The sequence below is a fragment of the Leuciscus leuciscus genome, assembly GCF_965113295.1.
Source record: "Leuciscus leuciscus genome assembly, chromosome: 4".
NCBI lineage: Eukaryota > Metazoa > Chordata > Actinopteri > Cypriniformes > Leuciscidae > Leuciscus > Leuciscus leuciscus.
In genome coordinates, this window is record NC_138728.1 from 37,560,131 (window position 1) to 37,632,219 (window position 72,089).

At 38.5% G+C, this 72,089-nt stretch overlaps 1 protein-coding gene across 2 annotated transcripts; it reads right to left on the bottom strand.

Annotated features, from left to right (window-relative positions):
- Positions 1–3,338: 3,338 nt before the first annotated feature.
- LOC309497330 (NACHT, LRR and PYD domains-containing protein 3-like) lies at positions 3,339–35,930 on the bottom strand. 2 transcript variants are annotated; one of them, XM_082167540.1, is made up of 9 exons: positions 35,778–35,930; positions 26,013–26,306; positions 17,344–19,209; positions 11,586–11,759; positions 10,944–11,117; positions 6,929–7,102; positions 4,723–4,896; positions 4,544–4,590; positions 3,339–4,430 (listed from the first exon to the last, which is right to left on the bottom strand). In XM_082167540.1, the coding sequence occupies exons 2-9, from the start codon at positions 26,300–26,302 to the stop codon at positions 3,904–3,906; spliced, it is 3,426 nt and encodes a 1,141-aa protein (XP_082023666.1). In that variant the 5' UTR covers positions 26,303–26,306; positions 35,778–35,930; the 3' UTR covers positions 3,339–3,903. The 2 variants fall into 2 exon arrangements, with proteins under 2 accessions (XP_082023666.1, XP_082023667.1); XM_082167541.1 differs by lacking the exon at positions 26,013–26,306 and having other exon boundaries at positions 35,778–35,881.
- Between the last annotated feature and the right edge of the window lie 36,159 nt (positions 35,931–72,089).

A 72,089-nucleotide genomic window follows, 5' to 3' on the forward strand; every position in this document is an offset into this window, starting at 1 on the left:
CTATGTTACAGACATATGAAAGACAACATTTCGTTGATTAGTTCTGGATAGATTACACATTTTTACTGTAAAATATCTGCCACCTCAAATAAGCTTTTGTTTGCCAATTTTTGCTAATATGTTAAATATAGTATGTTTTGTCAATGTAGGCTATATTCGAAGTAATGAATCCTTAACTTTGAAATATGTATGATAAAATGTATACTTTAGTTTTTACAAAGAAAGATTACACTTCAATTGTTGTTGTAATTGTAACCTTTTTAATAAAAAATATATATATTTACAAGGTAGATGTAAACAAATTTTAAAAGGTAAATATAAGCCTTTTCTTTAAATAATTTTTATTGTGTTTTATTATTGACAAATTTGGGGAGAGGATACATATTCCAAAACTGAAAATACAGTATGAGAATTAACTGCACAATTACTAGACATGTTTTCCTTGGATATTATACAATTTGCAAGCACAATTTGTGGAAAAAAAGAAGAAAAATTGACATGCTTCCAACTGTGAACCAATTTGGTAGAATATATATATATATATATATTGCTCTTGCATTCTTTCTTGTGGCTATAGGTGACACATCTGAATGAATGGCTCATTAAGTATGCGGGCCCCATTGTCTCCTCAGGTGTGAATCACTAAATATGCATGATGGTGTTGAATGGTTGACGCCCCTTACGCATATTGCCTTTACAAACAAAAAGTGTTTTACAAGATTTAAATCAATGTATTGTGTTATGTGAATGATGTGAATGATTAGGTAGGATGATTTTCACATCATTTTGAAGAAAAAACTCTAGGCAACGACATCCATTAGTCCAGGCCCGTCGTCAAGGGGGGGCATTGGGGGGCATGACTTTTTGTGCCCCCAGAAATGTAACGCACAGGACATTAAAACAAACTTACATTAAACGTTCAATATTAAATGTCTGCGATTCTGATCATTTTCACTTTCTAAAACTATTGTTTCAGCAGAACTTAGCTCACAGGAACAGTAATCTCTACAACGGTAACACTAGGAATGCATAACACATTATCTTCAGAAATGATTCAGAAAATTCATTATTCAACGCATTATTACACAGAACGTAACTTGAAATATAATTTTATTCATAAATGACTGTTAAAACATCCCAAAACAGCACCCAAACCTTGCAAAGACCTACCTCATTAATTATTAAAATACAACAGCCAATGGCAAGTCTCCAGCAGCAGACCTTTCAATATGTTATTTTTGTGTTAGTAGTTTTATTTATTCAAATTACAATATGCAGTTTGTGTGTAAGTACAAGCAAAATTATCTGTCCATGGGGTAAGAAAAATAATCTTGTTTTAAGATTATTTTTCTTACCCCATGGACAGAAAAATTTGCTTGTTTTAAGCAAAAACTCACTTAATTTTCATTTATTTCCCCTGAAAACAAGACATAATATCTTATCTAATTTTACTTATCTAGTAAAATATCTTGATTTAAGAATTTATTGAATTTAGAACATCTTGATTTAAGAATTTTTAGATATTTGGACTGGACACAAGACAAAAATACTAAGTAAGAAAAGCATTTTTTGCAGTGCACTTTGTAAAGACAGTGTTGATGTTGCTGGATGGCCCTAACAAGCTTTTGCAAAGTGAGGACATGGACCTGTTGACTGGGTTGGAACTGGTCGCGAGTGCCACTAAGTGTGTGAGTGAACTCCGCTGTGAGGCCAAGTTCACAGAGCTGTGGGATGCGGTCACCGATTTGGATGTTACTTCCGCACCTTCAAAACGGCAGTGCACAGTAAATAAGAATTTACACCAGTATTTCGTTGAAGAAACAACAGGACAAAAGGACAATGACAAACCAGAGCTACGAAGGCTTTATTACAGTGCACTTGACACACTTCTTGGAGAAATCTACCATCGCTTCGGTGAGCGCAACACACAGCTTGCGCAATCGCTGATTGCTTTGAACCCAGAGAGCAATCAATTTTTGAATCCGAAGTTACTTCAGCACATCATGTCATTAACAAAATCAGCCATCATTTATTTCTACACAAATAAACAAAGAAGGAAACGCGAAATTGACAACACAAAATCTCCTTTCAAAGTACCACAAAACATTAGAAGCAATGCCAAGTGTACTGACAGCTTTGAAGACCGGATTGACGCTTGGTGCTTCAACCGCAATGTGTGAAAATTCATTTTCAGTTTTGAGGAATGTATTCACCGACCACAGACGTTCTATGCGCCACACACGCAAGGCCCAGCTCATTCAGCTGGCATTTGAGAAGGATCTCACACGCAAGTGTCAACATGAATGGAAAGATAAAGTTCTTCGGAGATTTCACTCGGAGACCCGCCGCCTTCAACTATTTTTATAAATTGTGAATACACTGACTGCTTGCCTGCTACATTGCTAAATTTATATTGCAGTATGGTATGCATTGCTTTTATTATTGTTGTGTTGTTGGTGGAAACCAGGAGCTTTTGTGACTCATGTTTATGAAGTGTAGAGTCATAAATCAAATTGGTTTTGGTGTAGTTTTAGGTTGGACTTGTAATGATATACGTTACGTTCATTGTGCCTGTTACTCAAGAAAGCCACTAGATGGCACTGTGTTGTGTATGTGACGAACAATGCAGATTAACAAAAAATATAGGCTACTAGCTAAATGTGGAAATGTTAAGAGAAAATAAACAGAAACGTTGAGATCATAAGGTGAAGTATTTTATTTGAAAAATTGAACAAAACAAGACTATTGTGGTCTATTTTAGTTATAGCCTAATATGGGTTGTTGTTTTGGTCTGTCTCAGATCATTAAAAAAAGTGTGCCCCCCTATGAAAATTAAATGCCCCCCCATTTGGTTTGTTCTGGCGACGGCCCTGCATTAGTCAAAAGTCTTATTGACACATATTTAGTATGTGTTTTGTGGCCTTATTTCAGAAACTTTAGTTTTTAGTTTTTTCAATAACCATGCATAAACATTATTCTCTCAAAAATACAAACATGTACATGCATGTTGCTCACATATTATGGTAGCCCTGTTTGTGCTAAATAGAGTGTAATTACGCCTTTGCCATTAATATGTTTATAAGCAACTGAAAAAAGCACAAATGTCATGGCATGTCAGAACATCTCAAGGACCCCAAAAACCCCTCAGACCCCAGAGGGTTAAAACAACTTCTGTTTTAAAACAACATTTCCATCAGACCACCTCGACAACAACAACAATATATGTAACAATGGTAAAGAATACAGCATTACAAAACTTAAATAAGATGTTATACAAGTACAAGCATTTTCTTAATTTAACGAATCAATTAATCAAATATTAATTTCATGCACAAAGGTAACTTTACACAAAGGTTACTTTACTGTTAAGTGCTTTACATAGAAAAGGAATTAAAATAATCACAACAGATGCATAAAAAAATAAAAATATCATGCATAAGAAATAAAAATAACAAGGAATCTGGTTCCAGCTGCAGCTGACATAATAGCTTAAAGCGAACTCATCGTGCTTTGAGTGAACCACTTTGAAGTGGTATTTCTAAGTGACTTGATCCTAAAGATCTGAGTGATCGGTTTATATTCAATGAGCATATCTGGTCCTAGGCCACTGAGTGATTTATAAACAAGTAACGGTACTTTAAAATCAATGTTCATATTTTCTGGTTCTACTCATAATTTTCCAGTACTTTAATATTCTCATATTTACAGATATTATGCTGTTAGGAGCACTGCATCAGAATTTTACATTGACTGGTTACACATTTTTGATACATGTTACATTTAAAATAAAATAATTACATAAATCTGAGAAACAGAGTGTGTTTTTGTATGTTAAAGATTTATAAAATTTGAATTTAATGTATTTATTTGCAACATCTCTGTTTTTGCTCAAAGCTTTTCAAACTATAACAGAGACACTGAGGAGTTTAAGCGATAAACCCAAAATCCAGCATAGAGAGAATGAGTAAACGTGGAGGTGAATGTGTGCAAGTGTATGAGTGTATGTTTGTCAGAGAGGCTGTAGAAGGACAGAGTACCGGCTGACACATCCACATACACTCCAACTCTTTTTAAAGAGCCTGAAGGGACACGTATGTCAGTTGACTTTTTATCGTGCCAGACAGTGAATCTGTTATCAGAGCAATTCAGACTCCAGGAAAATTCATTGAGTCCAAACTGACAGTCACTCCATCCTTTCCTGTTGATTCCTTTATATGTCACTGATATATCAGCCTCTCCTCTCCATTCAGCCTCCCAGTAACAACGTCCAGAAATACTCTCTCTACACAGAACCTGAGGACACTCATCAAATCTCTCTGGATGGTCAGGATAAGACTGTTTCTCTTCCAAACATGTCACTTTTTTGTTCTCATCAGAAATAATAAGTTCAGTGTTTACTGTGTTTGGATCCAGTGTGAGATTACAGGCATCTGAACACAAGAAGAGAAAACGTTTACAACAACAACAGTCACTAAATATGTGTGTGTGTGTGTGTGTGTGTGTGTGTGTGTGTGTGTGTGTGTGAGTGTGATTGTAGACATACATTTTTGTAGTCCTGCTGTAATCCTGAATTCTCCTCCATGATCCACACTATGAAACACACAGTGTCACATTCTGCACATCCAATGCAATCAATACACACACACACACACACACACACACACACACACACACACACACACACACACACACACACACACACACACACACACACACACTTACTTGAGTTTGTCCAGTGTGCAGTTTGGATTGTTCATTGTATTAAAGAGCAGCTTGACTCCTGAATCCCCTGGGTGATTGTAGCTCAGATCCAGCTCTCTCAGGTGTGAGGGGTTTGAACTCAGAGCTGAAGACACATAACCACAGCCTTCCTCTGTCACCATACATCCAGACAATCTACAAACACACAGCAATAGTCCACATGACATTAATTTGTCAATCCGACATCACTATCACAGTGACCTGTTTTGTTAATTTAGTTCCAAATGGAGCTACACTTTCCTTGAATCCATGTGATTTTAGCTTCTTTACTGAAATCAATCAAGCAGTATAAAAACAGTTAAACAGTTTCTTAAGGCGAGACACTACAGGTGAATAGGGTAAAATTTTTAACTAGCAGATATCACCATGAAACTTTCCCAGTTGATTACCTACATTAAGATGAGGAAAAAAATGTATTACAAGTTTTCTGTAATGTAATGTTTAAATATGCAAATTAGGCTGTATCTAATTAAATTTGCACTAATTTGCATATATTTTAAAAAACGAAATCTGAGTATTGGATAAAGCCAGGTTAAAATTATTTTTTTCATTGTGTTCACAAATTAGATGGGGAAAAAATTACAGAGGGATTTATGGATATCTACTTTTGTTATCCTGTAAATCAGAATATATTGTCAATAGCCTTAAAAAAATTTTTTCGCCATGTTTTTGGGAATAAAATGTTATAGAAATCAGGCTAGGAATAGTATATTTACAAATACATCTGTAAATGTCTACATAATATAACTAGGTACAAGACTAGAAAGTTTGGTGTATATAGGTGCTACTGAAGTGGAGATTTTGGACTTGGAGTATGAGAGAAAAGTCATTTTGAGAAAACGGGCTTTAAAGATTTATCATCAGCCAATGAGATTGCGTATTCAGCCCTTTTACTTTCACGATTGGTTGCTGATAAAAAGGAAATGACCATATTTGGATCTGACAGCATTGTACAGGAGAGAGAGAGCTTTCCAGCGGTGCATGTGATGACAGGGTACAGACCGCGATCACGGAGCAGCATGTTGATTAAGAACGCCAACTTTTGTTTAATTTATGAGAAATCTACAGACGCAAACAGACAAAATGTAGTAAAATAAAGACCTAAATGTGTATTTTGGACCTTTTTTTTTCACCACAAGTCTGAAAGAAGAACCGTTATTGAAGACAAATATCCAAAAATCGTAAAATTGACCAGTAAAAAAAAAAAAACGATGTTTTTACCTGCCGTGTCTCGCCCTAACTCAAATTTAATATAAGGGCAAGGAAAGAGAGTTTGATAGAATCTCTCCATTTCTCTGCTTTAAGACTGTGCTCTGAATGTGCATTGCCCAGTCTCTCTCTTACAAAAAATGGACTGCAGTCTGATTGAAGTATCATTGCAAGATGCCCAAACCTTTTGTGCTTATCCATGTTTTTTTTTAATGAGACTTACTGTCCTGCATAATCACAGCCTGTTCTGTACTTACAAATCCTTTTAACTGCAGTACTGTAGTGCAGTCTTCAATGCTTGTTGAAGTCACATAAATAAAAAATGTATAGTACAACAACATATGGCTGTTTAATAGCATTTAAAAATGCATAATGTGAAGAGAGCTTACATAACTGGGACTAGACTGTTTGGCCATAAGATAGCCACATCAAAACAAACTTTTAATACATGAAATGATAGTGAATACATTAAGTAAAAGTGAATTTAAAACACATATGTATATGAAAGATCATGACCATTTAAAAACTAATTTTAAAACAATCATATCAGAACATATTTTTATATAGTTGTCATACATTGTTTTTGAAAATAAGGCATTACTTAAAAGCCTTAATTCAAAGATTGCAATTCTGTGTCTCTGCGGGCTAATCTCTATAATTCTCTTCTGATTGGCATTACTATTCAAATTCGCTGTATTCTGATTTTATGTCTCCATCATATGCAATACCATTCAGTTGTTTACATCCTCATTTCGTGTGTAGAGATGTTATGGTGAAATTACTGCATCCCAGATTAAAAATCAGACAATTCATTAAAAAAAAGACCAATGTTTTCAGTTAAAGACTAGAGCAAATAAAGCAACTGGGTTATGATGTGATAGTACAGGCTCCCATTAAATCAAGAGCATAAAGTTACATATTTAATTTGATCAGAGTATTTATCTTCATTCTTAATTACCTGAGTATGTTCAGGAGACAGTGCGAACTCTTCAGTCCAGAATAGAGCAGCTTCACTCCTGAATCCATCAAGGCATTGTTACTCAGGTCCAGCTCTCTCAGACAAGAGTTTAATAATTGTAGAACTGAAGACAAACTTTCACAACACTGACCAGTGAGATTACAGATGGCCAATCTAAACAAAAATGAAGCAGAAACTAATCATCACCAATGTCAGAAAGATAAGATATAGGGTGTTTACATGACAACAATGTACCAAAATCAGAAAAGATTTTCTTTAGCAGATTTTGTGTACAAACGGCAACGCTGTCAGAACAATCCCCATTCACACAGCTCTGTAAAAACGATTAAAAACGTTGTATATTCTACAGCAGGGCTGGGCAACTCTGACTCTCATGAGTCTTTCCTGCAGAGTTTAGCTCTAACCATGGTAAAACTCACCTGCCCGTAGCTTTCTAGTAATCCTGGGGTGTATTCCAGAAAGCAAGGTTATCTTACCGTCAAACATACCCTGAACTCTCGTTTGAGTAAACCAAACCTTGCTTACTCGAGGTATGCTGGTTCCAAAAATACATCCAGAGTAAGTTCATCCAACTCAGACTATATTCATGGATAACACACCAGAAATTTGTGCAATAATCTTTCAATCTTTTCGTTTAAAAATCTTTAATCCCTGTGAATAAGAACTATATCGTTTGTTTGATGCTAATTATATAATACAAATAAAGACTGATTAAAATAAATACAGTCAACATTACTATACTGCAGAGTGTGGTTTGTATGTGTGTATTGAACACTATGTGTGTGTGTGTGTGTGTGTGTGTGTGTGTGTGTGTGTGTGTGTGTGTGTGTGTGTGTGTGTGTGTGTGTGTGTGTGTGTGTGTGTGTGTGTGTGAACAGTGAAAGAAAGAAAATCTATTGTACTGGAAATCACAAATCCCACCCAATGTAATTGAGTCAGACCCTGCCATGTGAAAACTACAACTAAAACTACAACACCTTGATTTTATTTTCACCACAAGAAAATAGTGATTGTTTTGTCTGGTAAGTTTTAGTTGACACAGGTGCTCTCAGAGCCAAACCTTTAAATATGTGATACTTGAGGGGCCTTGTCATTTCATAGTTTGTAAGATAAAGATACGTTTCACAGCAAGGGAAGCTCTGGAGCTAGTTGTGCCCACTCAGTGAGCACCCGGGTACATGTGAAACTGATGAAGAGTTGACTTCAGAGGATGAAGTCTAGTTCGCGCTGGAGTCTTACCCCTCTGATAGCTCTTGTTCCTCTGATGACAGCACTGTGAGGACACAGAAGAGACAGCAGATCCTCAGTGGAATTCAAAAAATGGGTAGATTCTCTTGTCTTCCACTCACACTGGGACGCTGAGCTACAATCCTGCCAAGGGTATGACCCCGGGTCCCACACACCATGCCACTGCCCGCATCACAACTGTGCCGTCTTGCTTCGACCTCTTCATCACTGAAAACATCATTCAGCTTCTTATGGAGAACACCAATTTACAGGGGAGGCGTTCTATGACAGATTGGATTGATTTCGATTCAACTGACATTCAGGCATACATCAGTCTGCTGATTCTGGCCGGCGTGTACAGGTCCCGAAATGAATCGACAGAAGCCTGTGGGATGTGGAAAATGGACATTACATTTTCCAGGCCACCATGTCCCACCGTAAATTCAACCTCCTAGGCTCCACCCTGACGTTAGATGACAGGATGACACGACCTGCACATTACACGCACGACAAGCTGGCCCTAGTCGGTACGATTCACAAGAAAAAGAGAGCTTCCCCCATAGCTTATGCAAACAAGGCATAGAGCACCCCTGTCCTCTTTGCTTTCTCTAAGACGCACACAGCGGTGTCTTATATACCCAAACGAGGGTAAAATGTGCTGCTCCTTAGAACCAAGCACCGCTAGCTGGCTGTGAGCGACACTGAGAAAAAGAAGCCAGTGATCATCACAGACTACAACCGCTGCAAAGGAGGTGTCAACAACCTGGACACGGTGTGTGTCATTATGTATCAGTTACACACACATTTATTCTTACTGCATCATGCTTTTATTATTCAGTATTTCTTGTAGTTTTGTGAATGCTGAGGACAAGAATATTTTGTTTATTTTTATTCTTACTTTTATAAATCAGTATTTTTTGAATTTATATACACAATGTTATATTTTTGTGAATAATGAGAAGAATATTTGGTAACACTTTACGGTAAGGGTACATGAATTACCATGAATTCGTGTATAAATTCATGCATGAATTATGCATTCATTCATGCATTAATATCTCATGAATCATCAGGAACTAACACGAGTTCAACGTTTTTCATTCATGACTTCATGGATGAACAACACCTTAATTAACCCTCTGGGGTCTGAGCTGTTTTCTGGCCCTGGAGGTGTTCTGACATGCTCTGACATTTGTGCTTATTTCTGTTACTTGTGACATTTTCATGGCTAAAGTCTTATTACACTGTATTTAGCACAAACTCTGCTACAATAATATATCAGCAGCATGTATGTAAAAGTTTGTAGTTTTGAGATAATGACATTTATGCGTGGTTTGTGAAAATACCAAAAAAAATTGTCACTGAAATAAGGCCATGAAACCCATACTGATTATTTCTTCACAAGACTTGAAAATTGTATCACGTAGCCTAGAATATTTGCTCCAAAACTATGTGAAAATCATCCTGACTGCTCATTCAGATATGACATCTGCCTCCACCATGATAAAGGATCAACAGCAGGGAGACCCAAACACCAAAAAGAGGCAGTTATGCAAGTTCTGCACTGACAAGAAGAAAAAAATTGCCTACACCTGCAACAAGTGTGGCAAGCATATCTGCAAAGTCCACACAATCACATACTGCAGCTCCTGCTGTGAGTGAATTCCCTCTCGCTCACTTGTGCATACAGTATGCCTACTATTTCTGTTCTGGGTGTTCTTGAGTTTTGAACAATAAATCTTGTTCTTGTTCAAAGTGAACTTGTATTTTTGCTTTATTTCTAGAGCAATATAAGGTAATGTTTTATCAAAACGTAAAAACTTTGGAGGTAATAGGAGTAATAACAATGTTTTGACATGGACATTTTGGTCCTTTATGGACCTGAGTGGTATTTATTTATTTATTTTAAATCTGATACTGCATAAAAAATATGAATGCATAAAAAATGTATGTTGTTGTTAAACATATTCAAGGCTGTAATATTTAAAGAAAAGAAATTCTGCTTAGCATTTAGTATATGGGACATTTTTATTATTATCATTTTTATAAAAAACAACACTTGTATTGTGTAAATAAACCGGTGTTTAACGTGTTAAAACTCTGAAAATGAATGAATGTTTGGTAATTATGATTAGAATTGATGCTGGTAAAAAATCTTAAGTCAGTGAAAGTGGAAAAAAATATTAATGACACTATTTTGACAAGGACATTGTTGTCCATTATTGAGTGGTAGTTTTTTCTTTTTTTATCTCACATTGCACAAAAAATATGAATGCATACAAATTAATATTGTTGTTAATCATTGACATATCCAAGACTATAATAATAAAAAAAATAATAATAATCTGCTTAGCATTTAGTAAAATGAAAATAATTACTATTTTTCTTTTTTTCCATAAAAAAAACATCTGTGGCATTATGTAAACAAAGAAGCATTTAAAGGGTTGCAATTCTGAAAATGAATGAATGTTTGGTAATTTTGATTAGAACTGATGCTGGTTAAATAAAATTACGTCTGTTAAAGTGGAAGCAAATATAAATCTATAATATTTTTAGACAGTTTTTGGACATGGACATTTTTGCCCACTATGAACCTATGTGTAACTTTTTTTTTAATTGATGGGTTAAATAAAACACTCTTTTATTTTCTTACAAATAGTCCATTCGTCAGTTATCAGATGCTGCTGATTTAAAATAAAATTTGATCACTACAAAACACCTATTCATACACATATTTGAGTATATATTGAAGAAGTGAAAGTCACACCTCAGTATGTTCAGTTGACAGTATGAACTCTTCAGTCCAGTAGAGAGCAGATTCACTCCAGAATCCTGCAGGTCATTGTTGCTCAGGTCCAACTCTCTCAGAGGGGAGTTTGATGATTGTAGAGCTGAAGACAAACTTTCACAGCACTGAGCAGTCAATCGACAACCTGCCAGTCTGAACAAAATAAAGGATTCGGTAATTAAAATGTCAGAATTAATTGACATATGTCATTAAATATTTACATACCTTCCTTGTTAAATGTCTTATACTATCAATAAGCCATCAATCCTATTGTATTTGAACCTTTGTATCCATAGCAACTAAGCATTCATAACCAAGCGTTCATAACAGTTTATATCTGATTTATAAGGGATACTGTTTTCCACACAGAATAGATTTGCTACAACATGATAGGCCACACATTTAACTATATAGGTCACACGTTGCAGAAACACTTGAAGCCACCCTAAAAAATTAGATAATATTTAAGTAGTGAGCATGCAAATACACCAGAGCAGTTACAATACAGTAAAATAACTCCATTATTGACATTTAATAATACAAATATTCCTAATTATCAGCCAGTAATACATTGACTGCTCATAGGTTGTGCATGTCTAATAGTGAATGTGAAGGTTAAACCTTAGTATGTTCAGTTGACAGTGTGAACTAATCAGTCCAACTGAGAGCAGCTTCACTCCTGAATCTTGGATGTCATTGTTACTCAGGTCCAGCTCTCTCAAATAGGTATTTGATGATTGTAGAACTGAAGACAAACTTTCACAGCACTGATCAGAGAGACCACATCCAACAAGCCTATTACAGAGGATAACAATGAGGAGGAGAGGGATGTTAAAATGTTTTCAATATTTTGTGCTTTTAATGATCAAAAAGCTTTCAGTCCTGGTCCTGGGGGTCCATAGAACTGCATATTTTAGGCGCTTCTCAATTTGACGGCTGCATCCACATCAAGTGTATCCTTCATGTTCTCCAATAACTCGCAATCCTTTGCACAAATTCCAATTCACAAAAAGAATTAGTGGAAAATGAATCGACACTGAGCTCAACCTATTCCATTGCGTAATGCAAGGAAAAATTATTTTGGAGATAAAGGTATTATGTTTTCAGATGTAAAAACATGTTAAACTGTAAATGTAAATCACTGGGATACTATAAATATTTAATAACATTTTTATGCCGTGACCATGGGAGTGAAAACATGTATTAGACAGCCATGCACCCTTTGTCTCATTAGCCGCATTTCCAGTCATGGACAAAAAGCGGGTGTGCTAGTGCATGCAAAGGCCAGTCACATTTCCACTGTCACTTCTGGGGCCAACTGGGGCTTGAGGAGTGGTCATGAACTACATGAACAGAGTTTATCTGCATCAGGAGACGATCAACACGCCTGCTCATTTCCCATGTTTTCATATCAGGCTACTAGCTAACCTCAACCTTTAAAATACTTAAATACATTTTTCAGCTCAAAACCCACTTTCAGACACCAGTGAGTGTTTTGAAATGATTTCCAAATGCGATCCGATGGGGATTGTAATGTAACGTTATCATTTATGTATTTAATGTTACTTAGTGCTGTGCATGTTTTGTTTTCTTCTCCCATCTGTCTCTTCTAATAGAGCACATGTAAAGCGAGTTACGGTCGTCAGAGGTGGAGTGGTGGTGGTGTTCCCACAAAGCATATTTAAACTGTCTGGACGTTCGCTTCATGAGTTCTTGTCACCCAGCAGTAGCGATTAATTGACTGTGTTGCTGATCATACTGTGTGTAAAATTGGACTATTTCGATTTATGTACTAGAACGCAAGCCTTCCAGTTTTCAATACAGAGACCCAGGCAGGGAGGAAGTTTCATGTTTCGTCTGTCTCTTCCCTGTGCCTATAGTGGCTTTCACACAAAGTAGTTATAGTAACTTAGTTAAAAATTTTCCCCTAGAACCATTTTCCTGGTTGCATTTGCACTGTCAGTTGGAACTTCGAAATGACATTAGCTATCACTTACTTCCTGCCACTCTGGTTGTTGTGCGGGCCTTTAATTTTGACAGCACGGCAGACTTTATTTTGATAGCACTGAGAACAGCTTAGCCAGAGCCTAAAGGTGCATTCACGCCATGTTGAAATTATCGCAATTACGTGATTTCAACTAGTACAAAGCGTTCACATCCTCGTAGAGTTCATGAGCTTTGAGCTTGTAAGATGGGAATTGTCTGAGAGCTCCTACTTGTACCACGTGACTTCTTTACCACCTAACCTCTGCAGATTCATTAAGGCGTTGATAGTGGTGCCATAGAAACTCATAATTCCCAGTTTGAGGATGTGAACAGCTCCAAATATACCATCATGTGTTGTCATCTTGAGACTACGGTAATACAGCATGGCTTGAATGCAGCATGAGCACACAGTGCATATTCTCTGTCTTCATTAATTTACAATCTTTTTAACAGTCCTATCTTGCACAGTATTAGATATAACTGTTAAACAAAGAAAGTAAATGGTATACAAAAAAGTATTATAGTGTTTACCATCTAATTGACATCCAATGTTGCTAGCTGAGCAGAAATACATAATCATTTTTTGCTTGGTCCCTTCAAATTCATGCTGGATTTCCTCCTTTGCATGAAGGTTGCGAAGTGCCTGGACTTTGGCCTCGGTCCATCTATCGCTGATTTCCATGTTCATGGAGTACTTGCATACATTTGACAACTAACACTGTTAGTTCATATTATGCTGGGTTAGACCATACTCTGAAGATGGAGCTAGTTTAGTTCCCTCAAAAAGCATTCCTAAAACTAAAATAGTTCCAGTTCCTTCAATGCAAATACACCAAAAAGTGAATATTTCTGCCATTAGTTATAGGGATTATGAAAAGGTTCCACAGGTGCGAAAGCCCCTTTGTAGTGCAAGTATGTGTGTGTTCTCCTTTTTCAGCATGATTGATGTGCACTCCTGACAAAATAATAAATGACTGTTACTGCAGCATTTTTATTATAAATCATTGGTCAAATATCTATGCTGGAGTCTTATCTTTAATAAAAGACCAACCATCATGTTCATTTAGCAATCTATCTAGTTTTTTTTGTCAGATATGCTAGTGCTGGTGAAATGGAGGGGTTGTGTGACGTTGCTCTGTGGCTACTGGCCCAACACTGGAAACGCAGCTTATTTTGGCCTCGGTCCAAGGCTTTTGTCCCAGTCAGGCAAGTTGTTAGTCATAGTTAGACAGTGGAAAAGCAGCTATTTTAGTGCGAGCTGGGATTTCTGACCCTCAAGATCCACTTTCCTGCACACATGAATAAGCTAACCAAGATCTTCAGGGGTTGGAGCTAAACAACGTACCAAATCCTGTTTCTGAAGATCTACCCACCTGCAGAGTTCAAACACACTACTACTTAAGATCTTAATATTTGGCTTTAGTTGTGTTTGATCAGGGTTAGACCTGAACTTTGAATGGACGTATATCTCCAGGAACAGAATTGGGCACCCCTGAGCTGTCTCTGACTCTGAATGACGGTCCATATTGAGAGCCAGAGTTACACAGCCCTGTTCTAGTGTTTAACCCTCTGAGGTCGAGAAACGCGCCGACGCGTTTTGCTGGATTTTTTTCACATAGCAGCAACATAAACTTAAATTACTCCGTCATTTATGGTTATACAGAAAAAAGAAATATAAAAAAATAATCTGTGATATTTCTACTTTTGTATGTGTCCACTTACAATCAAATCAAAACATTGTGCTTTTGTAAAATTAAGAAAATAAACAGGGTGTGCGTTCTGCCTCTCCGTCGCGGTGAACTTTTTTTTCTTGAGCACGTCTATAAACTGAAACAAAACTCAGCCAATACTTCTCACACATTTATGAGCCATATACCTTTATACACATTTAAGTGTGTACTTTTAAATGATCGGATTCAAACTGAAAACAAATATTCTCTGTTTAAGTAATTTGTATAAAACCAACAGGATGTCCAGTATCTCAAACGCTTGCTAATTACTTTTTAATTCGACACGCCCACTCGCGCAAAAGAGATTCACATGCAAATCTCCACATGGAACGCGAACGCCCTCGTTACCTCAAACACAAAACACCAAAACACTTCACAAGTCTCTGCTTTTCGTCGAGTTTGGAAGACACGTCTGAGCTTACATTGGATTTACCCCCAGAAGAAGAAGAACGCGATTTGAAGACAAGAAAGATGTAAGGTAAGAAATTCTTACTTATTAGTTTATGGTATTGTTGCATAAACTTCACATTGCAGTTGAACTGTTGCTAGATATATGGTGAATATTATACTATTTAGACCCGTGTTTCCTGTTAAATACTGTTTGTGGATATCTGCTCAAACATAGATATGTATAACCATAATGTTTAATATTTTGGAGCGCGCTGTGGGTTTGAATGTATTATATTTTGGAGCGCGATTGCGTTTGAAAGGAAAAATGCACCAAACATTAGGCTTTATATTTTTACTATTATCTCATTTCATATCATCATAACGAATGGAAACATTTGAAGTAACATATGATAATCAATATATTTTTCTCTAGCGTAGTTGTTCTTGAAATCTTTTGGAAGATTTAATTTATTGTTATTATTATTTTATGCAGCACTGCGTAGCCTATGCCTACAAGGCACAACAAACCTGGTGTTCTTTATATATTGTTGGAAATGTGTGTGTGTGTGTGTGTGTGTGTATTCTGTGAATTTTAAAAAGAAATTTTAACCAGAAAAATCTAAAATCTATTCCCAAAATCGTGCAGCCCTATAGTTTCTCTTGATATCAGTATGTTCAGAGTTTTTTCTTTTTTTTTTTTCTTTCAGGGACCAGATGCAAATGAGTCCTGCTGACTTCAACATTCACATGAGTCTCTGTACATGAACATGGTAAAGTGAAAATCAAACACCTTGGAAATTAAAGGTATGTACAATGTTTTTAGGAATGGCACAAAGGTCTCTGTCTTTGGATCATTGTTTTCAATGTGCTCTTTTGTCATTTGTATTTTTGGATTGTGTTGTGTTGTAAATAAATCCAAACAATCTAAAAGCCATTCTTTTTTAAATCTCCTCATTCTTTGTGCAAGGTTGCTCTGAATGACAGGGCCTGATCGCTCCTAATAGGGCAGTTAGGGGAGTGTCTTTGTCTTTCTCAGGTGTTAAAACCTTACATATTCATGAGATGATCACGCCTCTTCGCATATGGCTTTGTCACACAAAACACGTCTTAGAAATTTTAAATCAATATATTGTCTTATCTGAATGAGCAGTCAGGGTGATTTTCACATAGTTTTGGAGCAAATATTCTAGGCTATGTCATACAATTTTCAAAAGTCTTGTGAAGAAATAATCAGTATGGGTTTCATGGCCTTATTTCAGTGAGAATTTTTTTTTGTATTTTCACAAACCACGCATAAATGTCATTATCTCAAAACTACAAACTTTTACATACATGCTGCTGATATATTATTGTAGCAGAGTTTGTGCTGAATACAGTGTAATTAGACTTTAGCCATGAAAATGTCACTAGTAACAGAAAAAAACACAAATGTCAGAGCATGTCAGAACACCTCCAGAGCCCAGAAAACAGCTCAGACCTCAGAGGGTTAATGCTAAGAATGACACAAGCCTACAATCCTCAGAAGGACTGATATAGGAAGGATGCAGCCTCAATATTGTGGAGCCTTCTAATTGAGTACAGTATGTCTTCATTATTTAACTTCTTAACTGCAGTCCCATTTTTGGGGGGCACTTTCCACTTAAGTTTGGTCTCTTTTTAAAACACCTGGTTCAGATCTTTAGGTCAGGGAACTTAACTGAGAGTGTCAGATAAGACAGACATACAAAATGTCCAGTGTCCCCAGGGCCAGGATAAAAAAAACTGCCAAAGCTAATACACTGTTTGACATGAAGCTCTCTAAAAACACTAATGGTTGATTCATTAGCTGTCTGAAAACCCTAACCAAAAGTAACCCAGTACATGAGATAGAGTAAGAATATGGAGGTGAGCTGAAAGTATGTGATGCAGAACAGCTGGAGACTTGTCATTTTCATCACTGTTGCATTTAAACTCAAATGACACTGGTGTGCCTCTAGAAACAGGGTTGGGAAACAAATGTACTAAGTAATACTTTGTGTATAAAATTGTGTGCTTTTAAATTCTGACTCTGAGATTATAAACAGTTTCCACATGGCTGTGCTTCTACGGTCTACTCTTTAATGTGCCTCAACTGTTTATATCCTTTCCGCTTCAATAACAATAGAAAAAATGCAATTATTTCCACACTTGTATTCTATGAATAAATACAGGGTTATTGTTCTATAGATTAATTAGTCTGAATCAAAACTAAATAGAAATATGTTTATTTTGTGATGCCATGAATGAATACTCACAGAGCTTTTCTGCAGTTCATCACTGCTGGTATGAGTCTCCATCTACCCTCATCTGATGTGTTGTATTTCATGAGGTCAAACTCATCCAGCACCTCTTCTAACATCTGAAGCATGTAGGCTATTGCTGAGCAGTGAGCAGGAGAAAGTTTATTTTCTGAGTGTGTGCCTGATTTCACAAATTCCTGAATCTCTCTGTACAGAGTCTGATCATTCACTTCCAGCAGACAGAGGAACAGATTGATGGATCTGTCAGCTGAGAGACCATAACTTCCTTTGATTTCATCTTTAATGTACTGTGTGGTTTCTCTAATGCTCTCTGAGCTGGTCTCTGTGTGTGTCAGTAGATCCTGTAAGAGTTTCTGATTGGACTCCAGTGAGACACCAAGCAGGAACCGCAGAAAAAGATCCAAGTGTCCATTTTCAGTCTGAAGGGTTTTATCGACTGCCGATGATAGTAGTGCAGACATGTTTTTCGTAGATCTGTACTTCTCATGTTTGTCATTCAGAAACAACTGCAATGGCTCCATGTTCTTCAACAGATGGCAGTAAAACACATAGAATGCAGAGAGAAACTCCTGAACACTCAGGTGTATGAAGCAGTAGACTTTCCTCTGATGAATTGCAGATTCCTCCTTAAAGATCTCAGTGCAAATCCCAGAATACACTGAGGCATCACTGACATCTATACCGCTCTCTCTCAGGTCTTCCTCATAAAACATGACATTGCCCTTCATCAATTGTTTGAAAGCCAGTTCAGCAAGTTTTATAATCACTTCTCTGTTTGACTGCAGACGTTTCTCAGGATCTCTTTGTTCATACTTCTGATTCTTCTTGTTGATCTGAATGAGCAAGAAGTGGATGTACATTTCAGTCAGAGTTTTAGGGATTTCTTCACTCAGATCTTCTTCCAGGAGCTTCTGAAGCACAGTGGATGAGATCCAGCAGAAGACTGGTATGTGGCACATGATGTGGAGGCTTCTTGCTCTTTTAATGTGTGCAATGATTCTGGTGGCTTGATGCTCATCACTGATTCTCTTCCTGAAATATTCCTCCTTCTGAAGCTCATTGAATCCCTGAATTTCAGTCAGACGGTTGATATATTTGGAGGGGATCTGATTGGCTGCTGCTGGTCTAGAGGTGATCCAGATGAAAGCAGAGGGAATCAGCTCTCCTTTCATGAGGTTTGACATCAACAGACTCACTGAGGAAGCCTCAGTCACATCAGAAACTTTCTCACTGTCTGAAAATATCAGTGTCATTCTGTTTTCATCAAGTCCATCAAAGATGAACACAACTTTACACTCCTCATAAATCTTTGAGTCCAGATCTTTAAGTTCAGGATGAAAGTCCACCAGAAGATTGTGAAGACTGTACTGATCATCTCGAATCAAGTTCAGATCTCGAAATGGAAGCACAAACATGAAATCTACATCCTGATTGGCTTTTCCCTCTGCCCAGTCCAAAACAAACTTCTGCACTGAGACGGTTTTTCCAATTCCAGCAATGCCTTTAGTAAGAACAACCTTTATTTTGTCCTTCTCATCACATACTGGTTCAGGTAAGGATTTAAAAATGTCATTGCAGAAGATTTGAGTGTTATGCGAGTTCTTTAATCTGGGTGTTTTCTCCATCTGTAAAACCTCATGTTCTTTGTTCACTTCTTCAAACTCTCCCTCTATGATGTACAGCTGTGTGTAGATCCTGTTCAGGAGGGTTTGATTCTCTTCAAGTTTGATTCCCTCGAATAAGGTCTCATACTTGTTCTTCATGGTGGTTTTGTGTAGGTGTTTGACTTTCTGTAGTTCATTATTTACTGGTTGGTGAGAATCCTGCTGCAGGTCTTCAATCTGATAATCTCTATTCACACTGCAAAAACAAGAACAACAACACAAAGAATGAAGGAGAGCAAGATCTTCTAGGAAAGCCAGCTGTCATTTAAAACCAGCTGAGATATAATAAACAACTTTTTTTAAGAATGAGTTTTATTCTTCAAATAACATCTCACAAATGTCTCTTCGTATTTGTTTCAACTGTGACAGTGTGTTTATAAAATGATGACTAACAAGCTCTTATATTCTAATGACCTTCACTCCTGCAGGAACTGATACAACAGAGTGTTGCATGGGACAAGATTTGATTGGTGAGTGTGGGTTTGGGCAGTAAGACGTGTGTGTGTGTGTGGGGGTGTGTGTGTGTGTGTGTGTGTGTGGGGGGGGGGGGGGGGGGTTGGTTGTGAGAGACAAAGCAAAAAAACAAAACAGGCACAAGCATAGGCAGAGTATTGTGAAAGGCTTAGGCTTCTCCTTTCTGCTGCTGCTTCTGATTGCATTTAGAGTTAAACCTGCCAATAGATGCTGGTCTAGTGTCAGTTCCCTTTTGAGGGAACTCAAACACTATGGGGAAAGCCTCAGTGTGACACGTGTGCAACTATCCGAATCCTGATTGGTGCTTTCACCTCGGGAACCAGGAGCCCACTTTGCAGCTTCTTCTGTCCCGAGTGAGAGGTGAATATCGTGAGCATCAAGGCAGGGCATTTAGATGATCCGCCACCTCTATCCCCTGCTTACGAGGTGCTGGTGGAGGTTGCCACTTGTTCTGTGGCCAATTTAAACTGTGATTGGCAGGCCAAGAAGCAGGTGGTGCATTATAAAAGCATGCTGGACAAGCGTTTTTTTTTGTGTAATAAATTGTGTTCTTTTTTCTTTTACTTGAGATGAATTCAACTTCGCTACATTTATTTTTCAACAAAAGTAAAAAGTACAACAAAGGTAAAGGTGCTGATGGAGCAACAGGGCGAGTTGGCGTAGTATCACTAACGTTTGGCAAACTGCTTACATTCACTATCTATTTTAGTGAATGTAAGTGAGATTTTTAATTGCAGTTTTGGAAGCTCATGTGCTCATCAGCTGTAACGATATCTAATGCATTTGTCCATTAAAGGGGCATTCCACCCATAGGAACATTGTTTTTTATTGAAAGTGGGTCATATATGTAGTCGAAATGTAAAATACATTTTGAATTTGGTGCCTTCGTGACCGAGGAAAGACAAAAAATTACTTCAGGACGCATTTGTATGAAAGACAACAACTCCCACAATGCACCATATTGCACAGCTCCGCAAGCCACTCCCACTAATCCAGAACAGCGCATATCTGCCACTCTTCCATCTACAAGGCTAGCTACCACCAGAGCTTGAAATTCATTTCACACAAAATGTCTAGTTAGTTGGCGAATTCATTAGTGCATTACTTCTCGTTTGTATTTCTTTCGAAAAGGTGAATTATTGCATGGTACCTGGATGTTCAGTCAGAACATATGCGGTGCGAAACTAGGATAGTTCACAACACAAACGTCCGTGTCCTCATCTGATTCAGAGATTTCGTCCAGGAGAAATTGTCATCGTTGAAATTCTTTGCTGCAGACGGACTCTATCTCTGTGTTCGTAGTTGCATAGTGAGATCACCGGCGCCACCAGTCCGCCCTAACTCGAGCCAGTCCGGGCTCCTCGTCCGCGGCAGGCAGGTCTTCTGCCTCGGCTGCTCTTCGCTATAATGCGGCTTGTAAAGGTAGCTACAAACACCTGATTCAAGCATCAGACTTCCGAAATCCTCTTCTTCTATATCATATTGAGTACTCTTCCTCCGCTATTGTCATAACTTTACATCTGTCTCCACAGCGCCTGTTAGCTTAGCTTCAAACAAGATGGAGGATATTGCTTTCAGTTTCAGAGAGTAAAGTCCCACCCACTGATCTGTAATAGGTCTGTAACGTGAGTGGGTCCCGCCCCCTGGGAAAGATGAGGAACGAGTGTCTGTAGTCTCAACAGAAATCCCCCCCTCTTACACTTCCTCCTACAATGACGATTTTTGCGTCATTGTAAGAGGAAGTGTAAGAGTTAAATAACGTATTTCTCCCGTCTCAGGGGAAAATGAGAGAGTGTTGCACGACCATTCAATAGTATGACTGGGTTTCTAACAATGCAAAGCTTAGTGCAAATGGGTGGAGTGTTCCTTTAAGGGATTTCCAGGAGCTTTGTAAAATGTATGGCTCTGAGAGTCTCACTGGTGGACTTTATTAATGAGGGGGCCTTCTGGCTTCCAGTATGAATGAAACAGACATTCAATTAGAGTGTTTAGCACTCAATGATGCTCACATCGACTCATTTTGGGTAAAAATAGAAAAATAATACTGAACTACTTTATAACGTAGTAAAGTTTACTCTTACTTGTGTCATATTATTTTATTAGTACTTCTACTTGTACTCACTCTTACTGCAGTCATATACTTTTTCAGTACTTCTACTTGTACTTAAGTAAATTATTTCTGAAGTAGCAATTCTTTTACTTAAGTAAGATTTTTCAGTACTCACTGCTAATGACAGAGCTGCGTTGGGCCACAGACCTGTCTCTCTCTGGGACACCAAGGAGACGGCCTGTGCCATGGGAGAAAGACAACTTTTTAAAAATCTTTCTGGAATAAAAGAGAAAGATAAATTGTTTCTCCTGGATGCCCTACTGTCTCCTCCTGGCCTTATCAGTGATGCAGTTAGTTTGGTCATCACCGTTATAAGATTCTATATTCTGGAACTGGACTATATACCAGGGTCGCCTGAAGAGCTTCACACTAGGACAGGCATTTGTCAGTATGGAGCAGTGAGTAATTTCATTCCCCATATTGTTCACATCAGACGCATGCTGCTCACTGGAAAGGAAACGTCAAGTCACAATTGAAACCATGGTTCCCTGAGATAGGAACAAGACACTGCGTCACCCTGCCATACTTCCTGCATGCCTGTGAGTGGATTCAACCAATCAGAAGCTAACAATACTTTGTTCCAGGTATACCCTATAGCTTCCGCAGTATGCCCTCACTTGTCATGGGGTGACGTTGTGCCGATCAGAATTGGAATAGGTTCCATAGGCTTCATATGCTTCAGACGCAGTCACGCTGAGGCGTTCCCCATAGCATCGATGTCAGAGGCAGCGTCTAAAGGGAATCATGTTAACAGTCATAGCCTGAGACGTTTTCTCCATAACAATAGCATATTGGTGAAAAATATTTGGCAATCGATCCATTGCATATCTGTGTTTGTGCTCTGGAGAGTTTCAAATGTTTTCACTTGAACGAAACATTGATTTCTTGAACAAAACGGCCAGAGATGTTTAAGCTTGAATCCACTCACTGGTCAAAACGGCAGAGTTTTTTTTCGGTGCTGAGTTCTGCATGCTCTTGAATCCTCTCATTATAACAGACTCGATGTAGACTCTTATGTAAATGATTCATTATGCAGTGTAGATGGCTTCATTGATTATAATGGACCTTTGTGATAAACTAAAATGAGAGACAGCTTTTGTGATTATAAAGGGAGCACTCTGCATGCTTTCTGCCATGACAAATCATGCATGCAGTTGAGCCTATGCTTGCTTTTCTGATAAAATTAACAGTGGTCTGTGGATATAGATCCTTTAAAGCTGCCGTCAGCAAGTCTGGCAGATTGGGTCGATTAGCCAACATTTTTAATGTTTACAACTCTCATGCCCCTCCCCACTACCAGCGAGCACCCTCCCATCGAGGTCGTGCTCGTCAGTGCGTCACTGTGCGTGTGTACCTGATTTTCTGTGAACGTGTCCGTCTCTTCAGCATCTATCAACACCATGGACTCGGAGGTAGGCTGCCCTGGCTAATCTATCCTTAGATAGCAATAACCGAGGAATTGGAAGCTTGTTAGTAGATTTTCTCTCCACCATCACACTTCATGTAATCTCCAGGCGAACTTCAGGCGTGGCGTGTGCATGTGATATTAACGTGCGCGAGTGAGGGGGGATCTGTGGCGTGTGCACGACCTGTGATTGACAGTCAGATCTCACACCCCCCTGCACTGATTGGACCCGATGATCCGGGAGCGGTGGATTTTTGCAAAACAAATAACACGCTCCAGGTGGAGTTAGAAGCTCGGGTTTTTTTCTAAAACCATCTTATTTATGTTGTTCTGTCGGATTATAGTGTCAATTTCACTGAATATGATAAAAAAAAATGTTGCCGACGGCAGCTTTAATAACAATTTATTGAGAGCGTTAATGCTGGGATTTGTAGGTTGTGCAACCAAACGTAACTTTAGACCAATTCATGAACGTACTGAAAAAAGTATATTTTTACTTTTACAGATGGGAGCAGGACAAAACATGAATGTTGCAGTTGGGACAGAAAGAAGGTAACATTTTATTTTTTGCAGGAGCGGGACAGAATCCTGCGGGAACAGGACTATAAAATCCTATAGTTTCTCCTTATTTAAAATCAGAATGAAACACTTCAGCAGAAAGCTAAATATTTTAAATGAACCAATCCTTCTACAGTAAATTATGTCTATTGAACATCCAACATCTAGTGAATCTCCATTCGAAGGGGACACCTACTGATCAAAACTATGTAAATGCAGTGAAACAGCTAATATATCTAATAGCGCCTTCAACAAACCATATTTAAAAAAAAATTATGAATCATTATTATTGTATGAATGAATGTTTTTTATTATTATTATTATTATTTTAGTGCTTGTTTTAAGTGTTTTAAGGCAGGGATTGGCAAATCTAGACAATTATAGAGAATTATCCATTAGCTATTATTCTCCCTTTGTCACATTATGCAAACATATTTCTCATTAAAACTGACCAATGTTATAAAACTCACCCGAGAAGTTGAAACCATATATTTGCTGAAATGTGACTTGGTAATTTTTTTTTATTTTTTTTTTATGTGCTCTGAGTCACTGATTTTAAACATAAAAAGAATTTTGAAAGATCAACCTTCACAACATCCATAAAACTGTAAGGTGATCAGAAAGGTCTGCAAGTTTATCAATGACATTAATTGATTAAATAGATATTAAAGGGGACCTATTATGCCAAATTCATTTTTATAAGGTGTTTGAACACAGATGTGTGTCTACAGTGCGTGTAAACAACAAGCCTATGATTATAAAAATGACCCAATACTTTTTTTATAATCCCCATAAATAATAAACAATCTCTCCAAATGTGTGGTTTCAGATTTCCCCCTACTGGTGACAATCTGCCCTATTAGCATAGATCCGGCCTGACTCTGAGTGAGCCACAGTGACGCCAGTCCGCCAGTTCTGTTTACTTGCTGTAGCAGCTGGTGATATACAATGTCTTCGCCAAAAAAAACCATTACGTTCTGTTTGAAGAATGTCACAACGAACATAAGAGTCTCTATAGACTCTGAGTGAGCCATAGTGACAGCAGTCCGCCATTTCTGTTTACTCGCTGTAGACATGTATGCAATGTCTGTGCCAAAAAAACATTACGTTCTGTTTATTGATGTACCAACAAACATAAATGTCTCCATAGACTCCCGGAATCTGAGTCACTGAGGACAACGCGGTTGAAGTTGTTACACTAGGATGGATCTGTACCAACTTTTCGTGATCCATCTTACAGTCTCCGGAACGATACTGGTCACAGCAGTAATGAAAGGGAGCGTGCGCACATTTTTACATACTTTTTTTTTTTACAGATATACAGTAAAGTTTACCAGTTTATTTAGCACCCCCTGAATTTGTTTACTGTTAGTTGTAACAAATGTTTTTTTGTTTAATTCGCTGTGTATGTTGATGATAATACAAGGAAGAGAGAGTTAATGGATAAGACATTAATGCACACTTCTTGTACTGTTTTATTCAGCTCTTACTGTGATTTTCTGGAGTTAAAACGGACACTTCATGTTTTGTGTGATATACAACAGACTTCATAAAACTCATCAGTAAAGTTTGCATTTTATACTGCCCGCGAGCCTGTCAGCAGTTAAATACTTCACTGCAATTGGCCAGCTGTTCCAAGCGGGCGTTAGCCTATAAGATTTCAACAAAAGTGGAGAAGGGAGGAGTTTCCGCAGCGTCAGCTGACGCAATGTCTGGTTCCCGCCTCTCAGGAAACCGAGGTTACGATAGTAACCGAAGACGTTTTCTTAGACTGGATGGCATCTCAAATGGCAGATTGTCTGATATAGGTTCCTGCATGTTGATCAGAGTTTCTATGAAATTCTGATTCTCAATTAGCCTGAAATATTTATTTGGGTCTGGTTTATTCTCAAATCCTACAATACTATATGAAGAAACTCGTAGCAGTTTACAATAGAGGAAAAATTATAGATCTTTTTAAAAGAGCATAATGGCCTGGTTTCACAGACAGGGATGAAATTAAGCCAGGATTAGGTTTTAGGTCAATTAGGACATTTAGGAAAAAACATTACGGGTGTGCATCTTGAGACAAAACAATGGAAGTGACGTATCTTAAGATATATCAGTGCAAGTTAATTTAATTTAAAACAGCTCAAATGTGCATTTTATTATGGGACTAGGCTTAAGCCTTGTCTGTGAAACCAGGGTATACATTTTTAATTTGTTTACACAAAAAATACTTTCACCACTGGTGTAAATGACCAAACAACTATGAACTTCACTGAACTATTTGAACAAACAATTTAGTTAAATGATTCAAAAGACTCAAGTCACTGTCACCCTTCATAGACACATGACGTTTCTTTGGTCTGATACTGAGAAAGGGACCTCAGTGAATCAGATTATGTCCTTTTATCACTGATGTTTAAGTTATAATTCTTTCTCTTGTCCCTAGTACTGATTTTTGGCTCACCTGGGGTTAAAGGTCACTGTTTCATCACTGAAGTTATGGGGGGCTCCCATGGATTCATCACTGAGGTTATGGGGTGCTCCCATGGATTCATCACTGAGGTTATGGGGTGCTCCCATGGATTCATCACTGAGGTTATGGGGGGCTCCCATGGATTCATCACTTAAGTTATGGGGGGCTCCCATGGATTCATCACTCTTCATAGACATAAGGCTGGGCTCTGGAGATGCTGCTCTCTGGTTCTGGTAGTGAACAACATCCTTCTCCTCATCTCTCTCCTCATAGAGACTCATTCTCCTGTGATTTAAATGTGATTTTCAGCCAAACCTTTACAAACACTGACGACATCAATTATGCATAACAGGAAAATAATAAACAATATCATTCTGTAATGCAGGGTTGCACACGTCTCGCATATTTTCCATGAGATGTGCTTTCAGGCTCTGTCTCATTCTCTCCCGCACAATAAAACAAGGCAAAATTTATTAAGAAATCTGCTCATAGATCACTTATGAAACCCACCAAAAATTATTCTAGGAGTAAAGGGTTATGTACATTCATGTAATATTATTTTAGCTTCTAAATCGGAGCTATAGTTTTAATGGAAATGTGTGCATATATACTATTTTAAGAGAACTCAACTTAGTTGGATCTTTATTTTTCTGTTTATCACTGTAAAGCTGCTTTCAAACAATCTGTTTAATATAAAGCGTTATATAACTAAAAGTGACTTACCAAAACTTTGATTGATAAGTACAGTGTGCTAATTATTTATCATATAAAATGTATTATATCATTATAACAGTGTTTGCTCACATTAGTCCAATTTTGGATTGCAATCTCTTACCGAGAATAAAATCTGTTCCAGAGCATGTTAGCCATGACATGTCAAAATGTCAGTGAACACCACTAAAAGCCTTTTTGAAACCAAACACCAGAGTTTGCTCAAACTCATTGAAACCAGCTACATTTGATAGGCCACAGCCTTTTATCTTCAAGTTTCAAGTTTGTATTTATTTATTTATATAGCACATTTAAAAACAGCAAACATGGCTGACCAAAGTGCTGAACAAAACACAAGATTAAGAGACATGGGCAAACCACACATTCATGACAAAAGCTCACAATGAATTAAAAGCTAAAGAAAAAAAGTAAGTTTTACTTTTACTTTTACTCGCATAATCCAAACGCGATGTAATGAGCGCATGGATGGGAATCTCTAAGGTTTTCTCAGAGAGAGAGGATTTGATCTTAGAGGAAGACGTTGCTGGAAAAAACAAGAACTAATCACCGCATTTATAGGTTCTGATCTCAGAAAACACCTACGTTTTTAATGCAGGATGAGGTAGGAGAAGAAAGGTAATCCAGGTCAATGTTACTGCTCTTAAAGTTTTCATGGGGGCCAAAGACTATAACCTTGGTTAACTATTCACAATATAGTTAGGAATACGACTGTAAAGTTTGGTGTATGTAGGTGCTACAGAAGTGGAAAATCGTCACTAGGAGTGTGAGAAAAAACTCGTTTTGAGAAAATGGCCTTTAAAGATTTTTATGGCAAAATTCCACTAATTTCTATTGAAAGCCATGAATTACAGACAAAATATGCTTTAGGTCCAAGTAAAATCCATGTATCACACTGTTTAACATCCAAAACTCATTATTGCTTCATCCATCACTGATTATAACATCCAAAACAACACATCAACAGTCCATCACACAGATGGAATGGAAAAACTAAATATATCACAGTCCCTCAGGCAGATACATATTTAGCTGTCAGTGGAGCTGCTGTACCCTCTCCTAGGAGAACTTCCAGCTTCTTTTCTGGTGCTAACTTTGGGAAGTTTTATTCTTTTGGCTATTTGTCCAAGGTGTAAATCACTTAGTGAAGATACTTTTTCCCAGTGGAGGAGGAAGTGCATCTCTGTCTGACCCAGTTGGTGGTCACTGAGCCTGTATTTAGTCAGGATCCGTCTCTTCTTCTCTGACAGTGTGCAGATATTCTGTCAAATAACAATTTAGTCTACTTTGTTTGCTTTCTCCAATGTTCTAAATATTGATATTTTGAATGATTCAAAATTAGTTTTGTCCTGTTGAGTTGTTTTGAACCAGTGCTGAAGGGAGCCTGGTTGGTTAGCTTCACCATCAGCTGACTGAGGGGACTGTTTTCAGGATTTGGCTCGTGGGTTTTAAGTGCTTTGAAATGTAATGTGTCTTTTTGACTTACATTTAGATGTGTTCAAAATGTTACAGCTTGATCGTACCGCATCGACGCACTGACGGTTACTCATTGTGCAGCTCACGATCCTCATGCGGCCCGCCAAGCCTTAATTTGTGGTTCGCATGGCTGTAAAAATACGGCGATATCATGCAGCCAGTCACTACAGATATTTCATAACATAACCCATTACAAACTCAAAGTGTCAGCTCTATTACAAATAATTTCGATCGGATTGAAAGAGGTGGTTTATCGAGAGAACATGTAAACACTTGGTCGATTGAGAACCGAAACTGAAAGGACGACGTATGGCTCTTCTACTGACTTTGTCCTTTCAGTGCGGCTCTCATGGAAAAAAATAGTGAAGACCCATGCACTATGTGATGGCATTTCATCATCTTTTGTCTTTGTTGGTAATCCCTTGTGTCTTCTAGCTAATGACAACTGTTTTCGACTTCTCTGAGAGAATTTTACACGAATATCTTTCGACATTTTGAACTACCGCGGAAATGTCAGAGCGCGTCACGTGATGATTCTGAACGAATCACAATGTCAGAAATTGGCATCAGCCAATGAGATTGCACATTTCGAGTTAAATCACCTGTTTTACTTTCATGATTGGTTGCTGATAGACAGGAAATGACCATATTTGGATCTGACAGCATTGCAAAGGAGAGAGAGAGCTTTCTAATGGTGTATGTGATGACGGTGCACCAGACACAGCGATCGCGGGGCAGCGGGATGATTTAGAACGCCAACTTTTGATGAATTTAGGTGAAATCGGCACACTCAAACAGACAAAGTGTAGTAAAATAAAGACCTAAATGTGTATTTTTTTGCCTGCCGTGTCTCGCCTTAAACCAACTGAGGACAGTTCCCTGGATGCCCACAAAACATTCCAATCGGGATAAGAGAATTGTATGATCAACTGTATCAAAAACCAAGGTTAGGACTAACAGTACACAGAGTCACCAGAGTCAGTCGCTAACAGTATATCATTAGAAACCTGTAATAAAGCAGACTTGGTGCTGTGCAGAGGCTTAAAGCCAGACTGGAAAGTTTCAAAAAATGTATTTGAGCCAAGAAAAGACTGTTGAATGTTGAATGAGAACCGTTTTCTAGAATTATTACAATCCCTATCATTAAGTGAAGGTTTCTTGAGAAGAAGTGTAACAGGTGTAACAAACTTCAATATTTCAGTGAACTATTATGTATGTTTGTCTGATTGTTTGTTTTTTAAATACACAGCACAAGGTCTTGTAAAATCTTTTTTCATTATTTCGACAAAAATGACTGATTGAATATGTAAAAAAAAACAGAATTGGTTAAATTTAACAAAAGCAAAAAATTAAATATGTAAAAGTACATTTTAAACTGAACAGAACAAACTTTTAGAACTGAAAAATAGAATCAACAATTAAAGATTTCATATTGTAGACGTCGGTGGGTAACAGAAGCCTATTCCTCGGGGGAGCAGCGCGATAAAAAAAACAAAAAACAAAACACAAACAGTCAGTGAAAATGAATTAGGTGCAATGACACTGATTATTTTTACTATTCTATTAAGGAATGAGACGAATGAAGAGAGCTTCTCTCTCGTGGGAGCGAACACACTGACTGCTGGACAAACAAACTTCTGGGCATTTATCAGGGAGTAAATTCGTGGTTGAGTGGTAGAAGCTTAGATATCAATTGTTTAGATGCACGGGTTCAAATCCCAAACAAAGATGTGCTATTGTAATTTTGTTATTATTAATGCATAGAGATTTGTCGAGTACTAAAACTTTGTAACATCATAGGCCTAGTTTTTTTTTTTTGCTTATAGGGTATTTATAAAATATAATTACCATGTGTTTCCATTTTACAATAGGAACAAATATTATTTGTATATGAGGGATTTCCCTCAACAGTAATCAATGCTACTTCACCAATAGACCATATAAAAATATAAAATAAAGATTCTGCTTCTGTATTGAGAGATAACACGCAGCGTGTTTCAGTTACGATCTGGTTTCAGTGGGACGCAGCATGCATGTTTAACGTTGATTTAAACGAACCGAACCATGCCGTACCGAGCCGAGTCGTACCACGCAGTGGAAAAGCGAAGCGAGCCGAACCGTTCCGCGTCGAGTCGAACCGTACCGAGCCGTACCATGCAGTGGAAAAGTATTCTGTATTGAGAGATAACACGCAGCGTGTTTCAGTTACGATCTGGTTTCAGTGGCCTTAATGCATGCAAGCGTTTCAAAATGTCACAAAGCGTTTTGATATTGTTTTAATGAAATATTGAAGTTTATAATTGAGTCTATTGGCACACCACGCCGAGTGGCGCTACGCATTGTTCTAAAATCATTTTTTATTCTGGCATGTTGAATTAGCATTCGACAGACACGGTGGCATGTTCACTTGGATTAATTTAACAGCTAAAATAACTTCATACACTCAGTCATTTTTCGGTCATACAGATAAGAGTTATTCTGGGTTAAACTGTAAAAGGTCTACTTTCATTAATGTACACTCACAATAGGCTAATGACAAAACGTTTTCTGTGGTCTCTGTCTCCGGAAACTGCTGCGTGTCAAAAAAATGAACCAAAACTAGCCCACTTGCAGCTCAGTCATAAGAAACAGGGAAGTGTTTTAAATGTGAAGAAATATTCTCTGATTATGTAATTTGAAACCAACGAGAGGCACAGAGGATCTACTCAAACAGATTTATCATGTGTATGAGCGCTTCCCAATGAGAAGAGGACAAGGCCAGAATGAAAATCTCACTCTAGTTAAATGTAGCCTAATTCGCCCTCAATTAAAATGTAAAAACAGATCAAATAATTTCTTTGTCGAAATGTTTCAATATTTTTTCGTTTAAGTTCATAATTTTCTATATATATATTATTTGGTTTAACAGCAGCACGAAATAGCCTACCTGTAACGGGGCGAACAAGACAAGAGACGTGCGGATCTATATGCAAGGCTTTATTCCAAAACATGGACATAATACAGGCAGGGTCAATAAACAGCAAACAGGTATGGCAGAGGCATGACACAGAGTAATCCTTAGGGCAAGCGTGGGTAGACGATCGGCAAACAATATCCAACAAGGGCAAGGCAAAGAGAGATAATCCAAGTAAACAGCAATAATCCAAATGAGGTGCAAACAGAGTCCAAAGGGCTAAGGGTGAATCCAGGAAACACGGGCAATCACAACACAGGAAAACACAAAGGACAAGGCAAGACTAAGATCACTGGAAGGGCTCTGTAGAGAAGCTAACACTAGGAGTGCTAAACACAATTCAATACTCAGAAACAGGGAGAGAAAGTCCAAGGCTTATAAAGAGAGTGAGATAGTGTGTGATAGTTCTCAGGTGTGAGCGTGATTAGTGGAATCAGCTGTGTGTGTCGTCAATGCAATGAATGATGGGGATTGTAGTGAAATGCAAGAGTCTAGCCATTTCTCAATACCAAGTACGCAAACTTCGGACTTGAGTCCTTGGTAGTTCGGACTTGACAAGTTCGACTCAGGAGAACAAACTCCCGAGGACGGGAGGACGCAAGTCCGATAATTCTGCAAATGGAACAGCGGCGTACTTGATAGCGTCACTCAGCTCGCTCTGGCTACTCCGGTTATCTCTTTATGTATATCTAGGCTACAATAAAACAAAATATGTTATAAACCACCACTCTGCCTCTTTTCATTTTCATTTAAAAAATCTTAAACATATTAATGGCCACACAAATGTGGTTCAGGCAACGCAATTGATTATCTTCACTGCATATATTTATAACAACACGAAATATAAAACACAACTCTGACTCTATGTTTTCATTTAAAAAATATGAGACATAAAAAATATATAATATTGATCATTAAAACTGACATTTAGCAAAAATAGACAGGGTTGTGTCATTTTATTTTATTATATATGTACAGGTCCTTCTCAATAAATTAGCATATTGTGATAAAGTTCATTATTTTCCCTAATGTAATGATAAAAATTAAACTTTCATATATTTTAGATTCATTGCACACCAACTGAAATATTTCAGGTCTTTTATTGTTTTAATACTGATGATTTTGGCATACAGCTCATGAAAACCCAAAATTCCTGTCTCAATAAATTAGCATATTTCATCCGACCAATAAAAGAAAAGTGTTTTTAATACAAAAAAAGTCAACCTTCAAATAATTATGCTCAGTTATGCACTCAATACTTGGTCGGGAATCCTTTTTGCAGAAATGACTGCTTCAATGCGGCGTGGCATGGCCGTAATCAGCCTGTGGCACTGCTGAGGTGTTATGGAGGCCCAGGATGCTTCGATAGCGGCCTTAAGCTCATCCAGAGTGTTGGGTCTTGCGTCTCTCAACTTTCTCTTCACAATATCCCACAGATCCTCTATGGGGTTCAGGTCAGAAGAGTTGGCAGGCCAATTGAGCACAGTAATACCATGGTCAGTAAACCATTTACCAGTGGTTTTGGCACTGTGAGCAGGTGCCAGGTCATGCTGAAGAATGAAATCTTCATCTCCATAAAGCTTTTCAGCAGATGGAAGCATGGAGTGCTCCAAAATCTCCTGATAGCTAGCTGCATTGACCCTGCCCTTGATAAAACACAGTGGACCAACACCAGCAGCTGACATGGCACCCCAGACCATCACTGACTGTGGGTACTTGACACTGGACTTCAGGCATTTTGGCATTTCCTTCTCCCCAGTCTTCCTCCAGACTCTGGCACCTTGATTTCCGAATGACATGCAAAATTTGAGCAACCACTGAGCAACAGTCCAGTGCTGCTTCTCTGTAGCCCAGGTCAGGCGCTTCTGCCGCTGTTTCTGGTTCAAAAGTGGCTTGACCTTGGGAATGCGGCACCTGTAGCCCATTTCCTGCACACGCCTGTGCACGGTGGCTCTGGATGTTTCTACTCCAGACTCAGTCCACTGCTTCCGCAGGTCCCCCAAGGTCTGGAATCGGTCCTTCTCCACAATCTTCCTCATGGACCGGTCACCTCTTCTCGTTGTGCAGCGTTTTTTGCCACACTTTTTCCTTCCCACAGACTTCCCACTGAGGTGCCTTGATACAGCACTCTGGGAACAGCCTATTCGTTCAGAAATTTCTTTCTGTGTCTTACCCTCTTGCTTGAGGGTGTCAATGATGGCATTCTGGTCAGCAGTCTTACCCATGATTGCGGTTTTGAGTAATGAACCAGGCTGGGAGTTTTTAAAAGCCTCAGGAATCTTTTGCAGGTGTTTAGAGTTAATTCGTGAATTCAGATGATTAGGTTAATAGCTCGTTTAGAGAACCTTTTCATGATATGCTAATTTATTGAGACAGGAATTTTGGGTTTTCATGAGCTGTATGCCAAAATCATCAGTATTAAAACAATAAAAGACCTGAAATATTTCAGTTGGTGTGCAATGAATCTAAAATATATGAAAGTTTAATTTTTATCATTACATTATGGAAAATAATGAACTTTATCACAATATGCTAATTTATTGAGAAGGACCTGTACATACAGTGAAGAGAATGTAGGCAACATGTATAATAAAATATTTTATTTGTTTTAAATATATAAAAAAAAATGACATAACCTTTTTTGTGAAATGTCAGTTTTAATGATCAATAATAGCCATTATAAAAGTATAAGTCGCCTAAAAGGTATACGAAGCTATTCAATAATAAAGCAAACGATTCAGTCAAACATAAGTCAGCTCTCTAGGCTACAACGTTAAAGTTAAATAGACTAAATATATAAAGCTATGAAACTTCACTTTGCCCTCAGCCAAAACGTTTTGTTAGGGAACAAATTATAGATTAATGAGACAAATAAAATAAATACATCGCCCGTTAGATATACACAAGACCATTTATATCTCATGTTAAACCACTAGACTAGAGACATCCGAGCCAGCGGCAAACGTCAGCAGCACTAGCCGAGGAAAGGCTGTTCTCGGCGGGGTACATGAGCACCGAGCGTCCAATTGCCTGGATCTCACAACTCCGAAAACGTCAGATCAAATTTTTAAATAGGCGCTATCTTTATAAATAAACCAAAGATTTGAGCTTTAAACAACTACATTCTCGCCTGAAAAACTCTTAAAACTACATTTCGTGACACAATAACAGCAGTATTTTTAAATTATGCGGGTTTTTTCTCCTCTGCTATTGACGCTTGCTGGTTGGTGTGAGATGCATTCTGGGATACCTGGCTGTCTCAACTCCGCACAAGTCACCTCTCGATGCATCCTCGGTAAAAGGGGCGGATCAAGAACACATCCGGGGATTTGAACTGGACTTGGCTAGATGTGAACTTTGAATTGGAACAGTACTTGGGCAGCGACTGATGACGTTTCACAAGTCCACAAGAACACAAGTACAGACAAGAACGCATATTGAGAAACGGCCTCTGTGCTGTGAGTGGGCGACCTCTGGTGGTGACCGACCGGAAGTGCATGGACCAGATTCGTGACACTACCAACTGTGGTGTGAGATTTATTTAAAAAAAAAAAAAAAATTGATATATATGCCCCTTTGAAAAAAATGCCCCTCGAAATCAATTTAAGGTGGCAAATAATGACCTTAATAAAAAAAAGCAAATTTCTGTCACTGCTGTGAACTGATGACCATATGAATATGAATATCTTCATGAGTCAGCTGTCAACAACAAGCCTAAACCAGTCATGGTACCAGCACAAAAGCACATTATTATCAACAAAACTTCGAAAATATAGAGATATAATTTTTTTGTCAATATTGCACACCCCTAATGTACAGTTTTATTTTTTATTTCTTCAGGTCTTAAAAAGCCTTTAATTTGACTTTAAAAAGTGTGCAGCAACCTTGATTAACGTCATCTGTTGTACTCTTCACTACTAAGCAGGGGAGAAAACAAGATGGTGGATTGGTAACAGAGAAAATATGTCAGGGATTGTATCTTAGCCACCGTTTCCTAGGAAGGACCCAACATACCCGTGGGAGAAATAGTTCATAAATAACAATTGTTGACCTCGATATGAATGTTGAGAAAACCTCATTGAAACCTGTACCAATTCAAGTTTCACAGAAATGTATATAATACATTATATGATAAACATTATCTATTCATTCATTTGTGCTTGATTCCGCAAGTATACCTTGTAGTAAACTATTAATCGAGTTTGACTGTAAATATATACCAAATACACACACATACAGGCATATGAATGTTTGTTTGACTATATTAGTGAGGGCATCTCATAGGATTCTATTGAACTTGTATGAACAGGAATGCGCCAGGAAAGAAGAAGTTGTCCTCACTCGACCCCGAAATATAACCCTTTACAGAAACCCGTGCAAGACACTAAATGTAAATAGAAACATGATTTGGTCTTTTTAACTAGTCAGGTTCGGCTCACTAGTCGGTGTTAAACAGCTTTAACTATATTAGTGAGGTAATATTTGAATAGTGAGGACATTTTGGTATAGTATAGTCATAACTGAACACACACGTCTAATGTCAAGACATTCCTATGACAACGTTATGAATGTTATAAGAAAGACATTACTAGACTTACCAATCAATTTGAACTTGTAAGCTTTGGTTTACAGCAACCTTAAAATGGTGTCTTATCAGGCAAAGAATTAAAACGTTTGGTTTCGATTTCCTTTACTCTTGACTGTGAAGGATCAAATTACAACCAAATGTGACTGGTCTATCCTGACAGCAGACAGCTGTGATTGGCCCACATCAGGTACATAAGTGCATAACTTATCCTCAAGTAACCTTTTTTTCTCTTAATGCATGCATTCTTGCCCCCATTTTTATATAAATACCAGTCAGACACTGGGCACCTGTTTGATTATTTGGAGAGATAATAAGTTTAGTAAGAATCTGGAATGCCTAATGTTCAAAGTGAAAACATTACCAGCCAATACTGCATATGGACCTTACTTGCTTATCCATGAAGAAAAGAATGTGCTTGAATGTGTCAAAAAAAGTTTACTGAGATCAAGTTGCCTTGACGTTTGATCATTTTCAGACATCTGGCCCTTAAAAACTGTAACAAATCATGAATGATTTCCCATAATGGCAAATAGGTTTCTTTTTTCAATAAATTGTTTTAAAATGTAAAACCACACACACACACACACACACACACACACACACACACACACACACACACACACACACACACACGAGCAGCATAACAAGCTGTTTTGTACAGCTAAAAAATAATAAGAACAGGATGACACTGGAAACCTTGCAGGTTCAAATAACCAATGGCTGCGCACCACACTTATATTAAACACTACAGTTTGTGAACAAAGCCTGAATCGGCAGAGTCAAAAGAGCCAAAGCAAACTGTTCAAACTGGGTTCAAATTTCTTATCCTGGGTCGCCCTCTAGCATACAGTACTGCTCCACTAGAGGGGGCCTTTTTGCTCAGCCAATGTAAGTCTATGGGAATCTTTTAGATTTTTGATTATCATTTAAACGAAAACTGTTAATCTGGACAGTTTGAAAATATAAAGCAACGAACTTCAGACTAGGCCCATGGTCTGTGGCGAGTTTGGTGCTTGTAGCATTAAAGCTGTAGAAAAAGATGCAGACAGAAAATTTTGTCTCAGAGGAATAATATTAAGAACAAATAGCATTTCAATATGTTGGCTTTCTCAAACCATGCTTCAATCTGCTTTGATGTATGGCGACCCATAGATTTTATAATGTAATCACGGAGGATAGGGGCTGTCTACAAGGTACAAAACGAAGAAAATTATAAAACAATTATTACAAATAATAAAACTTAAAAAAATAAAATAAATAGCTAAATTTATATTATATAAACTAAGCAAAAAAAGAGAGAAAAGAAACGTCCCGTTAAAAGGTTTTAACTCTTTCCAGTGTGATCCTAGATGTTGTCCAGATCTTGTGGTAACAAGCATGAAAGTTGTCAAAGCAAGCTAAACATTTTGGGGCAATAGCAGTTGGAAAGTTAATTTTAGGGATTTTATCTTAACAAAATACTGTTCATTGGCCTGAACATTTATGTATCTTTATCTGAATGTTAGCTAAGCAATGCTTTGGATGTCAGAAAGTGCAAAAACAAGCTATTGGCAACTGAACTAGACCCTATAAAATTCTCAGGTTTCAGGCCCCTTCATAGCACTGAGACTACATTTGTTAAAACTACAAATGACTTCCTTTTAGCATCTGACCAAGGTTGCATTTCATTGCTAATTTTACTTTATCTTAGAGCAGCTTTTGACACCGTAGATCATGACACATATCATGACAGATTGCAAAACTACACTTATATTCAGACACAGGCATTAACATGGTTTAGATCAGTGATTTTCAATCCTAGTCCTGGGGATTGGTCCTGGTCTCCCTTATTTAACATGCCTAATTCAGATGATTAGACCATCTAGACAGAGTTCCATAAACTCTGCTGCGTAACAGTAGTGGCAGCACTATATGGAAAATAATCCAACTACTAGGTATTTTGGTTTATAACTGCCACCAATTATAAATTGGTGTACAGGTGTCAGTCAATGAGAACTATAATGAACTTGGTCATCATGAAGTTTAATTTACGTGAAAATGGACATCACACCTCAATTAAAATAATATTAATCTAAACGGAACTAATGCAAAATCCCAAGTAAAGCTATAAACTTCTGAAATTATCAGATTCAGTCAGATTTAGGGTACACATACAGTACTGTGCAAAAGTCTTAGGCATGTTCATTTATTTTTAAATCAAATGAAAAAAAAAACGCCTTCTGAAATGCAGATATAAATGTAATTTAAAAAAAAATTGTCTATTTTCAAATATTGCACCTGTCAATACAGAACGAAATATTCTGTAGCCTATTTTGCCGTCAATACTGCCGACGTTGTCTTTGCTGCTATATATTTATGTTTAACATTAAGAATAGGCCTTCCACAACTCTCTCCCCATATGTCGAATATCTCACCAATGAGGCTTATCATATGTCACCTAGCAGCAGCGCCGCATCAGACATGTTTCTGGTGTGCAAAGACATAGAAAAACGCCACACAGCTGACACGCAACAGAAACGCCACACTCAGGCCACGCAGCCAGGGACGTTACTATAGGACGTTATTCTAGAGAGAGAAAAAAATATATATATATCTATATATTGCAGGGTTTGTAGAAGTAGTAGTTAGTAGTAATAAAACAACTTGCGACCACCTTGGCACGGTGAGGTGCATGTTTAAGGGTTTCCCCTATACATGCATCAATTTCCTTTTCTGTTTGTTTCGGAAATTGTTTGGCACAAGCATCTAGAAAAGAAGGTACCGCAATAAATGTGAAAGTCTCTAATACAGGGCTCCAGATTGCGACCAAATGCAACCTTTTTTCCGGCCGGTGACAACCTTTTGAGAGTGAAATTTAAGGGCTTTCAAGTGCTTCACCCTTTTTTCCAGCACATCAAACCTATAAATATCATCCAATTTTAATGTTATTTTTAATGTGATGATTTGTAAAACTAAAAGTTTAAAGACCATTAGATGGCGGCAGAGGAGCACTTATTGACTTAGCTATTTCCACTCCTTAATAGCCTATACGGAAAAAGTATGAAGTCACAAAGTCTCATAAAAAAAAAAGCTTTTCTCCAAATTGTGACTGAATTACACAGAAAACAAGTAAAGACCGATCCTTTTATATTCACTGAAGCTTTTGGTCAGTTCATTATGATACTGTAAGAACAAATGGTCCATTTAATAAGAGTAGAATATTTAAATTATCCCTATAACATTTTTTTTTTTTTTTACATTACTGTGGTTAATAAAAATGTATTTTATCTGCATATCAATTCAAGCTCAGTGAACAAAAATGTTATATTATTAGTAACTCCACTTATTAATGCAAAACAATAGTCATTTTATGATTAAATTAACTTTAATAACTTTTGATACCAAATCAGGAGCTGGAGCCACAATCTATAGAACTAAGTCTGCTAGGACTACACACACACACACACACACACACACACACACACACACACACACACACACACACACACACACACACACACACACACACACACACACGCGCACACACACACACTGAGGGTCACAGTGGTGGACAGTAAGGCAATACACTGAGGTCAGATACAATACACGCATATGTGTATTTATGAAAACGTCAGATGTAAAAGCCTCTAAATTCCGACTCAAATTATCTTATTAATTAATTAACTTATTATCCTAAAATTTACATTTTTATCATGCTCGTATGTTTAGGTTCAGTAATTAAATTTTTAATGGCAATAGGTCATTTTCATTGTCATTACAGTGAAATAACTGAACATAAATATACAAGCTTGATAAAAAATATAATTCTAGAAGAAAATGTCAGATCACACTTAAAGGCTTTTACATCTTTAGTTTTCATATATATATATATATATATATATATATATATATATATATATATATATATATATATATATATATATATATACACACACACACACATACATATATACAAATACATCATACATAAGAAATGGATCAAATACATAAATACATACATATTATATTTATAAATAAGCCAACACAGAAAACAATTGTCTTGTTTTAGACCAGTTTCAAATTGCCTTTTATTTCTAAGATTTTAGAGAAGATAGTTCTGAAACAATTGCAGAGTTTCCTGGATGAAAATAAGGTATTTGAGCTTTTTCAATCAGGTTTTAAAAAATACCACTCGACAGAGACTGCACTCTTGAAAGTCCTAAACGATGTTTTAATAGCTGCCGACTCTGGGGTTTCTACTGTACTATTATTATTAGATCTGAGTGCGGCCTTTGATACGGTAGATCATTCTATTCTTCTTGCTCGTTTGGAGCATTGGGTGGGTATCAAAGGTCCTGCCTTAGAATGGTTTAGGTCTTATTTGTCAAATAGGAAGTTTAGCGTTAACATTGGGGAATATTCGTCAAAGGCTGCTTTTCAGTCTTGTGGTGTTCCGCAGGGATCCATTTTAGCTCCAATTCTTTTTTCGCTATATATGCTTCCATTAGGGTCTATTTTGAGGAAACATGGGTTGTTGTTCCACTGCTATGCAGACGACACTCAAGTTTATTTACCCCTAAAACCAAATTGTGATGGACTGGAAAAAAATGGGGCCTGTACATCTGATGTGAAAGCTTGGTTATCTCTAAATTTTCTTAATTTTAATGAAAATAAAACTGAAATTATAGTGTTTGGCTCATCAAATTCTCTTAGTCAAATAACCCTAGGTAATCTAACACTGTCTGTAAAGACTTGGGTAAAGAACTTGGGTGTTGTGTTTGATGAGGGTCTGAAATTTGACAAGCAGATAAGCTCAGTGGTCAAATCCTGCTTTTTCCAGCTCCGTCTTTTATCCAGAGTAAAACCAATTTTATCTTTTAATAACTTTGAAAGACTAATTCATGCATTTCTGACATCGAGGCTTGACTATTGCAACTCACTGTATTATGGGATCAGCCAATCAGCTTTATCCCGGTTACAGATGGTACAAAATGCGGCGGCAAGACTTCTAACAGGTACTAGAAAACGGGACCATATTACTCCAGTGCTACGTCATTTGCACTGGTTGCCTGTATGATACCGTGTTGATTTTAAAATTCTTCTTTTGGTTTTTAAATCCTTAAATGGTTTGGCCCCTACTTACTGGTAGAACATCGTCCAGTTATGTCTCTCCGGTCGTCAAATCAGAGATTATTATGTATACCGAAATCAAAGTTGAAAAGTAGGGGTGATCGTGCGTTTTCAGCTGCGGCTCCAAGACTGTGGAATGCGTTACCTTTTAGTATTAGATTTGCTCCATCCTTGTCTGTTTTTAAATCTAGGCTAAAAACCTATATTTTTTTATTTAGCATATGACTAAGGATGAAATGTACTGTATTTGTATTGTATTTATATTTGTCTTTTGTATTGATGTAAAGCACACTGGTCAACTGGTGTTGTGTTTAGTAGTGCTATAGAAATAAAACTGACATTGACATTGTTGATTCAAATTGTATTCTAAAATAAAACTATATACACATTTGCCGATTGTGAGCCCTACAACCTACTGCCACCTCAATGCTGCTGTGCCAATTCTTCGGCTGTAAGTTGAAGATGGAGCTGACCTCCGCCCCAACCTCCGACTCTCACGGCAGTCCATCCAGTCCCTTATTGCTGCAGTGAAACCTGATTGCAACCATGGGTGGGAAAAGGACGATGAGGTGCTGGTGTTCCTTTACTGGCTGACCCATGCAGCATCATACCGGGTAGTGTCACTCGCCTTTGACATCCCAAAGTCTACTGTGCACGACATTGTGCACAGAATGAGCAAGGCAGTCATCGACATTTTGAGGCAGCTTATCGCTTTCCCCAGCGCAGATGACCTGGAGGCAGTGGGAGAAGGTTTTGCTCAGCTGGCAGGGTCTCTAGCTTTCAGGGTAGTAGCTGGTGCAATAGATGGCTGTCACATCCGCATCAAACCACCAGCAAGTGACGTGCAGTGCTATTTCAACAGGAAGCTGTTTAATTCTGTACAGCTGCAGGCCATCACTGACCACCAGGGGAAGTTCCTTCGACATTTTTGTTGGGTATCCTGGGTCGGTGCACGATGCCAGGGTGCTGAATAACAGCCCTGTGTACACTGGCCGCCTGTTTCCACCTGCAGGAAAGTGCATCCTTGGAGATGGTGGGTATCCTTGCTTGAGTGCACCTATCTGCCTCATGACGCCATACAGAGAGCCGGTACAGAACGCTGTACAGGCTCGCAACAACAGGAAGCATTCTCGAGCACAGAACATCATTGCCTTCGGGATGCTAAAAAACACGCTGGCGTGGCCCTGGAAGTCAGCCCTGCTTTTGTGCCAGATGTCGCTGCATTCTGCACGGTGCTCCACAACCTATGTCTTCTCAATGGAGACATTGTTGATCAAGAAGTTGCGGAGGATGACGATGACCCACCTGAACCCCGCAACACAGAAGTCAGCGCAGGAGAGCACGTGCGGGACAATTTAGCTGCAGCGGTGTCTGCACCAGGCAACTGTGTGCCTGCTCTTCATGAGCACGATTACCTGTTAGACGCTTCAACAGGTTAAGACACTAAAAATCAGTTCTTGTTCTCAGATTGACAGTGTTCCAGCTTGTCTATGTTTTAGTTATGTTAGTTATTATGTAAATAGTTCGGTGTGTGTGTGCTGTGATGCGTACAGTGCAGTAGTAGTAGTAGTTAGAGAGGTGCATGGCTATCTGTGTGCATCTCTCTGGCTTACAGCTCACTGCCGCTGGACAAAGCCAATCCATCACCTAGACTCCTGTCGGGCCTCCTCGTGGCTGCACTGGGGATATTGCAGACCCAGGCTGATCGATGGGGAGTGGTCCCTAGATGTGACACCCACCAACCACTGGCACACTGCCTTAGGCTGTGTTTGAATTTATATACCAAATCTTTGAAATTCTAGCTACATATCACATATTTCAGCTTAATGTTTTACAAATTATTTACTTCAAGTGGAAATCCAAAAATTATCCAAGGCGTAAAGTCCTCATCATGTACACATGCTTTGAAAGAAACAAATATTGAATTATTTTAAAGTGATGCCCTACAAATGAGATTGCTAGTATCAAAGTCCCTTTAGATCTTTTTGAAACCTGTGAAAGTTACCTTACTGAAGCTGCTGAAGTTCACTTTATTTCCTCATGATGACACTATAATATTTTTTTTCTTTTTGGTGGTGCTTTAAGCTCTATTGTACTACTTTATGCCAAAGTTATGTGATTTTGTTTTAAGTGTTTTAAATACATTTTAACGGTGTCTGGAGTGTGTGGGTATTTCTCTACAGTGTGGCACTCATTTTCAGACAACATATTTGTCAGATATACCTGCAATTTGCTTGTTTCAAAACCATCTGTAATCTGCTACAAAATAAGGGCACACACAAAACACTTATTTACAAAATATTAATTAATCAATGCCACATATTAAGCACTTTACAACCGACAATCTAGCTACTGTACATCCCAGGGAATTAAGTGTTTTGTAATAAAAGTTGCTAAAACAGCATGACACAGTGAACTTACTAACAAATAAATGAAAAGAGAGTGTGTATCATTTGATTTCTTTATTAATATAATTTTTTAGCAATTATTTCTAATAGCTGAAGGAATCTTCCCTCTCTCTCGTCTCCCTTTCTCTCACTTCTCGGTCTCTTCTTTCTTCTTTTTCTCTGGCCTCCTGTTCTAGTCTTTTCTCATGCTCTCGTCGTGCTCTTTCTTTACTTTCCTCCTTTTCCTCCATCTCTCTCAACCATCTCTCTTCCCTTTCAATGGCATCTCTTTCTCTTTCAGCTTCCCTCTTTTCCATCTCTCAGATCAGCTCCTCAAAATCTTTTCTTTTCTCCCTACTCTTTCACGCTCTGACCTCACTGAGGATGGAGAGGTAACAGCAACATCCGGGCCAGATGAGGCAATAAGGGTGGGTGGTGTGATGGAGGCTCTCCATCCTCATTTGCCTCATCCATGACAGAATACCATTTCCAGGATGCTGCTGTAACCTCCCCATCCTCAGCGCTCACCCCAGTCTGTGGACATTTCAGATCCTACAAATAATAAAAAAAAAACTGAATATCAAGACAGTCAATTATATTGTAAAACATATGATTCGTTAAATTATTGCATTACAGGACCAAACATGAGCATGATTAAATCATGACAGAATTCTCATTTTGGGGTGAACTACATAAAAAAAAATCTTACTTTATATTTTTGTTTAAGGTTTTCCCTTTTTTTTTTATTATCTGAACAGCAGACATTTTGCCTAAACTCTGCAATAAATGCAGAGAAATCAAGCATAAAAGGAATGCAGTAAGAGCTCGAGTAGAAATGTTTACATCTACAACTAAGTTACCTTTGAATCTACAGCACTTGAATAAAATGACATATAACATTTGTCTTGTATACTTACTCAAAACCTTTTATTGCAGCATTTCTTTTTCCAGTGAAGAGGGCTATATTAGCCACTCTCCACAGCCCCTGCAAAATCAACTCAGAATTCAACATGTGATGAACCATGGTCAATCTATTAATGTGACATGGACAAGCTGGGGTACACTTGTTAACAGTAGCTTGCTATGTAACCAACAAATATTTCATAATATCAACACTGGTAAAGGAGAAATAAAATCGTTTTAATTTACTGTAGTTTTGTAACTATCCCATTAAACTGCTAAACAACGAACGTCTTCGTTTAAAGAAAACAGTGTTAGCTAGCTGATATACATTAGCTCTGTCTATTCAGTAATAATAATGAAAAACTATAATTTTTCTGAATTGGCTTGAAAAGGACACCCTCAATTTACATTATTTAAACTTTTAACAAGTCAATCGTTTACTTATATGATGTGAAACAAATACAATTTAACCACAAAGAAACAAAAAGTGTTTTCCAAAGTACTTACAATTGAAAACAGCCGCGTCTCCGTTTTCCACCATTTTTAAATATAATGACAACTCCTCTCCCGTGGTATCATGGGATAGTAAAGTGTCCATCGTGTGCGCACTTCAGAATCTCGCCGGAAGTAGTAGGTCATCCGGGTACTTTTCACCTACTGTTTTACAAAATCTATGAATTCGGGCATACTACTCTGCGCGCGTACTGTTTTTTGCATACTATATAGTAGGTATTTGATACCTACTACGTCATCACGTTGAAAGGTCGCCCACTGTTTACAATGCGACCGTACGTAGGAGGATAGTTCAAATAGTATTGTTTGCTATTATATATATAGTAATAGTATTCAGTGAATGTGAATATGAATAGTATATGAATAACATTCTGATGAATATGAATAGTAGTTCAAATAGTATTGCCGGCGCCGGCGTGACCTTTCAACATGATGACGTAGTTCCCTGTCCGTTTGTTGATCAGCTCAATCCGAACTATTGAAGGTAAAAAGTCTATAAATTATAAAAAAATAATTAAAATGACCTATCGTTTCGCTAGATAACAACCTCTTCTTCAGCTGTGATCGCGTACAGCCCGTTTAAACACTTCAAAGACTTTTGAAACTGCATTGATTTGGACTTAAAAACGATGGTAACCAATGAAGTCCATTGTTAAAAGAAAAATCCAGAAATGTTTTCCTCAAAAAACATAATTTCTCTCCCACTGAGGAAAGAAAGACATGGATATCTTGGATGGCATTGGGGTGAGTAAATTATTAGGAAATTTTCATTTTGGGGTGAAATAATCTTTTAATATCTATATCAGTCAAGTCAAGTCAAGTCAAGTTTATTTGTATAGCGCTTTTCACAATACAGATTGTATCAAAGCAGCTTCACAGTATTAAATTAAAATAATACAACAAAGTTTGTTTCAAGAGGAATTTATTGATTGATAAAATTAAATTAAATATCCCCAAAATATCCCCAACTGAGCAAGCCAAAGGCAACAGTGGCAAGGAACCGAAAAACTCCATCAAGTGACCTAATGGTGTCCTAAAACTCCATCAGGTGACCTAATGGAGAAAAAAAAACCTTGGGAGAACCCAGGCTCAGTCGGGGGCCAGTTCTCCTCTGGCAGTACCAACACTCAACCTACGCTCAAGTAGATACATCTCCCTAGTTGCTACAAAAGCCCGTACCTCATTTGGCCGCCTCGCTTTCCAATTTTCTGCTGCAAATGATTGGAATAATTTACAAACATATCTTAAACTTGAATCCATCGTTTCTATCAATACTTTTAAAGCATCTCTTTCAAAATTACTGACGGACCGCTGCACGTTGACATTCTATGCCCTTTAATTGCCCTAGCACTTTCAACAAAGCTTTGACGCATCTTGCACATATCCAACTGAATAGCTGTCTTTGAAACAATTTGCACATTACCATGTTAGTTATGTTGCTTCATGTTATCTATCTATCCTTATGCTATTCCGCTTGTACTGCCATTTTATATTTAAAAAAAAATTTATCTTTCGAATTTTTTTATTTTTGCACTTCACGTCCGGTACCTTCTAATTGAATCTGAATATTTTTATATGTGTGACTGTATACTTGAATGTTTGTACACTACACTCTAAAAACTGATGGGTTAAAAAATAACCCAACCTTAACCACACCGCTGGGTCACTATTGGACAGAACACGCGCTGGGTTGATTTGACCCAAGTGCTGGGTTTTACAGTTTAACACATATTTCTGGGTCATTCATTTGACCCAACCAGTGGGTGAAATTAGCCCTCTTGCTGGGTTAAGTCTTACTCATGTGCTGGGTTATTTCCTGTCTCATTGCCTTAATAAAATTAGTTACAAATATTTTTTATATTACGAATGTAAAATAATTATTGTCTCTGTAATACAATAAACCAGAGAGGCCACTGTATATGTGATTTCAATCAAAAATTCATTGTTTTTAAAACATTTTTAATACATTTCTTTAATACTTTGTTTGTATACAATATTGAATACATTTTTTACCCCCTAGCTTTTTTGGTGGAAGTATAAAAAAATGTATTGCAAACATTACCAAATATGACAAAATGTGAAAAACAAGTGTGTATTTACATATTTATAGTAATAGTAATAAAAGAGTAATTTGGACTAATATTATCAACATTTAGGCATTAAAAGTCAAAATATGACTGTAATGTTGATAGTGTCTTTAACATTAAAACTCACAAAGCTGCTTGTTAATCTCCTGACTGGCAGCGCTGATGATCGCCTCGCTTAGATCATTTACATTTATGCATTTGGCAGACGCTTTTATCCAAAGCGACTTTCATTGCATTTCAAGGTACACATTTACATTCTTATCAGTTCTTGCTTTCCCTGGGAATCAAACCCATGATCTTGCCATTGCAAGCGCCAACGCTCTACTGTTTGAGCTACAGGAAAGATAATGTTACACAATAAAATGAAAAATGACATGCATGGTAGGGTATCATGTAAGTCTACATTTTTTAAGTTTAAAATATTGACGATCATTCTTAAGTTCAACTCGTTATATAATTTTTTTCTCAAAACTGGCGCCTGTCCATTGAAAATAATCCAGGCAGAAATTCCTTTACACTACTAATCAGAGCCGGATGTGACGACGCGTACTTTGATAAAGGCCTATAGTTTTAAATTTAAATGTTATTCTTCAGTTAAAATTTTCTGTTCTTTGTTTATGGTTGTTTACTTACAGTACTTTTTGTTTTCTCATTTTTGGATCATATCCCCTTGTCCATTCATAGGGAGGAGATCAAACAGGTCACTTCATACAGGTATCTGGGTATCCACCTGGATAACCTCTTAAGCTGGAGTGACCATGTAGATTATGTATGTTCCCGTTTACAGCAAAGACTGTATTTCTTACGCAGACTAAGAGTGTTTGGCGTCAGCCAGAACATCATGTTTTTATTTTATCAGGCAGTGATGGAGAATATTATCAGGTATGGGATGATGGCGTGGTTCGGCAATCTCTCCACACAGTCCAAGTCAAAGTTGCAGCGCCTGGTACAGACTGCTATGAAGGTGATGGGGAGGACTGAAAAGCTCTCCCTTCAGTCCATCTATGAGCAATCTGTACTTAGGCAGGCGCGGAGAGTATTGTTGGACCCGTCCCACATCCTTCAAACGGAAAATGAGCTCTTGCCTTCTGGCAGAAGGTACAGAAGCCCTAAAACTAAATTGAACCATTTTAAATACTCCTTCATACCAGTCTCCATCAAAATTCTAAATCAAAATTTTAAATAGATTTGTACGATTTGTAATACATAGGCCTGAGAAGTGTGCAATAACTTTTTTTTTTCTTTTCTTTTTTTTTCATGTGTGTTCTATGTGTACACATATTCTATGTGTACTTTTTTTTTTTTATGTGTATTTATTGTCTGTAATGGCAGCTGCTTCTATGCATTACGCAGTCCATGACAAATTTCCCCTAGGGGACAATAAAGTATATTCTATTCTATTTACTGGTTTGGTTAATTTGATAATTTATGTATTTTTTTTAAAAGCTGCAATCCATAACTTTTGTCATCTCTGTTTGAAACATAAAATTGCAGGGTACTTGAAGCTATTTTCTTGATGTGGTTTAAATTCTAAATAAGAACAAGCTAAAAATGAAGCACCATCACCAGTACTCTGACTTGCGATATAATAGCTGTATATTCTTAATATACAGACAGTCATTTCCAGTGAAATCGGACCCGACAGCTCAAATTGTAAATCATTATTATAATTGTACCGTTGCGAATCGAGGGAAGTTAAGGCGACTGGGACACTGGGAAAGGACACTGATCTTTCATGTACTTGCTCAATAACTGTTTTTGTGCATTTTAATCCAAAAAAAGTTACGAATTGCAGCTTTCCTTTACTTTTATTGGGGTAAAGCTGCAGTCCATAACTTTTGGTGCTCTAGCAGTTAATAAACACAACTGCATGCGTCTTGCGGAAGAACATTGTAACCGGAGTTACTTCTCTCTTTATGTCTATAGCCCTATTCAGACGGGACTAGTTTTCCAAATGACATTTGAGTTACAATTCTTATCAACCTACGTCTGTGATTTCATGTACGGATTCGGACAGGACTAACATCTCCGTGTTTATTACCGAGGTAGGAGTGTCTGTGTTTTACATGTGGGCATTGCAGAAGATCACGTGTTCAGAATGCGTGGATTAAGCACTTTGAAATATAAAGTAAAACATCCTAATGTATTTAGTGTTTTGTAAACATTTTATAAAAATTGTAGTATAAAAAACTAAACATACATTTATCATCATGATTTTATAGAACTGGGTTCTTATAATAAACCCACTGGAATAAAAAGTTTTAACTTATATAATTTACATGTTATGTAATTAAGTGCAGAAATGAAAGTAATCTTACCTGAAACTGATATTACAGTAGCCAGTCTTAACAGTTTACGTGATTTGGCTCTTCTTGTTGATTTAATTTTTTTATTTCTTCGCAGTGTACCGAACACATCTACATCCATTATCGGTGCGCAAAAAGCAGAAACTTGAATACCGGCGCGATAGCGAGAGATTGTACGGTAGTTCACATTGACCAAAACACACAAGAAAAAGCGTTTTGGAAATAAACATTTTCGGCAATCACAGACATTCGCATTCGGACGGGATTAGATTCCTCTGAGGACCGCCGAGTTTGACGAAAAACAGAAGGTAATTTGCTCTGGAATTTTTACAGAGGTCGTGTGAGAAAAAGACAGACATGGAAGATTCGGACAGGATTAAAATCTCAAAGTACGTCTGTGAAACAGACATTTCTCTAACGTCCCCCTGTGAAACTAGTCCCGTCCGAATAGGGCTTATGACGAGTCACGCAGGTACTTTGCTCCTCCGCCAGTCTAAAATAGTCTGAATATAAACACTTATTATATAGGTGTACTGTTAGTGATTCAGGATAAGACAAAACCACAATTTGGAAAATGGATTCATGATGTACTCATCATATACTTTTTGTAAATTTTGAACACACACAAAAAAAGTTATGGACTGCAGCTTTCAAAATTATAAATATTGTACATTATAAATATTGTAACCCTAAATTACTTTCATAGTTATCAAGCATATCAAACAGTGCAAACGTCCACCCTTATTAAAGTAGAAACACTAAAGCAAAACTTACAGGTTGCATGTCAATAAATGACCTCTGGGCCTTCTCTGTGGTGGGTCTGAAGACCTTTCCTCCTCTCCTGTAGATGGATGGGGGAAGCAGAGTTGGCAGGACCTTCAAAGCTGTCTCCTCTTTAGCATCTAAACAATTTGACCATAATACATAAAGTTGCATTAACATTTAAATAGTATGCTGTATATAATTCATATTTCTAAAGTAGCATTTCTGACTTTTCTTAACGCTGATTATCCCTTCATCACAGAACCTGTTAGTAGGTGGGATATATTAGGCAGCAAGTGAAACATTTTGTCCTCAAAGTTGATGTGTTGGAAGCAGGAAAAATGTCGTGATGGCTAGAGCATCTCCAAAACTGCAGCTCTTGAGGGGTGTTCCCGGTCAGCAGTGGTCAGTATATTTTAACACAAACTTTTATGTTAGATGTGATTAATCTATTTTACAGCCCTATAACCAAGAGTGTTGATTCGATAGCCTTTTATATGAAAAAAAGTCTTATAACTGCTGTTCATTGTAATGCCTGCTTTCAAAAGAATACGAGACAAGCAAGAGATATTTAAGCTTTTTATTTTATTTCATTTTACCATGGTAAAATGACTGACTGACTAAGAATACCCACATCAAGTTTCTAAATTTATGGGGACTATTTAGATTTTTTGTGCTAAATATAGGCTATGAATGATATAAGTTTGAAACTGCAACAGTGATGGTAGACAGAGAAGTAGAGGAGACGTAACAGCAAGGATCCTATTGAAGACTGTACATGGTGAATCAAAAAAAGGACATTGTTTTTAGAGCTACTTCATGGAAGGCTCAAATGCTTTAGGTAGGTGAACTACAAAAACAAAATTCTGACATAACATTATAAGAAATAGCTTACATGGTGTCATGTCACACAGTACTGAGTGCAGTTTACCCTCTCGCTGGGCATATGGAAGAATTCTTTCACTGACAGTAGTCCAGTTTTCAAACAGTTTTCTCGCTGCATCAGGATACAGTTGCTTGAAATCATGTGAAATCTGATACATTTTGAAAACATAGAAAACACATGTAAAAAATGTGCTTGCAGAAAGCACATGTTAGGAGAGAACAAAGTACTAAAAGATGTTCATTTGACAGATTATCAGTTAGAAATTAAAGGAAAAACCAACATGAAATGTCTTAGTAAAGTTTTGGTACTGCAAATGCCACCAGAACAGCTTGAGCGCTCCTTTGCATTGATTTGACAAGTTTTTGAATTTCTTTTACAGAGATGAAACATCCTTCTTCTAAAAGATATTCAATCTTTTGGTGATTTGATGATGGTGAAGAATAACTTGTTAGACAGTGCTGGTCTAAAATCTCCCACAGGTGTTCAGTTGGATATAGATTAAACCATTCAGCATTTAATTTAAACCATTTAGGTGGCATTGTCCTCGTGGAAGAGTCCACTTCCAGGAGGATAAAAATGTTTTATGATAAAGGTGATCACTCAAAACAACTTTGACCCACTGAATGTGTTTTGGCACTGCTAGAAACATACAGGCATTATTGTTGGAGTAGGTTGTAGCTAAACTCTGTGGACCTCCAGGAATATGGATTGGAGACCCCTGCCCTAAGGGCGCTTTCACACTTGGTTTGATTGCCTGTTCCGAACCTGAGTTCGATTGCTCTAAGTGTACATCAAAACACCTTCTGAAGGGGGTTTCCCACAATGTGGTGGGGCTATTGATGGAACCCACATTGGTATTTTATGTCCAGCCGACAGCCCTGCAGACTATTATAACAGTAAAGGCTTTTATTCTGTCATTCTACAAGGTGTGGTAGACCATCGAATGAGGTTCTGGGACATTAACGTAGGCTGGCCAGGCAAGGTTCATGATGCCAGGGTGTTTGGAAATTCATCGCTTCACCCGAGGGGCAACAATGGTACACTGTTCCCTAACTGCACAGAAAGATTTAATGATGTTGATGTGCCTATAGTGTTATTAGGGGATGCTGCGTATCCTCTTTTCAAATGGTTAATGAAACCATCAAAGAAAACAGAGGGGCAAGCTAGCTATAAACAACTGTGCGCTCAACCATTTATGTGTGCACGGCAAACCAAATAAGTCGAGGTGCTCAACCCTGGTGCTCCAACCTCACAGCAAATGTGTTCACCCAGGTGACTAGCCTCCCCTTCGGCGCACTCAGCCTTGACTCAAACAAAAAGAACAAAAATAAGAAAGATTAGTGGGTACGATACAAATACAAAATCGTCACAACAATCACATCAGAAAAATTAACCAAAGCAGTAATTAGTAGTCTCAACAGGTGACCATTAGAGAGCCGCTGATATAATATGATGTAATGTAATTAACTACACTCCACGGCCAACGGCCCAAATCACACTAGTTAAGCCACCCTCAATCAGAACACAACAAAAATAACCCAAACCATAAAATGAAAACAAAACCAAACACGACAATAATAAAATTATAGAACGGTCCGTCCACAAAAAGATAAGAAGAATAATCTAGTCATGAAAAACAGCAGCAGGACCTGAATTAATCACGTTGTTCACGGGAGACTGCAAAACAAAACATAACACTTAGATCAGAGTCTAACGTTACTTCAAAGAATAGAACATGTACTAAATCATACGTACCACATGAGAATCACACACACACACCTCACGAACCACACATAATGCTATCACGACGTCAGGATGCACTCATTGAATGTCCAGCACACGAGGATCATACACACATCACGTTATCACGAAGTCAGGATACATTCACGAATGTCCAGCTTAATGCTTCCAATGAGCGCTTAACGCAACTCCAGGGTAGTGATGTTACGTCTGACACCGACGCTCCGAAGCTTGCTTCAAACTCGAACGGTCCTTGCAATGAACCACTGCTTCGGAGCTTGTATCATTACGTCACTAGTCACGTGAAAATGACTTCTGAAGCAAACACACTGGTTCACTCCTGTATTGAACCACCTGACTGCTTTGACAGCCCAATCCAGTGTTGACAGGTTTGAAACCTGCCGGCTGTATTTCTTATAAAAGTGAAGCCAAACCATGGCAACACCGTGATAATATTTCCAAAATAATATTTCTGAATAAAAACCATACCATTTAATGAAGCCTTCTGCATGTACCCAAAGCACACCCTCTGCCACATTTTTTTTTTTTTATTATTAATTAGAGAACATATGAACATTGTTACATAAGAACATGCATCAAAGACAGAAACTTCAAAAACCCTCTGCTACATTATACAAGTACAACCAGTTACACAAGCACATCCTTTTCAACATACAAAAATATCAGTCCCACCAGTTAACAAGTTAGAGTTCTGCTTCCCACAGCTAAACAAGATAAAGCTTTCACACATGATACTGCCCTGCTAAAAAAAAAACTATAGAAACCATTACAGAAATTCTATTGGATTTAATGGTTTTCATGGGAATTTTATTGGTTGTAATGGGGATTATAGTGGTCTCTGTGGGCCTCTACTGATATGTGTTGGGTTCTATTGGTGGGGGCATTAAATCCTAATGGAATATGTCCCAAACACACTACAAAAAATAATTCTGTAGTGGTTTAAATGGTAAAAGCCAATGGTTCCTATTGGTATTTTAATAGAAACCATTAGAATTTCTGTGATGGTTTCCAACTTTTTTTAAGCTGGTCTGATCTTCTGTCCTTGTCTAAAGAAATAATTACACACACACATCATGCTTAATGTTTTATTATCAAGGTGAACACATGAAATTCATCAGTATCTGTAAAATTCACCAACATAAATGAGTTTCACAGCACTAACACTGTTTCAGCTTTGATCGCCTCGGTAAACACGTAATAAACGGGGCGTTAACATATAAGCCTACTTGCATTTTATGGTTGTCAGCTTTGTTGCATTACATTTACTTCACCAGGAGATGGTGCTACAATTTCTATCTGAATGAAGCTTTGAGTAATGAACCATTTTCGACACAATTGTATCAGAAAGCAATAATGCTTCGAAACGCTTCATTTGGCCATCACTACTCCAGGGCATTCAGCCAAAAACGTTACAGGAATCCTTGACTCTAATAAAACCGGAAGAGGGGCGGGTATGACGAAGCCTACATCCTAGGGATTCCAGTCTACGCACTTAAATATACCGGTACTAATTACCTCATCCTCCCATTTCCATATAAGGTTAATGACGCAAAGAAAAGAAACAGGGAAATCCCCTACTGCTACATTCGCTTCACAATTTCTGTGAAATTCACAATGAGGACTATGATGAAGACAATGATGGAGTAAATGAGTCCAATGATTCGAATGACCTTCAGTCAAACAACACTGCCAACTCGATTAGAGATGTCCTATGTTCTTATTTTTCAAGTGTTTAATTGTGGATTCCATTTTTTGAGAAGATAACTGAATACTGAAACAAGAAACAATTAAAAAATTATTAAAACAAAAAAACATTTAGTGAATTGAGCATGAACTTTCCTTTAACTGTCATAATTTAGTTCATAATTTAAACATTGTTTGGCTGCATTTCGTTTTCTATTAATTTCTATGTCATTCATTCTATTAATTTAATTGTATATTCCATTGATTTAATTAAAGTTATTGTATGAAATATGTTTAAAACAGACCTGGAAGATCTGTAAAATCACTACTGGATACTCTATGTGTGAGCTAGAAATGTACTATTGCTTTAACATATCACTGTAAGTGTTTGTGTATTTGACAACTCATGTTGCTGTTTTGTATGACAACAACTTGTTCACATTATAAGTTAATCTGTCAATAAAAAAGAAGGGAGACAAGAAACATGTCAAGAAATTTTATTGAAGGTACAATGAGCAGCTCAAGAATAAATTTGAACTCAGAATAAAGGCACAGTAGGTGAGCCGATTATCAAAACATTTCTAGACATGTTCTGATAAAATCACTGTTCCATATGAAAAGTAAAAGTGTAAATCTAGTAATATTTTAACAACAATGTAAGGTCAACAAAAGTGCTCCAGATTCTAACTTTTGATGAAAAAACATGAACACCATTAAACAATTATAGGAGAAAGCATAGCCTATTTATTGTTCGGCATACTCTGCTTATGTGAAAGCACCTTAAACAGACAACATCAAACAAAAGTATTCTCTTTTGAAAACCTTAACTAAACTGCTTTCTAACATATTCTGAAACCTATAACTCATGATAGGATGGAGATGTGCTGTCTCTTGTGTCTGTGTAGTAGGGCATTTCTGAACAAGAGTGAATGTGCTGTGGAGTATGACGTTGCATGTTTGTGTATGTCATGTTGTCACGAGCTGAGTAAACATGATGCAAAGGATTTAGTTGTAACTGTGGGGGTGCCTGCTGGTGTGATGAAGGTGCAAAAGTGTCAAACACTCCTCCATATCCATTTGCAGTTTCATCCAATTGTCCAGTGATTCTTTCTCCTGTTGCTGACGAACTTGCTCAGCCTGCATGAAGTCATCATATTGTTTCTTCTGTAGTTCAACATATGATTCCAACATGCTTGTTAGGTCAACCTTTGCCTTTCTCTTCTTGCTGACTGTTCTGGTCCGGATGTTCTCTGCTTGGGTAGAGTTGGGTGGGTCAGATTCACCTGAAAGGTTGATCAGTATACATGTAAGATTAACAACATAGCCTAACTTAATTAAATTGTGCATATTTAAAGGAAAACATTGTGATGACATGTGATTACATGCATACCATCTGACACCAAAGAACAAGTCGAACTTTTGCTAACAGCATTTGGCTAATTGTTTTATAATTATGCATGGCTCATATAATGGCTCATGGCTCATATAATCAGACAATAATGAACTGTACTTTCTATGTAGCTCAGTGGTAAGAGCATTGCGTTAACAACGCAAGGTTGTGGGTTCGATCCCAGGGGATTGCACATACCTATGTATAAATGTATAGGATAACGCAATGTAAGTCGCTTTGGATAAAAGCGTCTGCCAAATGCATAAATGTAAATGTATGCATAACTAAATGCACTAGTAAAGACAAACGTGATTAAATAGTTAACAAGAAAAAGAAATGGTGTCCAATAACTAGACCAATACATATTTTCCCTGTTGCTTTATAAATACATTATCCAGAAATATTGATACATTATCCAAAACGTGTCTGCTACTCATATACAGATGAAAAATGAATGACCATTTTTAAAAAAGAAACACAATAAGCTGCTTGTTTTTACACCATGCTTTCAGTTACTAACAAAATTCAGAATAGGATTATGCATTCATGATTAATGTCCATTTTATCAATTGTACATTTTGCTAATAATATTAGCAATAACATAAGCCATAGGTTAAAGCAATATAACGTTACTCACTGCTCGTTAGCTCATTTGTAGTTTCGGATGAAGGTTCTGAAGCTGACAGATCTTCTTGTTAGTCATCAGGGGTTGCATAGAAGGATGGTGTAGGTGGATGTGATTCGATTATGTTTTGAGGGTCACTTGTGGGCCTAGAACCAATAATGTTGTCAATCGCATCATACCACGGAAACTTCTCCTTCTCTTCTGTTGAGCTTCCAGTCTTTCTGAGGGAGTCACGTATTTTCAGATATTGCTGTCGGAGTTTTTTTACCTTCACGCAACATTGATCTGGCGTTCTTGTGAATCCCCTCGTTTCCAGGTGCTTGCTGAACATTTTGAAAATTTTAGCATTTTTATGCGTGTTTTCCAGTTGTGATTTTATGTTTTCGTCAGCCCATACAGCTAACAAGGTTTCAATTTCATCGGAAGACCAAAGTAAACCCTTTCCGCTCATTTTGAAAGTGACGCGTGTGCGACAGACGACTGTCCTGACGACCACATTATACGTCATCAATAGCGGTTCACTTCCGCGGTTTGGTTCGATTGCGTTCATATCAGCAGCGAACCGTACCCAAGTTCATATGAACCGTACCCCAGACCACCTTTTTAATCGGACTCGAGTACGGTTCGCGGGTGCGCACCCGAGTTCGGAAGACAGCGTTCACATCATCCAAACGAACCGAACTATGACGTCATTCGAACCCGGGTGCGCACCAAAAGTGCTAGTGTGAAAGCACCCTAAGAAGACAAGTGGACCAAAACCATGCCAGCAAAAATGCCCCCAGATCCCCTCACTTGTAGGAGTCATGGGTTCAGGTTTTTCCTTTAATAAAGGTTGTAACTTAGGTGTTAATAGTCAAGTATGTTAGTTAGATCAGTGAAGTAGACAGTTCAGAGTATCAGTACAGTTAGTAAGTTGCCTTTAATCAATGCACTGGATATGAATTTACCCTTCTTCTCCTTTTGAATGAATGAATGAATGAGGTATTTATATAGCGCTTTCATATGTACTACTGCTGTACACCCAAAGCGCTTTACAATCATATCAGGGGATCTCTCCTCAACCACCACCAGTGTGCAGCATCCACTTATGATAATAGCCTGATGTGTTGTAGGTACTCATTTAACATAGGTACTTTTGTATAGTCCAAATTCAAATTTGCCAAATGTTAAATGAGTACCTACAACACATCAGGCTATTATCATAAAGGTCAATTTATAATCTGGCTATTTGTGCCATGACAACAAATCAGCAATCAAAGTTCAAAAAGATGTTCAAAGTTCAATGACCGGGATAAAAATCACTTGAATACCCACTTCTCATCCCATTAGCAGCTTAACCATTTCAAATTTCTTCAACAAAACTAAAATAATTAATAAAATAATAATAAAAACCAATAAAAATAATTCTTACCATGCCAGGATTGGCTACAAGCCTGGGGAACTCCTTCAAAACTTCCGGAATGCTTTTAGACCCATTGTTGCGGATCCACTTGCCTCTGTAAATAGCCGTTTCCTTCATATAAATTTCGACTTAAGAGATGGGATATTTGTGGAACTTCAACCACTCGACCATCTCCTGAACTTTTTCGAGAGGCACTCCATATTCTGTTAAATAAGAATGATAAAGTGCAAGCATAAAAGTACTATTGTGTTATGTGCAAGTAATAACTAAAGCCAGCTTTTCAGCCAAGGATTTTATAGCGACAATAACATTTAAGCAACGTGGGTTTTTTTTAGAGATGGCGTCATTACGCACACCGTTTAATTGGTAAAAGGCCACCTGGATGGAAACAGCCTGGAGACAACAAATTTCACAAACTTTTTTTGCGCATATTTACTTTGTCAATAACAAAACAGCGTTAAAAAACGGATGGAAACTTGGCTAATGCTGCCTGGTTTTTTAATCTGCATTAAGCAATTTCTGACCACTATAGGTCACTGTCACGGTCAACCTTGTGCATGCACGTTTGTCTGTGTGAGCAGAAAAATCTGGCACCTGTGTGAACTGTGAGCGGACTGTCATGTTCAGGAGAACTATACTTTGGGCTTAAGTGCCAAATGGCCACTTACAGCAGAAATAAAGCTGTTAACAGCTTGGTATAAAAAAAGTTCCCTTTATAACAACTGTATGATGAATTTTAATAACACCTGTTTGACTAATCCTTTCAGAGACCTAGAATGATGACTTTCACATTTCAAGAGATCATTACCTTAAATTGATTGAAAATTATGATCCATTACCTGGTGTAGAGATGATATGGTCCTGCTGTGGTTCTAGGTGACCAGGTTGTTTTAACTTTCTCATCCGTTTCCTAACGTTCCGCAGACACTCTTCCAGGAAACCTGTAGCAGGCCTGTTTTTTCGTCCAGGTGTGTACCGAGCTCCCTGTAACATTAGAATAAATTCAGCTTAAAGTGACCAGGGGCCTCATTTATAAAACTGTGCGTAGGATCCTTACTAAAAATCTACGTACGCACAAAAGCCAAAAATAGCGTACGCAAACAATTTTTCAGATTTATAAAACCATGCGTACGCACACCTACACGCAATTTTCACTTTATAAATCACAGCCTACCTGATAATTTGCGCACGCAAAAAAAAAAATCATTTACCGCCCTTTATCCGCCCACATTCAACCATATATAGACAACGCAAATTACCTCATTGGCCATGCATATTAAAAGGAGCAAGGAAATTTGTGTTTTTTAAAAACAAAATCATGGCAGCAATGGAGAGCAAGGGCAAGAAGCGAAATTTCTCTGAGGCAGAAATAGAAGTTCTTGTGAGTGAGGTGGATGAAAGGAAGGCTATTTTGTTTGGTGGCCACAGCAGTGGAATTACCAATAAAAAAATATATTTAGAGTGGCAACACATCACTGCTGCGGTAAACGCAGTTGCTTCGGCAAACAGGACGGTTCCAGATGTAAAAAAGAAGTGTCCGATCTTAAGGTGGGAGCAAAGAAACGGCTTGCCTCTCACCGACAGAGTGTGTGTGCGACTGGTGGGGGCAAAGGCGCCCCCGATTTGTCCCCAATGGAGACCTGAATGGCCTCGATTCTCGGCCAAACCAGTGTGTGTGGCATTGTGTCTGAGAGGGAGGGAGACACAGATGTGCTGGATACAGGGGAACCAGGTAAAGAACTTTATTGCTTGTGTGCTCAATTAAACAAAATAAATTACACAATTGGTTTAGTCCTTATTCTTGCAGAGTCTGCGGGAGCCCAGTGTGCCGAAACTCCCAGCACAGAGTCTGCAGGGGCTATGGAGTTTCCCGAGGTCCCCAGCACAAGTGCGTCCCGACCGTACGGCACGGCTGGAAGTGGCCGGGTGCTGACTGAGGCTGTTCTGCAGACACAGAGAGACACCATTAATGCAATTACTGTAATCGCAGATGAGCTTAAGCAAATAAGGGTTGTGCTGGGTGACATTGCATCTACATTAAAAGATCTTGTTAAAAAATGAACCTTTACACTGTTGTTCTTCACAAATGGCGCATTACTTCCTGATGGAGCCTTGCTCCCTGATGATGTCCTTCTTGTTGGGGAGGGGGGTGTGGGTCAGGCTCTTCATGCTGTTGTTGTGGTAGGTCGGGAGGAACAGGGATACCATTCATCAGTGCAATGTTGTATAAAATAGCGCACACCATGATGATCTGGCATACTTTTTTGGTTGATATAAAAGTCTACCACCCGAAGCATCAAGGCAACGCCATCTACACTTGAGGAGGCCAATGGCTCTCTCAACTACTGAGTGCGCATGAGCGTGGGTATCATTAAAGCGCACTTCTTCTGCGCTCTGAGGGTTTGAGAATGGGGTGAGTAGCCAGCGCCTGAGCGGGTAACCGCTGTCACCTGTAAAGTATAACAGATTATTTTGTACAATAGGCTTTAACTGTTATGTAATTTAAACAATTATATGCATTTACTTACCCAGAAGCCAGCCATCGCGAACGGCACCTGCCCTAAGTCGATTCCCTACACTGCTGTGCGCTAGAATAAAAGAGTCATGTGTAGAACCAGGCCATCGTGCCACAACATTCATTAGAGTCAAGTTGGCGTCACATATAATTTGCATATTTATTGAATGCACATGTTTGCGATTCACATAAATGAATTAATCTACATATGGAGCCCTTATAGCAATATGAGTGCAGTTGATTGCGCCGATTACATTTGGGAAACCGGATATTGCTGCAAATTGCCTTTTGATATTGGCCTGTTCTCCAACAGTGTAAGGAAACTTTATGTATCGATTGGTCATTTGAATAATCCCTTTCAAAACTGCAGGCATTAATGAGCTTAGGGATGGCTGTGAAATCCCAGACCTATGACAAATTAATAGGAATGTTAAAATCAATAAGGTTTTGCTTAAAAAAAAAGTACACTTAGTTACTTGTCGCCTATTTCCCGCTGATATGTCCCGGTTGCCAAAAATCCTAAAACTGAAAGTACTTGGGTTGGTACCGGGATGGTGCGGTTCTGTGTTGTTGGTCTTTGTAATGCTGGGCCAAGTTCAGCACACAGATCCAAGAGCATGGCTCTAGGAAATCTAAAGCGGCTTATTAGCCACTCATCATCATGGGCTAGGAAATCCTCACGGTCCCTGAATACTCTTTCCCTCCGAAGTCTGCCATTGGCATAGTCTTCCAGCAGTGCCAGCGCATCCATCATACAATATGCACTTAAGTGTTGCTGCACTAGGCTATTTATGTTTTCAGCGATCATATTTAATCATTTAACCTTATCACATTAATCACATAATGAGTGATAGGCCTACATCCATTTAAGAATGGAAGTGAAAGAAATTAAATTTACGTACTTTCAGCATATAGTTCCTTTTATGTCTTTAAACTAAACATGCATGTATGTATCTTTAGGACCCATAATGGTGATTTAATGTTATTTGTATTTTTTGTTGTAACCGGGACCTATGAGCAACTTGTAAATATTGTAAATATTTAAATATGTCAAAGTAAATTTTGGCATTTTGCAAAGGGTTAATTCCCTGTATCCGCAGTCAGTTCCTCAACTCACCATCAGTGTTGCCAAACTGCTTTGTCTTCAAAATGTGCGTACGCATGGGTCAGAGTTTGCGTGTAGGTGCGCATATTTTCACTTCAAGTTTTTCTTTATAAATCCCACCTTTTGCACAGGAACTGGCGTACGCATGTTTTCAGCCCCGTTTTGTGCGTACGCAAGCTTTATAAATGAGGCCCCAGGATTGGGTGAAGCATAGTTTTGAACAAGAGATGACTTGGGAAGGGATTTTAAGGAGCCATCAACAATTTTCCTTGAAAAGTTTGTTTTCTAAATATTGTTTGTGTTTAAAAAAATAAAAAAATAATAATATTTCAATATAGACCCTTTTCACATATCCAGGTTTCTCAGAAGCGGAAGTCATAGTTGGGTTAATTTCTATAGCGGTGAATGAGAGGCTACATTAAATCTATTTTTGCGTTCCCATTTGCTCAAATATCAAAAGAAAAACAGTTTTCACGACTTTCAAAAAGAGGAAAAAAGTAGAGAGAGACTGATAACGGCAGTCTGGAGAGAGAAAAACTTTTACCGTCACTCCCATAGACGCTGAATTAGAAACACCCTCACAGCAGCGGTAACTAGTTTTTTGTAATTTAATGCAAAGCTAATATAATACAAAGTATAATGTTATAAATGTACTTAAAAAAAAAAAAAAAATGAAAATATAAAAACTTGGCAGGATTTACGATGTTGATGACCGTTTAAACGTGTCATCAGTCTGTGAAAAGGTTCTTTTGTTTTTTACAAAAGTTCCAATTTTACATTTATCTGTGCATGCTACCCCCCTGTTGAAGGTCACATTAGTGTTGCACAATATACTGGAACTGGAAAGCCGTCAAACTGACATTTCCCACAAGATCAAACCCAACAGCTCTAATTATAAATCATTATTATAAACTTATTATTGCAAAATCAGGGTAAAGTAATGAGACAGTTTTCAACTGAAACTTAATCTAAAATCACCCAGCCCTAATATTTATACTGTGTTTTTTATATATTTACTTGTACATTTACTTGTACATTTTTCCAAAACAGTAACAAAAAACTTCATACAATAAAAGTTATAAAAGTGGTTGCTAAGGGTGTTGTGCAGTGATACACAGAACCATTGGGTGAATAAACCACAGCTATTGACCAGTCAGAATCAAGGACTGGAACTAACCATTTTATAATTAGAAATAATTATGTCTTCTAAGCACTTGGTAGCTGCTGTGCGTTCACATGCTAATTTAAATATAGCTCACTCACATTTCCCCATTGGTTTCCAGCAAGTGGGATATAAGGAGTCTTACAAGTAGCCTCCTGTTTGGTGGTAATAGATTGCATTTCATCCAAACTCTTTACTATTGATTTCCCTTCAAGGGAACTTTGCAATATCTGACGAATTTCCTATATAAAAATAAATAAATAATTGAATCACAATGAAAGAGCAACATAACCTTCTCTGTGAGGACATTTTGCATTTTGTAATATATTCAAATAACTTTGAGCAATTGTAAAAGCAGTTCCTTTTCAGTTTCATTATCATTACATATTTGGTCAATACCCAATACAAATGCAAATAAAGTCAATACTTACAAATGCTGGATAAAGTTGCAGAGCCACGGTGAGAGGATTTGGGGTCATTTGGGGTCAGAGTATGTTCTACCATCTCCATCTCTCCTAATTCTACCGAACTGTTACTCTCTGTTGGCGGGTTGCTGAGACTGGCAAACTAGAGAGTTACAGTTCAGACATTAATACACTCATCGTAGACATGAATGCAATGGCAATACTGGGCTTTCATGTTTTTTAACGGCTATTTTACTGGGGCAGAATGATTGTACAACATGCAACTTTAATTACAATAAAAACAATTTCTTCTGTTTTTCTGAAATCAATACAGGGTCAAAAATATACATACATACAGTATATCTACTCAAATTTAAATCAATACAACTGAAAGTTCCAAAAATATTGAACTTGTCAAGGCCAAAGTTTCTCAACATCCTGATAGTTATCATGATTAACTACAACTGGTAGCTAGCTTCTCCCTGTCAACATAAAAAGGCTTTGTTTGGGAAGTCCAAGGAGGTTCAATGCAGATCTGAGAAAGAGGATCATAGATGCACACAAATTAGTAATGTCTCTTGGAGCCATTTCTAAACAACTGCAGATCTCAAGATCATTAGGTCAAAAATGAACAACAATTCTCTACAACCATTCTGTCTAAGAAACAGAACAGTTAAAATAAATCATGAAAAGCCCAACAATGACTTCTGCAGGGGGACATGCCAGAAAAAGAAAAGAGAACTACTGCTTTAAATGAACACTTACCAGAATACTTACCAACTTTCAAAATACTTAAATTCCTAAACTGTTGAAAACAAACCTGTACATAACAGATAATGGTTATAAAAAACAGAGGTAGTTAAAGGGATGGTTCGGAGTAAAATCAACCTAGGGTCCTTTGCACCATGATCTCGAGCCAAACAGCCCCCCCCCCCCCCCCCCCCCCCCCCTATTATACAATTATTTGCGCACACTTGGCCCATGACCACTGTCTTAATACTAAATTATAGTCTTAGTACCTCAAATCTTAACAACTTGTAATTTGTTTTCAGGGCGAGAAAATGCATAACATGAAATCGATTTATTTCTCCTTTCCTCTGTCGCTGTTTGTAAAGATTGCACGTCATTCATATACTAAAACCTTTTTTTTTTTTTTGTGCAAAAACGAAACTGGTTCTGACAGAGACATTACAGAAGACACACGCAGACTGTGCTGGAACTTACCTCAGTTGCTTTTTCTGATGAGTATTTCTAAAATACAGCAGACTGTCCACACACAACTCACTCGCTACATTAGCCTAGACGAATTGCCCGCTGATTTTATGTACGAGCCCTGTGAGGGACTAACTTACTGCGCTTGTATGGATTTCAAACAAAACGCTTTCCTCACTTTTAAATACGCAACGTCCACAATGAATATGATAATTACGTGATTAATTTACAGTTTAAACAGCATATTTCAAAAAGGCTGCATATATAGCTGGTTTCAGTGGCGTAACTTTGTTTTAAAAAGTGGGTGGGACGGGTGGGGGTGGGGGTAACACAATGCTTAATCATAAAACAGATGTACAATAACATTACGATGTCCAGCAATCGATTTAAATAGTACATTGATTGGGTTTAAGTGGTCGTTCAATGAGGCCTTTTATATGTTGAGCCGACTATTTTAAACGTGTATTTAAGTGGTCCAGGGGTAGAACGTTTGCCAAGCGTGTCAGAGGTTCTGGGTTCTAATCCGCACTCATATATCGTTTTTTTTTTTCCTCATCAAAACGGATTATGTTTTTCAGTGGTTGTATATCAGGCAGGGACACTTTGTGTGCATTTTGTTTTCTAATTTCACCGGAACGAATAGAGAGTTTCTCCACAACGGATTGAAGCGCGCGTCCGAGTGAAGACTGTGCGCGAGCCAGAAACAAACATAGTATCCGCGCCACTGATCGCAGCGGCAACGAGCACTTTGATCAGTTGAAGTTGATTTAATAAAACAACACATTTCAGCACTAGATCGTCTCTTATTTAAAAAACTAATGAAATGAATGGTCTGCTAGTTAACTGGAGATGTTTTGTTTATTTGTATTGGTACATTCGTGCCGCGAGATGTTTCAGAAGTGGTGGGGACAATATCGACCTTAGAAAATAGTGGTGGGGACATGTCCCACCCGCCCCACCCGCAAATTACGCCTATGGCTGGTTTACAACTAAGGATTTAAGGATGCAGCATTTTGTTAAAAAATCTAACCGGCTAGCTGTGTCTATTTAATGTTTCACAGAATAAATACGTTACCCCTCACACTTCCATATCAAAGACTGTATGTTGAACAGTGAAATTAGCTTGCTGCTACCACAACTTATTAAAAATATAGGTAAACATTCCTATTAACTTACCATAAAACACTGCCCGCTCCGAGTGGCGTGCTCCTCGAGTCAGAAGTCAAGAATCTAGAAAGTTCATGGCTAGGCATGCACTGTGTTTATATCTGCCTGTTTTTGCTTGTCATCATGCTTTTAATTGTATTAAGAATTTTGTCATTATTTCCCAAAAAAGCATCCCCACTACAACTACCCCACTCTGTGCCAAGGAAGCCAAAGGGTGGAACTAAAACCTCACTGCTGCCACAGCCTCAGGCTCCTCACCCAGGACTGTGATCGCTTCACCAACCACACCTGAAAAAGGATGTTGTTGGTAAGCCCACCTCAGCACACCTCTCGGCCTGTTATCCATGAGAATGGCTTTCAGAGTGGCAAATCAGAGTCTTAACTGTTGGAGATTCAATATAAATTATTTATCAAATATTTCCTAAGATTGTGGATGTGTTGATGAACACTTTTTTTCAGACATAAATCAATCAACTCGCATTGTTCATATTGATGTAAACAATATCAAATTATTGTATTGGCCTTATTTCAATTAAGTTCATTGATTTGATTTGGGTCAGCAATCACTTAACGATCAAGCATTTCAAAGTATAGTTTTTTGTTTGTTTGTTTTGAAAAACTAATTAGTGACCAGTTTGGTCATTTGTTCAATCAGTACATATTGTTTTATGGTGTGTCCTTCAATCTTTACACCTTTTACCTATTTATTTATTATTCTCAGGTAGGTAAGGAAAGTCGAATCTGGACAAAACTATAAGTATTCAAAACGTACTTACAATCAGTTCAGCAGACTTCCCTGTGGTCAGTTCTTGCTTAAGGCTCTTAAATGATTACTCTGGTAGACAATAACTTGCCAATAATATAATATAAGTTTTATTAAAGTTAACAAAAGTTATATAAAGTACAATAGTAAAGTTACAATAATAAGTTTCAATTTAGGTACAATCAGCTGGTTTCAGGTGTCGAGGGACACTGCGTTATTCAGTATCCGTCAATTCAGTCTCTCTCTCAGTCTTTTATACGCAGACTTTCCAGACTCTCCTCTGCCGTCATCAAATGGAGTTCTGCCAACTCCTTCATCACAGCCCTCAGTTGCTTACGGCGTATCCTTTCACAGCGCCTCCGTCTTCTCTTTCTCTTCTTTCTCCTCTTAATCGTCTGTAACATATACCTTAACTAATACATTTTCCATTTATCATAAAAACTATTTCTAATACATAAGTGCTTTCTACTCTAAATCAGTCAATACATACATTTCATGCAAGCAAGTAGTTTTCTTAATAATAGTGAAATCACACAATACATATTCTGTGCAGTATTAGTAATTGGGTTACATACATCTATTTAAGCAAAAGCATTATTACTATTTAGGTTACATCACTTTAAAGCAAATCAAGCATTAATCAAGGCAGTATAATTGCAAAATCATCATCTCCATTAACAATATATATACTTATTTTATTTCCCCACGTAATCAAACATAAACTTCTAAAAAAAAAATACTGCTGTAAGTTTCCCAAAAAATAGGGCATTGTATTTTAACCACGCTTTATTTCCCCTGTGTTGAAGTGTTTACATTGAAATGTCTCAGCTCTGTTTTTTGTCATTTCAGTCGGACAGGACAGTATGAAGATGCAGGCTAGGCACTACAGAACCTTGAGCAACATGTACAATAAGCCCAATGCAAAACCCAATAAAAACAATGTTGCTCAAGTTTTGGACCTTGAGTTTCAGGCCAGACGGGCTTTCATTGATGCAGATATTACTAGGGAAGAAGACCGACCTGCAAACATCTTTGAGGCATATCCATGCTTCAAAGATGTTCGAAATGTATGGTTTTTTTTTTGTTTTTTTTTTATCTACCTGCACTTGAATTACTGTCTATCCATCTGTGTTCTAAAAAGCATTGTGAATGGTTGAATAACTGTGCACAATGCTGTCTTAGGCAATGGATGAACTGCAGCGCATAGTAGGTGGCACCAACAGCAGATACATCGAGGAAGTGAAAGGAAGATGGGCAGACTTTTGTGCCAAGGTGCAGTTCTATGGTGTGTGGAAGAAAGCCCTGAAACCCCCCTTTCTCTTTGGATGTCCGTGGAGGTAAGTTGCTGTTCCATATGCTAATGTATTTTTATTTATACCATATTCAGACCAATCTGTTCATCTTTCTATTCTTTAGTGGAGTTCACGCTCGCCCTCTTCAATGCACTCCCATCCCTTTTCCCCTCACCAACTTCACCACCAAAGAAGCTTGGAAATAGCTGTGAGGCACTTCTTCATATCCTGAAGGTAAGAACATTTTTGTGTTGATTCCTTACTGTCCTCTTTGAAGTGTCTTATTTTCTCACATTGTTGTGCATGTTCATATTTACAGTAACAATACACCCTAAGTTCACAATCACAGATATGACCTAATTTATGCGAATAGGGGAAAACAGAAGTGCCTCTGGTGTCCCTCAAATGGTGTTCACAGAAAGGAATACCAAGAAATGTTTCAAAACCTTCGATTAATTATTCTATTAATTCGTTCCAGAAACATTAAACCACCTTGCATCAGCTTATATCAGTTTTTAATCCATCCTAAATTCACCTTGATCAGTCAAACAAATGTTTTTTTAAACGCATATCCCCCCCTGCCCCATTGCAAGTAATTCATGTTTATTTCTTCCAGTCTGATAATAAACCAGTTTTTAAACGTGAATTTAATTTAAGAGTGCTCAAGTCATTGTTTGCAACCTGATCATTTAATCTAAAAATGATTTTTATAATGAACATACACTTTCAATACATTTTTATGTCTTCTCACTCTCTTCACATTGTTCTTTTTATTCTGTTCCAGTCAGGCGAAGACCCTGTCCTGTACCTGGAGAAGCGTCCTCTCTCCTCCCCAGTTCTGCTTTCTGATGGATCAACCACCATCGGGGCTGTGGGTAACGTACCTGTGACCACCCTCCCGCAGGAAGATTTCTCAGACGGGATGTTGGTGTCAATGGCATACTACTACACTTTGCACTTAACATATCCAAAATGTGTTGCAACGCTCCTCTCTGTTATTCAAACAGAGGTAATTGGTGACACAATCCATGATCAAGATGCCACAAGATGCCACAAGATGCATACAAGAAAGCAATGGCTGATTGGAAATCTTTCATTGAGAAGTAACTGAATGTCAAGAAGTATTTTGTCATGCCAGTTGTTCTTGTTATTGTTAGCGGTGCCTATAGTTTTGTGTATTCTGCAAGCTTATTACAGTGTCACTTAGTTATTTGCTTAAATTACTCACAGGGGTTCCAGTAGATCTTGAGTCTAAGTTTTACCTCATCGAGGCCTGTATTTCAAAGGATACGTTCATTGAAAAATGCTGATACATAACTGAGAGGGCTAGTTTTTGCTCTTTAGTGGATTGTGAACAAATTATATCCAAATGTCTTTATTGTAAAGATTGATTGATTGTAATAATGCATACCTGACTCACTGCTGATGTTAAGTGTTAAATAAATGTTGACAGCTCTTATAAGCCATTGTGATTTCTGTTCCATATGTATATTCTAAAAATAAGGACAGGCTTTAGGTTTTAAGGTTCAGTTTTAACATGAAGTAAGCCTTGTTTCAAGATAAACCAGCTGTCATTAAGACAGAGCTTAGTCGTTCTTCACTAATACTGAGTATTTTTTCTCTAAATGTAATATATATATATATATATATATATATATATATATATATATATATTACTAATCTTCAGCTTAATTTGCTAAAAGTAAGAAAACGTACTCGGTTACTAACGTAACCTCGGTTCTCTCTAGAGAGGAAACGAGTACTGCGTAAATCTTACGCTAGGGGAAAATCTCTTTTCCGCGAGATACTGAAGCCAAAAAATTATCCTTAATTTTGAAATAATGTAAAACGCGTTGCGGCAGCATGCAGACACAGGCGAGACGGCTTGTGCGCCTATTGGCTGCCCTGCGGCAACTGCAGCAGCCTATCGATAAGGCCCACTCGTGACGTCAGCTCCAATGGGGGCGCTTCGCGCCCAATACGTCACGTCCCGCCAGAATGGCCGTGGTCTAGGGCTATAAACATAGCTTCGAGAGGCTAGCTCACTGGTTTTTCATCGCCGAAGCGAACCAGAGCGTGTGCAGGCACGGCAAGATACGCAGTACTCGTTTCCTCTCTAGAGAGAACCGAGGTTACGTTAGTAACCGAGTACGTTCTCTTACGAGAGGTACTCTCGTACTGCGTAAATCTTACGCTAGGGGAAACAGTGTAAAACGCCGTGCATGCTAAGATCCAGCACCAAAGTCCCAAGGGCAAGTGCCCGGGCTCATATAGTACATGATCATAATGGACTCACAGAGAGCCCAGGAAAGAGTGGCTAGAATAGCATCATTCCTGTAATAATATAACATCTTATAAGGAGCAGTTATACTGATGATGTGTCGTACAGTCAGGGCGACCCCCGGCCTGGACTGACGAATATAGTGGGTCTTACACACTGCCCATAGAGCTGCGCGATCCAACAGCGAGCATTTGCTCAAGCAGTTTCAGTATTCTGGCCCGAACACATCAGGGCAGACAGTACCGATTTTAGACCGAAAGCAGCTTAGCCTGCAAGGCGGGAACCTCTAGGTTATAAAACCTTATAAATGTAGACGGGGAGGCCCAGCCTGCCGCCATACAGATATCTTGCAAGGCAATCCCACTAGACCAAGCCCACGACGAGGCCACGCCTCTCGTGGAGTGTGCTCTGACTCCAAATGGGCACTGTAAGCCCTTAGAGGTATAAGCCAGCGCTATAGCATCAACTATCCAACTGGATAGGCTCTGTTTCGACACGGCAAGTCCCTTAGAACGTCCGTAGAGTGAAAACAAAGAGCTGCTCTGTCTGTCTGAAAACAGACGTGCGAGACACATAAGCTCTTAATGCTCTGACTGGGCAAAGGAAGCTTGCGTCTCCTTCCTCGTCAGAGACCGGTAAGGCTGACAGGGAATGACCTGCGCCCTAAACGGTGTGTTGAGGGATTTTGGAACATAACCGTGCTTAGGTTTGAGTATAACTCTTGAGTCATTAGGCCCAAACTCCATACACGTCGCGCTTACTGAGAGCGCGTGTAAGTCCCCTGTGCGCTTCACTGAAGCGAGAGCCAGAAGAAACACTGTCTTGAAAGACAGGTGTTTAAGATCAATCGTCTGTAAAGGCTCGAATGGGTCACCTTTCATGGCTTCCAGCACTGTAGAAAGGTTCCATACAGGGACTGAGGGAGGCCTGGGAGGATTCAGTCTCTTAGCTCCTCTAAGGAAGACGATGACTAAATCGTTCCTTCCTACTGACTGACCCAGCGTTGTTTTTGAGAACGCTGCTATGGCCGCCACATACACTTTGAGCGTGGAAGGGGTCCTGCCCTTGTCCAACAGCTCTTGTAGGAAGGAGAGAACCTCCGTCACCCCACAGTCTAGGGGCGACACGCCACGAGCTGTGCATCAGCTGGAGAACACTGACCATTTCGAGGAATAGAGACGTCGCATAGACGGAGCTCTAGCCTGCGTGATCGTGTTTAACACTCCGCTTGGGGAGGTCAGCGGGTACCCGTTGATGGCCCAAACATGAAGGGACCACAGCTCTGGGCGCGGATGCCAAAACGAGCCCTTGGCCTGAGAGAGGAGGTCCCTCCTCACTGGCACTGGCCATGGGGCAGTGCTTGCTAGCTGCATCAGAACTGGGAACCAGGGTTGGTTTTTCCAGAACGGCGCTACGAGTAGCACTGAGCATCCTTCTCTGATCCGTTCTATCACCTGAGGCAGGAGAAAGACGGGAGGAAAGGCATAGAGCGGGCGGCGGGGCCATACGTGAGCCAGCGCGTCCCTGCTCTTGGAGAAAAATTCCAGACAGTGAGCGTTTTCTTGAGACGCGAACAGGTCTACTTCCGCTCTGCCGAATTTCTTCCACAGCAGCTGGACTGTCTGTGGGTGTAGAGGCCATTCGCCTGTCGGAACATTGTTTCTGGACAGTCTGTCCGGTCCTACGTTCAGGAGCCCTGGCACATGCGCTGCTCTCGGCGAGAGCAGGTTGCGCTGAGCCCACACCAGGAGGCGTTCTGTCAGCCTGTGCAGGTTTCGGGACCTGAGGCCGCCCTGGCGATTTATGTAGGACACCACTGACATGTTGTCCGAGCGGACCAGGACGTGGTGTCCTCGTATTTAGGGACAAAAACGCGTCAGTGCGTTGTCTACTGCCAACATTTCGAGGCAGTTTATGTGTAGAAGCTTCTCCCGTTCTGACCATTGGCCGAAGAACGGTCTGCCCTTGAGCAGTGCTCCCCATCCCAAGGTGGAGGCGTTCGTAGACACTACCTTCACACTCGAGGAAGTCCCCTGGCTAACACCTGATTGGTACAAGTCGTTTGCTTTCCCAGGTTTCAGAGCTGCGATGCATTTCTGATTGACCTTGAGACGAAGCAGACCGGAAGCCCACGCTCGGCGCGGTACTCGCGCTTTCAGCCAGAACTGTAGCGGGCGCATGCGAAGCAAGCCCAACTGAAGTACTGATGATGCTGAGGCCATGAGACCTAGCATCCTCTGAAATTTCTTGAGCGGGACAGATGCGCCGCAGCGGAAAGAGCTCGCTGCGCGCTGAATGTCTAGTACGCGCTCTGGTGACAGTCGCGCTATCATAGACAGTGAGTCCAGTTCTGTGCCCAGAAAGATATTATCTGTCTGGGAGACAGAGAACTCTTCGCCCAATTGACCCAGATTCTCGAGGTGATCGAGCAAAATGGTCCTGTGCTCTATGAGCACCGAGTGAGATTGAGCTAGAATCAGCCAATCGTCCAAGTAGTTCAATACTCGCATGCCCTGTAGTCTGAGGGGTGCGAGCGGCTAGAGACAAGCCGAACGGTAGGACTGAGCACTGATATGCCTGGCCCTCGAAGGCGAATCTCAAACGTCG

Bases quoted from the DNA above. Each gene is read 5' to 3' on its own strand.
- LOC309497330 (XM_082167540.1), bottom strand. From the start codon at position 26,302: ATGAGTCTCTATGAGGAGAGAGATGAGGAGAAGGATGTTGTTCACTAC. The intron at 4,897-6,928 runs GTAATTAAGAAT...GTGTGTTTGTAG, and splicing joins TGTCTCCTGAACATACTCAG to ATTGTCTGGATGTATGGTGA. The intron at 4,431-4,543 runs GTATGTCTACAA...TCTTGTGTTCAG, and splicing joins TACAGCAGGACTACAAAAAT to ATGCCTGTAATCTCACACTG.